At 45.6% G+C, this 60,948-nt stretch overlaps 1 long non-coding RNA gene across 3 annotated transcripts; it reads left to right on the top strand.

Moving 5' to 3' along the window:
• The first annotated feature begins 261 nt into the window (after window positions 1-261).
• LOC123479644 (uncharacterized) lies at window positions 262-39,069 on the top strand. 3 transcript variants are annotated; one of them, XR_008427115.1, is made up of 3 exons: window positions 262-418; window positions 2,663-2,943; window positions 38,540-39,069. It is a non-coding gene; the product is annotated as an uncharacterized lncRNA (long non-coding RNA). The 3 variants fall into 3 exon arrangements; XR_006655317.2 differs by lacking the exon at window positions 38,540-39,069 and adding an exon at window positions 31,327-34,449; XR_006655318.2 differs by lacking the exon at window positions 38,540-39,069 and adding an exon at window positions 27,735-28,196.
• The last annotated feature ends 21,879 nt before the right edge of the window (window positions 39,070-60,948 follow it).

Genomic DNA, 60,948 nt, shown 5'->3' with positions numbered 1-60,948 from the left:
TTTACTACAAAAGTAGCCTTTCCTTTGTGGAAGGAAGTTTCCTGTTGAAACAGAAAGAACATGAACTTTGGCTTCTGCTGGAGCTTGAGGTGTTTGTGATCACTGTACTCTGTGTAACAAATTACTTCAACCCTCGGTGACTTAAAACAACAACAAACATTTATTAACTTGCAGCTTCTCTGGGTTAGGAATTCAGAAGTGGCTTAACTGGGTAGATCTGGCTTGATCCCCTTGTGAGACCGTAGTCCAAACGTCAGCAGGGGCCACAGCTGGTGAAGGGCTGACTCTAGTGGATGGGAGGCCCACTGCCCCGAAGGCCCATTCGCGTGGCCAGCAAGCTGGTGCAGCGGTTGGCAGGAGGCCTCAGCTCCTGTGGATGCTGGTCCCTCTGAGGTCTGCGTGAGTGCCTTCACAGCAGGTGGGTGGTTTGCCCCAGAGTGCGCTGGGGCCAGGGCATCAGCTACAAAGAGGTTTATGACTCTGTCGCAGAAATCATGCAGCCACCTGTTTAATGGGAGAGGGGCGTGCACAAGGGTGTGAATACTAGGTGCCACCGTGGGGGCGGGTTAATGTAAGATTACTGGGCATCAGACACTGCCTCTGTGTACTTGACCTTGGGGGGACCCACTGCTATGGGAAACTGTAACTCAATGAGTTTCACTAATCTGTGGTTGTACAGCTTGTGAGCGGAGAGGCTGGGACTGTATTTTACACAGCTGAGTTCACAGGCATGTCAAACTCATTTTCACCAGGGGCCACATCAGCCTCGAGGTTGCCTTCAAAGGGCCAAATGTAATTTTAGGACTGTATACATGCAACTACTCCTTAACAGTTAAGCGGGAGCTCGGCACTGCCGCCGGGTAGAAACAAGGTGCCGGGCCTGGTGTCTGCCGCTGTGCTGTAGAGGAACTGTGCCGCCCTAGCCCTCCTCACAGAGCCCTGCGCCCAAATCCTCGCTCCGCTCATCGCTCGCACTTGATCTCAGGACGACCAGCTTGTGCTTTTGCACGGATTTGTGCACGACTCGGCATGTGGAGGCCTCCGGAAATATTTTTCCCCTTCCTCTTGAGTTTCCTAAACTGGGTGCCTGTGTAACACGTGGTGCGAGAGATACTTTACGTAGTGCATGCATAACTTTTTTATTATAAGATTTATGTATATAGTTGAATGGACCCTGTGGAAAACATCAATGAATTTTAATGGGCAATCACTTAATTGACTCTCAGTTTTGATATCTGTAAAGTGAGCATAGAAATGCTTACCTCTAGAGTTGTAGGGATTAAAAAGATAACGTGTATTAAGGGCCCAGCAATTTAAAGTTCGTAACAGGCACACAATAATATAGATTCTTATCGATGTGTGATCAATATAAAGTATTCTAGGAAATACAGAAGTGGTGTTCAAGGTTAAGAAGTGGAACCGTAATCATGGGCACTTTCTGTATTTTCTAAGTTTTAAGGTAGAATCTCTCAGCAACCTAAGTTCCATTTAAGATTATGACCCAGTGGTGGAGGAAGCAAAGAAGGAAATGAGATTTTCTTTTCAGTTACGCTAATGGCTTTTGTGAGAGTTAACTTTTATAGTCCCAATCTTGGTGAGGTAAGATGTTTCAAAAGCAGATGTTTTTATGTTTAAGAAAGCTCGTTGGCTTCACTGGGTATATAAATGTGCTTTTCAAAAATTTTTCCTGCCCTCACTGGTGTGGCTCGGTGGATTGAGTGCCAACCTGCAAATGAGAGGGTCGCTGGTTCGATTCCCAGTTAGGGCACATGCCTGGGTTGCAGGCCAGGTCCCGAGTAGAGGGTGCTTCAGAGGCAACTGCACATTGACGTTTCTCTCCCTTTCTTTCTCTTTCACTTCCCATCTCTCTAAAAATAAATAAATAAAATCTTTAAAAAAAAAAACATTTTCCTTCCTACCCCGAGGTCCCCTAGTGGCCACAGAGGCGGATGTGCCTTGGGGCACGCATCTGCACGCTCTGGTTCCCCTAGCCGGAGGGGCCCACTCCCCTTCAGTTTCATTCCCAAGCTCTAATGCAAAGCAGGCATACTTGCTTTGACAGGCCACCGTGGGATAAAGAGAAAGGGGCAGAGTTATGTAGTCAGCTAGCGCTCTGCCATTATGAGTAATACTGCTTAACAGGAAAGGCAAGGAAGAAATAAAGAAAAGATCTCAGACACTGTGAGATTTCTCCTAAAGAACTGATTTCCAATGAGCCCTAGAAAATAGAACCAGGAAAGGCACTTAGAAGACCAGAAAAAACAAATATTGATTGATTTATTCATAATTTGTGTCCCATCTTCCGCAAATAATTTGATATGGTTCAAAAAAGTCACTGAATTTTTTTTTTTTTGATATTACTGCCAGAGGCATTTAGATAACTCTGGAATAGATGGTCACATTTCCGGATGTTAAGCCAGTGGTTTGACTTTCTCTGAATCTGAGATTTTTTTTAGCTTAGACTATAATAGTGGTGAAAGCAATTGGTGCTGGAAGAGGAAATGTGATTTAAAATGTAGTATTTTTTCAAAGACAATGTGTGTTTTTGGAAAAAATGTAACAATTAAAGAGGAACAGTAAAATGTACAAGTAAGAAGTCATCCTTTATCACTGTTAATAGTTTCTGGTGGTTCTGTGCCATTCCCCTTTCTAAAAACAACAGTCCCCGCTTCTGGAGTTGTTTCTTCACTAACCTGAACCCCACTTGAGAAGCTGGGGTCGTCCCGAAGCTCCCGAGACTGCCGCATCCCAGGTGAAGACGGGACAGGTGCGGGAGGCGCACTTGCATCGTTCCAGGCACCCTGGGAAGACGGCCGGCTGTGTTGCCGTTAACACTTCAGAGCGGATGCTTTTACCTAACGAGGCGCTTCCTTGCTGTGAGGTTGGAGGCCAGAGTCAGCAGGAGAGACCCTGAAGGCACGGTGGGAAGTCCAGCAGCCTACGGTAGGTGTTCAGTAAGTATTTGTTCAAGCAGTAAATGCACCGTTGGCGGCTGCTAACTCTTTTAGTAGGTGTATTGTAACTCTAAGTCTTCATTCACCGCCAGAGACTACAAAAAATTATGGGGAGAAGAGCTCCAGAGCTAGGGTTATGAAATGATGAGCTTCGCTTTTCATTCCTTCTCCCCTGCCTCTTGACGTCCTCTGGTTTCCTTAGAAAGACGGTCCCTCAGTGTCCCACCTGAAAGGCAGCGTGCCCTGCCTTTGTCTGTTCTAACCCTTTAACCCTTAATCCGGCATGTGTTGATGACCACTAGTAACTGTTTGTGTATCTTTGTATTTTGCTTCAGTGCTTTAGCTTGAAGACATGTCGCTCAAAGAGTCGCTGTTTGGGACCCGGTAGTCATTTCTGCTTCAATTCAGTGTATTCCACACCCTCCTTCCCTTAGGCAGCGGACATTTCTCCCCAAAATGAAGATAAGAAGGGTAGGTGTGTCAGTCACAACAGGCTTCAATGTCAAGATCTCACTGGCTGAAAGAGCAGAATTTCTTTCTTGCTGGCGTGGAGTCTGCCACGGTTGGCACAGCTTTGCGCGGCGGCAGTCAGTGCCTGTGCTCTGCACCCGCGGGTCCCGGTGCCGCACTCACATTGGCTTTTCAAATGCATTTGCTCGCGTGTCATTGGCCACAGTGGTCACATGGGTACGCTGAGCTTCAGGGAGGCAGGAAAATACAGTCCTGTCAAATGCTTGGAAGGAGACTTGGAAGTACCGGGAACAGAACCAGCGACTGCCATTCTCAGTCTGCTGTGTCACGGAGGGCTGGAAGGGGGCATGACTGCCAGTGTCCGCGGTACTTTCGAAGCCCAGGAGTTAAACTCCGAGGGGAGTGGAGGCGGGGCTCCTTCAGAGCCAGGGTTTGAAGGCCTGCTTTTCTTTTGAAAGCCGCTACCTCTGAAGCACGTGTGTTAAATAGGGGACGTGCTTAAGTTCTCTGAGCGGGAAAGACTTATTTTCGCCAGGTAATTTCAGTTTCAGTCAGCATTCCATGGCCAGCGTTCTGCTGTAGCAATCTGGAGGATTTCTAGATTTTTGAGAAAATGAATCATGGAGGGGAAGCTCTTGGGCTAGCCCCAGTTTTAGCTGATCTTTTGAGAAGTGTTGATCACCATGCAGGAAAAAGTTGGACCCCTGTGTTCATTAAAAAAGAAAGAAAGAAAGAACGAACTGCTTTTGTTTTTGGTTTAAGAGTCTTTCTTAATAAGGAATAATGAACATCAACACCCAGTTATTCAGTAAACCAATTAGATTAAATTAGCGCAGCCAGGGAAACAAAGGAACAACCTTCAACAATTCCATTTGCACGACAGACTCAGCAGTCACAATATGAGCCAGCGCGTAACAATACAGTCTGTAAAGACAATGAGCATTAAGTTCTCACTTTTTGTCAAGGTAAAATATTTAAAACGCCTCCCTCCGCCCCAGTAGACGGTTCCAGTATATTCTCTCTCTTTTGTTTCCAATCACGATAAAATCAAGAACAAATGAGCTTTTCAAGTCTTTCTTCCTGCTACCAGTTATGTTCACGGCTGGGTCTTTGAAACCGTCTTAGCCAATGCTTCTCAAGCTGCACCAAGGATGGGCCATCCCAGTAGAGCAAAGCCTGCCGGCTTTAGAGAATGGTCTTAGGTCAAGAATTACTACTGCTCGAGGCCTCCAAGATCTAGTTACGGGCTTCTGCAAACCCTGTGGGCTCTTATGATAATGCTTTGCTTCACTGTTATTGTTCTAAGGCATTAAATCAGTCAGATTCATGAGCAACAAGAGGTCAATGTCTGATTGAAATTCATAAGGTCAAAAAGGAAACTAAAAATCAATTTATAAGATATGAAGATTTAGGTTCAAACTATATCCATGAGCAATAAAATTTCACATCCATAAATGTAAGAAAATCAGTTATTAAACTTGAGGGGGGAAAGAAGACTTATTAAGTTTTACACACACATAAGGCAGCCGACACATAATTTTATCAGACATTACTGAAATCCTGTGTGTAATATAAGCGATGATGGGCTAAAATGCTAAATGGTTTAGCACTAAATTATTAAGTGATGTATCCCCAAGGTATTAAACAGAGAGAAAATGCAGAGCAGGTGTCTCTCCCAGCAAGACTTGATCACCGGTTTAAGTGCATATTGATAACAAATGCACTTCGCAGGGAAAATAGTATTAGTAATATTTTTGCTGCATGAAAGCCTGGTGTCAGGATGACTAAAAGCTTCTACCTGACAAAGAAATGTTCGTTTCATTTTTTTAGGGAAAAAAAATTAATCATGATAAATGTTAGGTCCCTATGGAGCAGAGGGGGGAATTCTGGAGGGATTCGAGCATTCCGTCTCTCTCTTTCTGTCATCTCTGCGTGTAAAAAATAGAACGGATGGAAAAGATCTATGTACATTATGCAGTAAAAATTGAAATTATGACCACACTCTGGCAAAATAAAAATATAATTTTGCCAGCATGAGTGGAAAGAAAACTTTAGGAAGCAACCATTTGGGTAAACAATCCCAATCTTTTAGAACCGTAACACAATTTATAACCTAATTCCGTGGCTCGGCCTCCATTGTACCCACCAGTGAAAGGGAGCAGCCTTCCCACGGCCTGCTTGGTCGTCAGAGGCCCTGGTGGGAAATTACGTAGTGAAAAAAGGTGTGTTCGCAAGTGAGGTGGACGGCAGTCTTCTTTGTCTCTTTAGATGCAGCGTAAACCCAAATATGGCTCCAGGGAGGGGTGTGAAACAAGATGTTAACCGGGTCTTTCTGGCCGCTGAGAGTTAGATAAGATCGGCTCTCCCCTCACTCCATGCTCTGGAACTTTAGAGCTGTCTCCCTCAATTTCAGAAACTCCCTGGAGGGTTGTCTATCTTTTGTCTGTCACCTTGGACGTGAGTGCTGTGTCTGCTGGGTGACTTCACGGACCTTTGCACCACTGGACCAGGCTGTGACTTGGGTCAGCTCATGCACGAACAGAACCCCTTCTTTGAATTCCACACACACGCAGGCACCTCTACTCAGAGATACCACGTAGAAGTAGAATTCAGCAGGTGCAGGAAAGGCGTACACTGAATTTCACTTTAGAGCTATGAAACAGGGCATGTGGAAGTTCGGTAAGTTGCTCAAGACTAAGCAGCCGTACATGCAGCAGGGACTCTCAGTCCAGGGTCTCCTCTACGTCCCTGTTCTAGACTTGCTGTCTCCTGTCAGCTTCGACATAGGCCAATGAACTATGTCCCACAGGCCAAGTCTGGCCCCCCACCTGTTTTTATAAATAAAGTTTTATTGGGACACAGCCACGCCCCTCTGTTTATGTATTGTCTGCGATAGCTGCTTTCACGCTACAGTGGCCGAGTTGAATAGTTATGGTAGCTGCTTTCACGCTGCATGGCCTGCAAAACCTGAACTATTAGTTCCTTGGCCCTTTACAGAAAGAGTTTGTCGACTCCTGTTTTAGTTGGTAGACTAGTATTTGCTCCACGGACAACTGGTTTCCTGAACGTGAACATGATTTTAAAAAAGGCGTTCTGTGATCAAATAAGTTTGGGAAATGCGAGGTCAAACAAAGTTAAACAGGCTCCTCTCCAGAGCTTTTAATGTACTGACTGCATATAATTTCTCTTCAATAAGGGGATTGAGTATATGGCATAATTTGAACTTGAACTTGTGTGTGTGCGTGCGTGTGTGTGTGCGCGCACGCAACATTTCAAAGGACATATTTGAGAAAGGTTGGGTGGGGTTGTAATTCAGGGAATATTCTTCCAAGAAGCTGCCATTCATATGCCCAGGTGTTCCTTGGGAATGTGACTAGAGAAGAGCAGAATTTTCCATGACCTGGGTGGAAGCTCATCTTTTTTGCCTTTGTAGGAAAACAATGACCCACCAGATAGAATTTTGTTCCTTTTTATTTTCCTTCCTGTAACTCTTTCTTGAGCCTGTTTGTATGTACCAGCTGTAAGGGACCCAGTGGATAAATAACAATCAAAAGATTGTTCATAATAAGTTGGAAATGGTAGAGCTTATTTAGTTTAACAACATTTTAAAAGGAAAAGGTATATTTATGATTGTTACACTGTAGTTGTATCATGTGGTTATTTTCTGCCTAATCAAATGCTCCTTGTTTGTATAGTAGAATTAGATACAGCGTATTTCACGATGTTTTGTAGACAGTGCCCAGGGCTTTCAGAGGCTCCAGCTGGCTTTGAGAGGTTGGGACCACACTGTTCAATGTGGAAGACTGGGTTACTCGCGAGCTGATTTGGTTGTGGATGACAAAAACCCAGTTCAAACTTGAGAAGCTGTTGATTGATATAACTGAGAACAGGAGTGGGTGTAGCTTCAGGCATGGCTGTTTCCAGGAGCTCAAATGACATCCCAGGATTCTTTCCTCTCTTTATTATCTTGCTCTGATTTTCTCTTGGTGATTTATTTTCACTGGGGTATTGAAGATCATTGGCTTTGCTAGTTCACATTGTGTCTATAGGTAAAAATCCCAGATTTTTGAAATAGTGTCATATCAGTTCCTGAGAATGTCTTTGGTCCTGCCTGGCTCATTGGCCCAACCCTGGACCAATCACTGTGTCCAGGATGAGGTATTCTGATTGGCCAGCCTGGATCTCATGATCAGATGTGTGACAAGAAAGAGAGACCCCATGGTTGACAGTTCTCCAGGAGGTAGAAAGGCAAGTTTGCAACAGGAAGGAAAAGAGCCTATTGCCTGAAAGAGGAAGCGATACCAAATGTGGAAAACCCACAGAAGTCTATCCTGACTAGAGTCAGAACAAATACAGGTTTTGGAAACAGGGTCCCCACTAGGATGTAAGCGACGTGAAGCCAGAATTTTTATTTACTTTTTCACTACGTCTAAGACAGGGCTTGGCACAAAGGAAGCACTCATTATTTTTGAGAGAATGGCATATTCCATGGGCCATGGGGATTCAAGAACCGACAGCAAAGATCATGGATATCCTGGGTATGATGTGGTAGATTATAAAATGTCCACCATCCATCTATTCCTCCCATAAAGAGGTGGAGCGTGTTTCCCCACGTGCTTCTGGGGCTGTAACCTGACCTGCTTTGCCCAGTGGGACATTAGCAAATACTACCCAAGCAGAAGCTTGAAAAGCTCCTGTGTGTTGGGCCTGCCCTCCTGGCTGTTCTTGGAACTCTGTGGCCATTTGAACGAGCCCAAGCTAGCCTGCTGGAGGATAGGACCATGGGGACAAGAGCAGAGGTGCCCCAGCCAACAGCCGGCCAGCCCCCCAGCTGACTCAGAAACCAACCAGTGAGACTCAGCTGAGCTCAGACAGCCTGGCCCAGAGCAGCGGAACCTTCCGGTCCCAACTGCCAATACGCAGACTTAGGAACTACACAAAGGTTCTTGTTCTAACCGCTGAGTTTGGGGGAGGGTTGATATGCACACAAGCCCACTGATACAGCTTGGTTCTTGCCTGAGGAGGAATCTCATCGGAGCCCAAGCCTCTGGCGACCCATCTTTTCCCCTTGCATTGCTCTCACTTCATTAAAGCCCAGAAGGCTTAAAGTCCCCATGTTGGTGCCTCAGTTTTTCTCCCTGCCCTACCCTGCGGGCAAATATACGTCTAACATTTGTGTTTGGATCTGCCCTTCTATAGTGCCTGCCAGCTCTTTAGTGGAGGAGGAGAGAGTGTTTTATAATTATTAGTATTATTTTATTGTCACTTATATATCTCAGTTAATACTGACATGATCACTCTTGCCATTAGAACCCGAATTAGAAATTTCCACAGCCGCGTATTGATCATCCATGTAATTGGGTGATGAAGGGAAAACAATTCCCTCTCTGCCTCTGAGAAATCAAACTGCGAGGAAAAAGGATGAGGCAAATAAAAAATCAAAACATATGTGGTATTTTGGAAGGCAGCACTGTCTTTATTATTATTTTTTCCTTAAAAAGAGAAGCTATTATTGTTTAGGGAATTTCTATTACAATAAATATCAATAAAATTGTTTGTTCAGGAGTTTAAAAAATATATGCTTATTTGAAATAATTTGCAGGTAAAGTTTTATAAAATTACCCTTGCTTTATTATGCTATGTACATTTTTATTGTATTAAAATATAAATTACATTGCATAGCATTATAAATTGTTATTAAAGTGATCTGCAGCATAACTAGCAGAGAACTTAAATATAACTGTAAAAACTGAAATAAAAATCTATTAATGCAATAAACCTACTTAATAAAAGTTACTTTTATATTCAAAAACAAAATACTAAGGTCTACTTCAGATCTGAAAGACAAAAAATGAGGGAATAAATTAGTGGAGGTTAAGAACCTTGTAGCGGCTGACTAACAAAGCTCCAGGGGATTATAAAATTTCATGCTATTGTAATAAAAAGGATAAAGGATTGGCAAGAAGACCACTAAAAGTTAAAATAAATGAACATAAAGGAGATGAAAAAGTCTGACATGAGTGAGGCCAGTAATGTGTGAAGACTGGAGAGATGGCATTAAAGTGGTAGAGGGTGGAATTAAATATACAATGAATTCCGGTAGTAGGTTAATAGAAAATTATAAAGGTAAATGAGTTCGGTTTCATGGTTTCAGAAAACTTTATATATCTCATTATTTTTCTTAGCACTTGAGAAGAGGCAGAGTAAGACAAATTAAAATCTGGCATAAACCATATTGAAGTGAGTGGCAGTGCCAATTACTCACCAATGCTAGTCCCCCCTTATTCCTTAGTAATTGACCTTTAATTGTTAAGTGGCATGTAGAGGCCCCAAATAAAGCAAGATTTCCCAGCTTCTCTTGCTCTTACCTGGGGACCATGAACCTGAGTTCCTGTCCAGTTATCATAATTGTAGTGAAACTTCTGGGTAATGTATTGAAAAGGAGGGAGTGGGTACTTCTTTGTCTCTCACCTCCCTCATGTTTCTTCTTGATGGCTGGGATGTGGATATAACAGCTGGTGTACCAGCAACAATTTTGGACCATGAAGTAACAATAGAAGGGAAACATGAGTGAGAAATAAGACAGAGGGAGCCTTGAACCCTGCAACTATGTAGCCACCAGATCAACCCTTGGCTTCCTGGTGCCAGACTTAAGAAACTTACCCCTCTCTGCTATTTTGGGTTTCCTATCCTTATAGTCAAAATTCATCTTAACTAAGAGTGGGTTTCTACTATCTCTAGGTAGAGAAGTGAACATTGATATTCTGTGTTGCAGTCAGCAAACGCAAAGCCAGTGGTGGAACTCAGCATGAAATAATAACAGCCCCCGAGCTGGAGTTGGGGGATGGGTATCCGAGCAGGGATCCTTGTGTTGACTGATGCTGATGCTAGAAATGAATAGTTCGCTATAACACAGGTTCTCTCCAAAATTCAGTTCAAGAGCAGCCTGGTAGGAATGATGAGATTTGTCCTAAAGCTGGATTTGTGCAGAAAAAATACTTATTTAGATTGTATTATAGATTAATGTAAATAGCTGTTTTGAAAAGTTGTTTTTGCTTGTATTTTCTTAAGATCGAGGAATGTCAGTTAATGAGGATAGAGATATTTTACCATGGCTTATTTGGGGAGACTTTTGAGGATAATGGATTTTACGTGGTGGGAGGCAGACTCCAGCCCTCCCTGGCCTCCCTCCTCCCTCCCCATCTTGGCCCCTCCACTGCAACAAGCGTATTTTCTCTTAGTTCTCTCTGCCTTGACCTTTCCCAACTCAGTCTACCGTTACAGTGGAAATGGCACTTGGTTGCTCTTAAGGAAACACCAGCACCTTTGCTGTAGGTAGTGTTTGCCCTCGATCCAGAGTAGACTTTCCGAACCATTAGAACAACTGCTGACAGCTACAGAAACTCTTCTTATGGTCTGAGATTAATGGTGGTAGAATTTCCCAGAACTGTGAGCAAAGTTTTGGCCTTTGTTTTATTTTGTTCCCCAAGAAACATTCACATCCCGTGTGTCTGCCCTCTGCAAATCTTGACTCCTCTGGGTGCCCACGGGCACGCCCCCACCCCTGCCTCCGTCTTTGGACTTAATGGGCTGTATTATCATGCTTCCCTCCTCTCTCCCTCCCTCCCTGTATCCTTCCCCCTTGTCTCCCCTTCCCACCCTCCCTTCTCTCCTTCACCCCCTCCCCTCCTTCCTTCCCTCCCTCCCTCTCATCACAGTATTTATTTAGCATCTACTCTGTGCTGCATGTTTTTCAGGCACTAGAAAGATGGCGGCAAAAAAATTAAAAAAAAAAAACCAACCAACCCACAAAAACAGTACATCCTTTCATAGCCCGGTTAACTTGCTTGTCCCTGGAAGGCCCTTACAAAATAGTCACTTTTAACCTTTGCTGAGGTCCAGTTTCACTCTGCTACAGTGGGGTGGGGTGCAGAGGGAGCCACTTAGTTACAATCCAGGATTCACACCTTTCCTTTGACCTCTCCTCACATCCCTGGAAACTCTTGTGACATTTACAACAACTACTAAAAATTTGCTTTTGGTGACAAACATGACGTGACTGAAGAAGGCTATGGATGATGAACGTAGAATGGCAACCGAAGATAAACGGAGGTGATTCAGGCTAAAAATAGAATTAAAAAGAAAACAACAGAGGAGTAGAGAAAAATATTGGAAGCATGGCTTGGATCTATGACTTTGTTTCTACAAATGAACATTTGGAAACTCCAGGCAGAAATGATATTTTAAAATAGAGACAGATAACAGGAAGCTCCCAGGCTGGGGGTCAGGGGGCATTTGCCCTGTGGAGATGCGTGGAGGCTATATCCTTGATCAGTAGAGTTGGTATCATTTAGGACAGGCTAGATTATGCATAACTAACAACCCCCAGATATCAGTGGCTTAACATACCCGAAGTAATTTCCTGTTCATGCCCCAAATTCAGCAGTTCACCTGGTTGGGGTGGGGAAGGCCATGCCCACGGTGGAGTCCCCTATGGACCGAGGTTGAAGAAGTACCATTTCAGCACTGACTCTTGTGTCTGCAAAGGTGGCCCAGAACACAGCTGTCTTAGTTCAGTCTGCGGTAACCCAGGACCATAGACTGGGTGGCTTATAAAAATAGAAGTTTATGTCACAGAGTTCTGAGGCTGGAAGTCAGAGATCAGGGTGCCAGGACAATTGGGTTCCGGTGAGATCGATCCAGTTGTCTGGGTGGCAGACTCCCAACTTCTTGGCCTGGCCCCCCAACCCCCCCACCCCGCCACCCCCCCCCCACCCCGCCACCAGGGTCAGAAGGGGATGAGCTAGCTCTCTGGCCTCTTCTTATGAGGACACCAATCCAGTTCCTGAGGGCTCCACCCTCATCGTCTACGACCTCGCTAAGGTCCCACCTCCAGATCCCCATCCTGCAAGGATTAGATTTCAACACAGGAATTTGGGGGCGGGGGCACAAACATTCAGGCTATAACAATCACACATCACCTGTCGCCTCTCCAAGCTTCCATTTGGAAGTGACACAGAGAACTTTTGTCCGCATTTCATTGGATGAAGCAAGCCCTGTGGTCACGCCTGCTGTTGAAGGGAGTGGAGAATTGCCATCCTACGGGCTGCCTGCAGACAGAGCGTCAGAACCCAGTGGGGAGCAGCACCTAAGCACTTGGCCCCTCAGAATGGCGTCTCCCCTCCTGCACAGGCAGCTCCGTAGAAGCGGGAACCCCATCCCACAGACGCCTGGCGCAGAGGTTTGTCAGCAGGTGTTTGCCGCGCTGAACTGCTCTCTGCTCACAGACTCCCCAAAACTCTCATAACTTATTGGTAAAATTTCACCCTTAATTGGTAAAAAAAAAAATGCTGTCTATGAGTTTATGAATTATTTACCTTACAAAGCCCTCCCCGAACTCTTCAAGCGCACTGTCAATAATTTACGTTCATACTTGTGTGGTTTCAAATCTGTTTATTAATGTTATTTTGGAGATAGAAAACAACTTGAATGAAACCATGCTGTCTTATTTTGCACATCATTCGGGAGAAGGGAAAAATGCTTCTCTTCTCATGTGAAAATGCTCCTGACCCCCCATGTGCAGGGTGGGAAGGCCTAGTTATTTTCCAGCCGCATGCAGATATTCCTGCTGGTCTAGGGCATGGCACTCAGGCATTTACCGTTTACCGAGTTCCTGCTGTATGCTGAGTTCTGAGCTAATAGAGTCCACACGGCCCAGTGTTCCTGGTGTGGACCGTTCTCCTGAACCTCACGTCTCAGCTGCCTTTCTGATGGATGTATCTTGTAGACACCTCAAACGACACATCCAAAACGAAACCCTTGATGGTCAGCATCCCACCTGACAGCTCCAGAAACTTTTCCTCATCTCCATAACTGGAAACTCCGTCCGTTCTGTTGCTCAAGCCAGAGACTTCATATAGAGCCGCGACTTCATTCCTTCTCTCCCACCCTGTGTCGGATCTGCCGAAATCCTGTTGGCACCATGTTCAGAATATATCCAGAACCCCACCCTTTCTTACCACCTCCACTGGTACCACCCAAACCCAAGCTGCCGTTATTGCTTAGCTGGTTTATTTCTAATCTTCTAACTGGCTTTCCTACCTTTTGCCTTTGGCCCCTACACACTCTTCTTTGCAGACATCCAAAGGAAGCCTTTTAACATGAAAGTCAGTCCTATGCTCAAAACTCGCCCAGTGGCTTCCATCTCAGGACAAGGAAATGCCCAAGTCCTCCAGAAGGTGCTGTGTGATCGGCACCCCATCCCCCCAATGGCTTCTCAGGTTCCAGCTCCTGTGACTCCCCCCCCCCCCTCCGCCCACTCGCTACCCCAGCTACAGACAGCCCTGGGTCCCTCGCAGTACTTCAGGCACGCTCCTGCCTCAACACTTCCCGACTGGCTGTTTCTTCTGACTCCTGTGGTTTCTCCCAGCCAGCCAGTCACACGTCACGTTCTTGCAGTTCCTTCCACTTCCTCTCTGCTCAAGTGTCACTTGATCACTGAGGACTTTATGAACTTCCCTGCTTAATAAAATAACCATCCACTCAACTCCCACCAGCACCTCCTGACTTGGTTTTCTCTCTCGCCATCACCCGTCCCAGCGGCTTGCACCACGCATTAACTTGTTAGTTTACGCGTTGCTCCTTTTCTAGAACGTACAGACTCTGAAGACACAAGACTTTGTTCATTTCGGTGCTGTGTCCCCAGCCATCAAATAGGGGGTGGCACGTAATTCATATTCAGTAAAGAGCTGTTGGACAAAACTTAAATGTTACACACGTGGACTTTTATTATTCACTGATTGATTCTTGTCATTAAGTGTTAGCTTTCCAGCTGAACCCCAGCTCCTTGAGGGCAGAAATGAGTATGGATTCTTTGGCGTTTCCAAATGCAAAGATGTCTGGGAGAATCTCGGGCCTCATCCCAGGGCCCCTGCGTTTTAACATGATGAAGGCCAGTGAGTCTGTCACTTAATGTCCCTGTGAACTACCTGGGGATCGTGTTAAAATGCATTTTCAGGGAGCTCCCAGATGACGCTGGTGCAGCTGGTGCCGGAGTCACTTGGGTCCGAAGGGCCTGGAGGGTTTGGGAAAGGCCGTGTGCTCCTCGTAGACACTCGCAAGGCGTGTTTGCGTGTCAGGATCGGAGAAACGCTGCATTCACGGCATTTTATAAATCCTTGTCTGTCTGCTGTTTCCCAAGCTTATTCAGCGACGCCGATGACCATTATTACCAGGGCCGATATTTTCGGGCACGCACTTTGGGGATCCTTGCACTATTCTTTCTTCGTAGTTTTCCTCCCCAGTCCTCTCTCGAGGCATCACGCTGAGCCAAGCCTGGAGACAGTCACTCCAGACCTCAGGCCCTTTCTCCCTCGAACTGCTGCTCTCCTGTCTGTGTGGCTTTCCTGCCTGCTTTGCACAGACAGGCCTTCCCTCCATGGGGAACATCCCTCTCATCTTGATTTTCCCTGCCTTCTAAACATCCTTCAAGTCTCAGCTTGGTACCCTCTCTTCCATGAAGCCTGTCTAGACTTCTAGACTGGACTAAGCAGCCCCTTGCCTTCATTCCACATCTCCTGGGGGAGGCAGGGTGTGGGGTGCAGGACCTCTGCAGAGACTTATCCTGCTCACTGAGATGCCTATGTAGGTTTCTGTCTCTCCCTCCCACGCTACAAGGTCCTGGGAGCTCCTTGGGGGCAGGTTCAGGGCCTTCTCACCTTTGTATCCCCAGCACTGAAGACCCTCCAAAGTGTGATTGGGGTAATTACCTATATTGCCCTTTAAAACCGAGTGGAAAACATGAACCAAACCTGTCTTTAAGAATCCCCTCCTAAAGGCAGTACCGGTAATAACAAGTAAAGAACTGAGCAGGGTTGATTTGAAAAAATAGCTGGTGCGAAGTGCTCAGAGAAACATCAAAAGCCAATTTCTCAACAATGTGCAACTTTTCAAGTCAGAAAAATTTAATTTTAGGAAGACTAAAGCGGGGATTGAAAATTGTCTGAATGGTTTGAATGGAGACTGCTTTGCTGCAGGGGACAGAGAACACAGAGGACAGAGACCAGAGCAAGGAGCGGCTGGTACTTACTGATGTCGGGGGGCTTACATGGGGGTTACGGGGTGCCGGGGTGTGTGCTCTCGGCTGTAGTAATGTGCGTGGATTTGAGTCAGGGTTAGAGAAACATCCGACTTTCCTAGTTGAGCTCATGCTGTCGTAAGTTTCCCGACTTAATGTCTTTATTTAAGAAAAAAAAGTGAGTCGGGTCAAAGAAAAAGTGTGAAGGGAAAGCACCGCCTGTGGTATTTGGGCGGCTGGCGTACTCATGGCCGATGACAGGAAAACATCGCGGTACGGACCCGGCCCAGAGTTCGAGAAATCAGCCCCCCACTTTTAAAGATGATTTTATTAAATCAAGCCATTGCACTTGGTCATTTCATTGCTGCAGCAAAACAAGGCCGTTATTTTTTTTTAACACTTCTCATTTCTGATTTTAACAGATTGTCTCACTCTCTTCATACATTTCAAGTTTAAATGCAAGCGTACGATGTGTACCAGCAAGTCTAGAAAGAACTCAGTCCTTTGGATGCACGTTTGCTCTGTGGTTCTTGCTCAGGGGAAGTCCTCGGCTGACAGCACTCATCCTCCGTGTTTGAATTACATGATGCTGCTCCTCCCCTACTCCCACCTGTTGTAGCTGATTGGATCAAAGGTGTGCCCCTGACTTAAGATGAGCCAATCAGCTTCTCCTTTCAGGAGTTTGGAGTTGGGATCCAGGGAGACCCAGTGAGGTAGGACTATGGTTTGGACTGTGGACTTGGTTGTTCTGGGCTTGCTGTTTTTCTGTGAGGATGGAGAGGCTGAGACAGCTGTGAGAGAGGAGGACAGAGAGAGAAAAATAAAATAGGTGCACGGGGGAAAATAAAAACGAGAAGTAGAAGACTCTGGTCACTCTTATGTTCCAGGTTCTGGTCCTTCCTGGTCTGGCTACATTCCTGCTCTTGGGTTTTATGAGACTCCCTGACATCCTGGTAATAAACTTCTACCGACCAACGCATTTTACCTCCACCACGGTTTCTGCGTTCTGACTGTTCCTCGTAGCGAAGATCCTCTATCAGTGAATTAGGAATCAGTGAATCGGCAGGTTACTTATTTTCTCTGAGCCTCAGTCACTTCATCTGTAAAACGGGAGAAGCTGGTCAGTGTTTTTCGGAATGCAGGACCCACTGGAGAAAGAGGAGAAGGCCTTAGGTGTTATTTAGATCCAACATCAAATAGTACTGAATTTTATTTCCCGCAGTGACTTTGCTGACTGTCTTCCAGTTCATCTGATGACATATCGAGGAGGGAGTCAGTTTCACTCTATATGTTTTTCACACCTTTCTAATGCCTGTTAATCTCTCTTTTTAATAAAGAACGATGAGACATCACATTGGGAACCTTCAAAGGCTGCAATCTAGCTAGAAATTGATACACATTTTTTCATCGAATTTATTTCTTACTGTTTGTCACTAAAACATTTGTTTTAATCCTGGTTTTCCATTTGTGGTAGCAAGACAACACTTCCTTAAGAAGTAACCAGAAAGCGGAGGAAAAGGAACAGCTACTCCAGGTAGTAGAGTTCCAGTGACAAACGTAGGATGAGGGACACAGAAAACCAGCATTTGGCAAACACCACAGTCACAGCCATTACAGGCACGAATGGTCAGTGGGTGCAGAACCGGGTGGGTGACGTTGAGGGGAGAAACAGGGTACTTGCGTCGTCTCACAGCATCCCCCCACGAGACATTACGTACAAAGAAAATAGGAACTTTATGGTGGAGACATGACAGAGGGGGCCTCAACCACGTGACCCAAGGTAACAGCGCGTCTCACACCCGAGGGTGTGACGCCCCGGGAAGGACGCACCCCTCTGGTGTCCTTGTCATAAAGGAGCGACTGCAATCTAATCGCAAGAAAACAACAGACAAGTTTAAATGGAAGAACGTTTCACAAAGTAACAGGTCGGTGCTCCTCATACATATCAAGGTCATGGAAAAAAATGGAACTGTCTCAGATTGGAGGAGGCTGAGGAGACCAGGACACGGCACGCACTGTGTGGTCCTGGAGTAGATCTGGGACCAGGGAAGGGTGACATTTGAAGACATATAAGTTACTTAATAGTATTGTATCGATGTTCATCTCCTGATTTTTGTAGTAAGACTCTGTTGGCGTAGAATGGAAATGTTTAGGGGATCGGGATAAAGGGACAATTTTGGTCGTGACAGCTGGGGGCAGGGGTGTTACTGGCATTGAGTGGGTAGCGGTCAGGGATGCTGCTAAATATCCTACAAGTCCCAGGACAGCTGGTAATAGCAAAATGTGTCTGGTCTAAAATGTCATTAATGCTGAGCTTAATAAACCCTGTTCTAGGACAACTCAGTTTGTATATGTATTTTATATATGTGAGGGTACATATATGTTATATGTTTTGTATGTACATATATAAACAAGAAATGTTAAGACAATAGCACGAGAGTTACGTGAACATTATCGTACGACTGGCATGGAAGTGTGTAAGCCTTGTTAGGGTCCGATCTCCGCACTTGCACCTGGGTCTGACATTTTGGATTTGGTGAGTTCGGGAGCGGTGGCACTCCAGGTTAGAGGTGCCAGGTGGACGGCTTTGTGGACTGCACACCGCAAGTGGCCATCATTCGTAAACTGTTTTCTTTCGTTTCCCTGGCCCAAAGTGAGCACGTCAATCTGACCATTTCTAATGAGATATAGGGTGATACTGCACGGACGACTTGCTGTCAGCCCCTGCCTGGTGGGCTTAGCAAAAGAAGCCATCCTTCATTAATTAACCTTCACTTTCTATGTAGATTCACTCATTGAGATGCAGGTAATTAAACCAAGGTCATTTCAAGGACTGACAGGGGGAAAGAAACCCAGCAGTTGGAAGGTGGTGGAGTTTGTGGGTAGAGGACTTGGAATTCTATTTTTATCCTTGTGCAGAATTGCAGAATCATCTTTTCTTTAGTTTTAAATACTCTAACCTTTTTTAGCTGAATATCTCCTAAGTTCACCTCAAAACCATATCTCCAGAATTTTTAAAGATCTTGGTTACAGGTACTTCCCTCTGGTTTAGAAATAAATGTTAAGGCAAAATTTAATTTTGGGGGACAAATCCTGTAAAAGAAGGGAATTAGAATTATGTCGGAGAGTGGAAAACGAAGGGAAAAACACACTTTTATGGAGTACAGTTGCTGTTACCTTCTAGTTTGAGCTACACATTTTCTCATTTTTATTGCTCATAACGTTCGGCCTGTGCAATATGTTATACTGGTTGAGAACATGGATTTAGAGTTAGGTAGGTGTAGGTTCCTGGAGCTCTTACCTTAATTTAGACCTTGGGAAATTCATTTCACTTCTTTATTCTTGGTTTTCTCGTCTGTAAAATGGATCGAATGCTGGTGGGAGCCGACTCCCTGTGTTGCCGGTAGGAGTGAGCGGAGCGTGGCCGGTACAACCGCCCGCCCCCCCTTCTCGGGGATGTTCACAGCAGCCGGAGCTGCCGCTTCAGCGGTGCTGCTTGTGGGCCCCGCACTGTTCCAGTGGCCGCACCTAGACCAACCCATGTGAGTCCCCCATCAGCCCCCCGAGTGAGGTACTGTTAGTGTGTCTGTTTTGCAGGCGAGGGTTCTGAGACACAGAGAGGCCAAGTAAGTCGCCCTAGGTAACACAGCCCCAAGTAGCAGAGCTGGAACGTGGCCCTGGGCAGCCTAGGTCTACAGTCTGTGTGCCTCCTGTACAGTCTGATGGTGCGGGAGGATGCTACCATCCTCCCGTACCATCTCGGTAAATGGTTGGCTTATTATTCATCTCTCTCCACGTCGTGCCTGAAAAATATATTGCTAAAGGGAACCCACTCAGGAATGCTTTCCTTTTGGGAAAAGAGGTGGTTCTTGTAGGGTAGAACTAACGAACTCTTCGAGGCCAACAACACCTATGTCACAAAGATCAGGAAAAGCCCATATTACAAAAAATACTCTAATAACTATTGAGAAGCATCGCCACCTAGTGGTAGGCTGAGACATGACAAGAGGATGTCGACCGCCTTTGGGAACTTGCTGTCTATTCCCTTTGCTATCTTGGGTCTTAAAATTTATCTAAAAAAAAAAAGAAAGAAAAAAAAGATGTTTGCCAGGTCATAGTCTCAAAGCCATTTCAGACTCCGACACCAACACATTTGGAGTTGAGGTGTTGTATTTAAAGTTACAGGATAACAGTAGAAGCCAATGGCGTTTGAGCTTATTAGTACCTCTCAAAGCAGACTGTGTGACTTCCTCAGCTTGCCTTGCTAAGCACCCGCCTTTCGGTCATAAAAACGAAATGCTTAATTTGTTAAACATATACAGAATCAGAAGTAGAGCCATTCCGTGTATCTCATATTGCTTGCAGTTATTAAAGTCAGTTTTTATCTGTTTAAACAGGTCATAAAAAAGTAAAATCTGAAATAATGGACTAAATTCCCTCCTTCCTCGAATATTTGATGCATGCTCAAAATTCTGATTAGGAGTCAGCACACTCCAGGAGAGGGTAACTTAACAGGCAGAAGTAAAGTTGCAGCCGGAATGGCGCTTGTGTTCTGGGCGAGGCTGGTCAGCTTTCCAGTGATGCAGTGTTTCCCGTGAACTCCCACCGAAACCCTGTCCCATCGGAAGTCTTCCCACACCCCCAGATACGTATTTAGACATTTTCTAAATCTGGAGGCTCGATTTTGTCCCCGAGCACTCCTGGCTATGTGTAAGCTGAGGAAATCGATCTCATTTATTCCACTTTTGCTTCTCTCGTTTGTCCCGCTGCTCTTGCCCTGTTCTCTAATGCTTCCATTCTGTGACATCACGGGACAGAAACAGACCAGACCGGAAGTCCATGTACCGTGCATTACACCTTTGGCTGTTGTAACGTGCACGTGAACTCCTTGTCTTAGGAGGGGAGTCCTATTTTATTCTTCTAAAATTAATTTGTCTCACTAGTTTAAACATTAGTGAGTACTGTTGCATGCTTTTTTTGCACGTAGACTTCAGACAAAGAAACACAAACATACATGCACACACTTAACCCCCCTGGGCCTTGGTGCTAGCATCTTCGATGTGGGCGATAATAGCACAGATCTCTGCTGCTTTCCCATAATTCTGAACCTCAAAGGACTCTGAAAACCAAAAGTGTTTTCATCACTCATCTGGAAGCAAAAGCTGACCTAAATTTCCCTGAGGCTATTTATGGTTAGTATTTTGCCCATTTAGCTATTCAAATGTTTTGATTTAGAAATATAATTTTTTAAAAAAGGCGCTGTCCCAGACCTCACTGTGGGCATTAGGTAATTCATGGTGTGTGATTCTGAGGGGAGGCAGCCTCCATGATGGCCCCCAGTGACCTCCCCCCCAACCACCCCTGTTATTCTCTCATGTAAACTCTCCCTGGAATGCAGGCTGGATTTATGGGCTTGCTGCTAACAACTGGAATACAGCAGCGATGAAGGAATGCCACTTGCAAGACTGGGTTAGATGGGATTCCATTTCTGTGGGGTGCTCTCTCTCATTCTCTCTTGGAAGTTGGCCACCACGTTGTGAAGCAACTCTGGGAGACTGCAAATGGTAAACTGAGGCAAGCCACAACCTTGCCAGTGGGACTGGAAGCAGACCTCCCTTACCTACTTCCTACTTATGTACCGACTGAGATTATACCACTACTTCAGCTGTTGCTATTACTGCTTTTACCGGCACCTCATTCTGCAGCTCGCCTCCCCTCACCATTTAACAATTTAACAATTTCTACACGCCATTCCAGGTCAGTACATTGAGGTTTAAGCCATTTTAAAAAATCAGTAGACGTTTTTTACTGATCAACATGTATTTAGTTTCTAGTTACTTTTTTCTTTGTTTTGGTCACTGTATACAATGCTTCAAAAAATATCCTGAGAATATTTTCTACTCAGCTGAGTGGTCAAAATTCATGTTTTTTAAAAAAGTCAGGTTTACGGGGGGATAATCGATAAGCAGTAAAATTCAAGTCTTCCAGCACGCAGTTCTGTGCGTTTTGACAAGCGTGTACAGTCTTGTAGCCACCACCGCAGTCACGCTGTGTGTGAGTCCCATCGTTGCCCAGATTCAATCCTGCTTGCTATCTTTTGTTTAGAAAAGTAGCCTCTAAAAATGAATATCAGTGCAGCATTTTAGGCTATGACCATGTAAACTATCTCTCTTACCCCAACATTAAAAGAAAATCCAGCCAAACTGGAATGGCTATTTAATTACTCTCAAGTTTTTAAACCTTTGCCAAAAGTGTTTGAGCTTAATTAAGTTAAAATATTTCAAAGAGAGCCCAGTTGTCATAATTTGTTTATAATACAAGCTTCTCTTTGATCATGGATGTTCACTTTTATAGAAACCCTGTTATCATTCTTGGGATAAGGGATAAAGTAAATTAACTTTGTGTTGGAAAAAATACAGGAAATTAAAGAAGTACCTGAGGTGAGTTGCCTTATTAATAACAGGAAAAAAGTGGCTGCACTGAGCCAGTGGGCCAGCGAAGGGGAGACAGAGGCTCTGTGGGGGAGCGGTGTGAATGCCTAGAGACCGCGCACGCAGGTCACTAAAAGGATAGCCTAAGATGCGCCTAATATCCCTCCTTCGGTCTCAGTGGTTCCTGAAAAGACAAGCATGGCCTTGAGAAAGTGAGTTTAGTAAGCAGTGGTACAGCACTCTCTCCCCTCCCTCCCACCCTCCCTCCCTCCCTCCCTTCCTTCCTTCCCCAGTGAATGTTTGCTCCCTTTGAGGTCAATTTAAAAGGCAACACCTAGGTGTCCTCCCTTCCTCTCCCCTCCCCATCCCTTCCCTGCTCCTCTTTCCCCTCCCCTTCCCCTTCTCCTCCCCCTTCTCCTCTTCCTCCTCTTCCTCCTCCTCCTCTCTCTCTCCCCCCTTTGTGTGCCTGAAACACTACACTTATTATCTTACACTTATTGTTCTGCTGGTCTTTTTTTTTTGAAATTGAATTTGTTGGGATGACACTGGTTGATGAGATTATACAGGGGTCAAGCGCACATTTCTCTGATTGGGGGGGTGGGCGCACAGTGTGGCCACAGCACTCCTGGCTGCAAGTTCGGGGCGGGGGGTGGGGGTGGGGGTGGTGCTGGTGGGCATCCTCAGCCCTGGGGAGTTCAGCACCGCTCTTCCAACCCCTCTTTTCAAAAGATTATTTGCTTTGAAGGATAGGTATATATTTATTCTGAATTGTATTTAAAAGCCTAGATCGCTCTATTAACATTAGCTGCTGGATATCTAGGATGCTCAGAGTATTTTGGGCTGGAGTCAGCTAGGATTTGCACTAACATAACGGCAAGGAGGTGTTGTTGAGAGAGCAGCAGATTTTTGTTTTTTACTAGATAACCGAAATTTCATATCAGTTCAAAGCTGTGAGTACTTCAGAATTTTACTCACCCTCCCTGTAACTCAGTTTTCACCTCCTGTTTTCCTCGCGGGATCATTGGAAATACCCGGAGAATAAAGGCGTGTGAAAGAACTTTGAAAACTGTGAAGCCCAGTGTAAGTGAAGGGAGAAGCGTCTGTGGCATTTAAACCGCGGGACTTGGGTTGGATCCCCGGGCTGCCCTCACTGGCTACTTCTTCCCCTCCCCAAGTCTCATATTCCTTACAGAAGAAATGGGGGTAATGCCTCCTCCTTAGACTGTGGCTCTAGCGGACTTAGTGTGCGTTAAAGCGCCCCGTACATTCTAAAGTGGGAGTTGGAAACTCTCTGGAAAGGGTCGGATCTTACACGTTTGAGGCCTCGCAAGTCACATGGTCTTTGTGGTAGCCACTCCCTCATCCCTGGTACGGTTTTCTGAGGCTCGGTCACCTGTGGTAGGCTGCCGTCCGAAAATATTAAATGGAAAATTCCAGAAGTAGACAGTTTATGTCTCAAATTGCATACTGTTTGTGATAGAAATGTCACGATGTTTTGCTCTGTACCTCCCGGGTGTGACTGAGCCGCCAGTACAACGTCTCCACGTGGTGGACGCTGCCCTTCACCCGTGAGCCACTCTCTTGGCGATCAGGTGGACCATTGTGGCACAGAGGTGCCTGTTTTACTTAATAGTGGCCCCAAAGCATAGGACTGGCAATGCCAGCAATGTGGATGCGCCAGCGAGAAGCTGTGCAGCGCCTCCTATTGGTGCGAAGGCGTTTCATCATCTCGCATCGCCGCACGAAAGAAAGGGTGAGCACAGGACAGTGCTGTTTTGAGAGGGACCACATACCTTTTCTTACCGTGTAATTGCTTTATTTTAAATAGTGTTAATTATCATTGTTAACCTCTTACTGTGCCCCGTTTATGAGTTAAATTTTATTATAGGTATATGCGGCTAGAAAAAACACAGCCCATGGAGGGTTCAGTACTGTGTGTGGTTTCAGGAACCCACTGGGGGACGTGGGCCGCATCCCCTGTGACTAAGGAGGGGCTGCCACGCTCAACCCTGCCTCGGTAGTGCAAAAGCAGCCACAGAAAATACACACATGCGTGGGTGTGGCTGTGGTCCGATGAAACTTCGTTTAGAAACATAGGGGGCAGCCCGGACCACCTGCCAGCTCCTGTTCTACAGGATTCGAGGCAGCTTTGTGGAATTCTAATAGTGTTTTGAAAGCGGTTAGTAAGTACCGTGCATTTATTTAGCCCCTCGGGTTGTTATAGGGAAATGGGGTGACATTAGTGTTGGTAGCATGTGATCTCAAATGGGGGTGTGGTGGGAAATACGCACTGCCCAGTAGATAGAATGAGGGCTTCAAAGGAAAATGTAATTGGAGCCATACCTTAGATTCATACACCAAGAGAAATTACAAATGACTTAAACATTTAAGTGTTAAACAAACAAAAAGAAACCACGCAATAATTGTTTTATAACCTTGGCCTGGGAGCAGAGGTTTTTAATCCAGAAACCATAAGAGAAAGTGATGGATTAAATGTAAACATGTTACTAAAAATACGCATGATGAAAAATACCCAAACAAACTATAAAATGTCCAATGAGCTTCTGGACAACACTGCATCTTACAATACACCGACAGTCAACCTCTTAACGAAGAAGGAGTTCCTAGAAGTCGATAAGGAAATGACCACAAGCTGAGAGGAAAAGAGTTAGAAGGTGGGAACAGACAGCCCACAGGAGAAAAGGGGCAGGGGAGAGAACAGAGCTAGCAGGAGCCCTGAGGCCGTGGAGCCGAGGACCCACGTGGCTCTGGCAGTGCCTGCTCCCTGATTTACTGTGACGTGAGAGAAACACGCACGTATTTGAAGAATTTCGACTCGGCCATTCTGTCACTGATTGCCAGAAGCATCCCCCTGACTCAGAAATTAATGGGCAGGAGAGTCTTTGTCTAGTTTGAGGGTTAGGTAAAGTCCACTGGGAGAGAGAGTCCATCCCATTCCCACCCAAGAAGAAGTCAGGTTCCCCAAGTGGCCGAACTTGAACCCCGACGTGAAAGATCAGTCTCTCCTTTGAGAAAATTTCCTTGGAAGGAATGCATTGGTTACCTACTGTTGCGTAATAAATTGCCCCAAGGGTCAGTGGCTTAAAACAGCCAACACCGAGGGCCGGGAGTTACGGAGGGGCTGCGCTGAATGTTTCTGGCTCGGAGATGGTCACAAAGTTGCGGTCAAGGTCTTGGCCAGGGCCGCAGTCACCCGACAGTGTGATCGGGGCTGGAGGTGCTGCTTTCATTGCCCACAGGGCTGTGGGCTGGAGGCCTTGGTCTCCCAAACACGTGGCATCCCCACCACCACAGCACAGAAACGCACCGGCTCCTTGTGTGCTCACTGCGTGGTGTCTGGCTTCCCACAGGGGAAGTTACCCAAGAGGGAGCCCGGCAGAATCTGCGGGGCATTTTCGGACGCAGTCTCAGAAGCCACATGCCTTCCTTTCCGTCATGCCTTACAGGTCGCCCAGGCCAGCCTGGTCTGTGCGAGAGGCGACCGCAGGAGGATCACTGGAGGCCATTCGGGCAGCCGGGTACCCAAGTGACTTTAGATTTAGTTTTGCTCTGGGTTCGGCTCACTTACAGGAAGGGAAAGAAAATGACATCTATATCTGTGATTATAAAATCTGTACAGTAAATTTCTCTCGAGAGGCTTGTGATGGGAACTGGGTCACGGGGAGTTAGAGAGCGAATGCATCTTCTGATGAGATTCTCCTGTCCAGTTTCTGAAAGTTTTCGTTGTGATTGGATTCATACATTTTGCTAGGTCAGCGGGGTAAATTTTGCATCATATTTGTACGTTTTTTGGAGCTTGCTCTGTCAGGCTCTCTTACAGTCTTCCAGACGTGGACCTCAGACTCTGCAAGAGAAGACAGGGCTCTCCTCTCCTCGCCCTTGCGTGCGCTCGCTCGCAATTTCTGGCACCCTCGCTACAAATACACGATTGATCAATTAACTCCCGGAATCCCCGCTTCATAGAGCAGGGCCCAGGTAGTTTCCTCCGGAGAGATTTGCGCCGCAGGCATTACTGTCACCCTCTGCAGTCATAGAAAGTCTCAACGATGCTTCTGTGAACCATCGAAATGTAAGCAACGGGCATCACGGTGAACTCACCACAAAGAATTAATTACAAAATGTGCCCCAAGCAGCTAAGTAAATTAACTGGCTATATGGGATTATAGGCGCTAAACCAATTAAATTTGAGAGAGCATCTGTCAAAAATAATGATTTTTGTTTTTTGAGTAGTTAATATTAAGGCATTTCTAAAAGTAGTTAAGCAGCAGGACTAGTAGCCTTGTTAGACAGACTCTAAATCGTGTCAAGAGCATCATCATCGAAGGGATACAAGACCCCTGTTCTCCTTTGTGCAGTGGCACCCATCCATTCCTCCCACAAGTACTTACTGAGGACCCACTGTGCGCCAGACACTGCACGCAGGAGTATGCGGATGGGCAACTCCAGAATGGCTGTGCATAATGAGAATAATTAGCACAAGACTTACTTTAAAATAAGAGGGAGAAAGTTTTAACAGAGCTGCTTTATGAAAATAAGTTTTCTTCACATTATTTGATTCTCCATAAGACCATTACTAATAATCATTTTTATTAGTTTTAGAGGAATATATATGTGCACACACAGACGTGTGTGTTTGTAGTGTGTTTTCCGGATTGCCATAAGCTTACAGTACTTCTATGAAAAATTAGAAAAACCGAAAAATAGGAAGAATACAATATTTACCCATAACATCACCATATAACCATTATTAATATTTTATTTCTATCCAGGTTTTTCTGTCTTTATAGAAATGCATAAAATTTAAAGAAATTGGCATCATACTAAATTTGTTATTTGGCAAGCTGTTTTCAAAATCTAGCAAATTATTCATGATAATTTTCCAATGTCAGTAAGTAGGCTTAGAATATTTTCAACAGTCTTATTAATTAAGTTTTTTGATTGTTGCCAGGTTTTTACTGTTACATGTAATACGACAATAAACGCCCTTATAAAAAATCCTTGTGTGTGTTAGACACGTGGTTTTGTAGGAGTGGCTATAAATATTTTAATATATTTTAAGGAAAGTGGTAACTATAGTTCCCATTTATACTTCCACTAGCAGAGAATGAATACTGGTTTCACAGTCATTTTTGTTCACGTTTGACAATTTTATGCCCATTTGTTTATTTTGTAATTATTGATTACAGATAAAGTTGAACTTTTTTCATATTTATATGCCACACTTTTTTTAAATGAATTGTCTATTCATGTTCTTTGCTCATTTTGCAAAGGGAGGAGCTCTTTTCTTGTTGCTCAGTAAGAGTGTGCTTTTTATTAAGACCATAACCTTCATCACTGATATTGCAATGCTGTGTAATACCTGATAGTTTGCCTTTAATTCTTACTTATGGTATTTATGACATGTATAACCTTTAATTAATTAAATCACACACATAGAAATTTGGAAATCAATATAAATTAAAAGTTATAAAAACCCTAAAATTTGTGTTATTGAATGGATTTAATTTGAAATTGCCTTCTCTCCCCAATTTGCCCAGACATATTTATTGGATGGTTTATAATTTCACACTGATTTAAATGTTGGCTAATTGTGTACTAAATTATTCTTTTCAGTTTACTTATAAATTACAGTTGGCATACAATATTATATTAGTTTGAGGTGTTCAGCGATGTGATATGACGTTCATATTACGTACCTTGTTCAAGGGTCACCTGTCCAGATCCCATCATAACGGTCACCTATAATCAGCCTTTGGGCTCACTTATCATCTTCTATTTCAGAAATGTCCAGTCTTCACTTATTGGCTCATTCTAGACTGTTTCTGTTGGACTCAGAGACCTATTGAAATTCAGCCACTGAATTGGGTTCAGAGACCTGCTGGAAGCAGGAATCGATGAGGAGGATAAGTGTGGCTTCCAGTTGGAGCCGAGTGGCCACTCTCATGATCTCATGGTCCGTCCACCTTGGCAAGACCGGTCACCCTTTACCTCTGGTTGCCCGTTCACCTGGTACTGACTTCCTGTTAATCTCATGTAGCATGTCCTGTGTTTTGTATTGGTAAGAAGAATGGACTTCAGCAGGGGAGGCAGTGAGGAGGTGAATCAGGAGTTTATTACAGTTTCCAGGGAAGGAGATGATGGTGCCTTACACTGGGGTGGCAGCCAGAGGGAAAGTGCTGGCCAGTGTGACATGTGATTTTGAAGATTTGAGATTTGAGATCCATCCTGGCAAGACTTGCTGAGAGAGAGGAAATGAAGGAAGAAGAAAAGGAATGAGTCAAGATTTAAAAAAAAAATTCTAAAAGTAATGCCTGTTTATTGTGGAAAATCTGAAAATAAACGTGAAAAATAAAAAGAAATCTCTAATCCCATTATAAATGTTTCAGTGTACTTCCTCTCAAGCTTTGATATAATGATGAAAATAAAATTAACTTTCTGACTCTTGGTCTGGATTGATTTAAACCAGATTGCGGGGAGGATTTAGGTAACCTCCCATTAAATAAAGGCTATGTGCCATTTAGAAAATCTACTTTGGAAGGACAATTCAACAAAGCAGCGTCATTGTTTAGGAGAGTCGAAAATAAGGTAGAATTTGTGGCTGAGCGAGTGAGAAGAGATGTATGTATTTAGTTAAGACCAAGGACAGAGAAACGAGCGGCTTTGAATATGGACCCTTGGCTGAGGTCTCATTGTCCACGCTCCTCTGCCCAGCGAGGATGATGGTTTTTTGATGCCCTTTTTTTCACAGGGGCTAGTCTGTAGAATGTTCACAGTTAAAAAACAACAACAATAGGGATTTCTTAATTTGACAGTGTCTAACACTGGTGAGCTTAAATAATTATATCTATCTTTGCGCATCTCTTTCCACTGTTATTTCAATACTAAGAGAGTTGCGCGTGTGTGTGGGTGTGTGAAAGCCTGTCTTTTTCATCAGCGTTGTGTCATAAACACGGTCTGATTATTGCTGGCGTATTCCCAACATCTGTTCTGTAACGGGTCAGCTTACTGAACTTTTAAATTCCTAATTGTTTTTTTTGTTATTAATCCTCTTGAGTTTTCTAGAAAATAGTCACATGATCAACTAACATTTTTATCTTATCCTTTCCAATAATTGTATTTGGAATTATCTTCTAGTCTAACTTTATTACCCAGGTTTTCAAAATATTGTTTAAGAACATTGGCAAGAAGAGAGGCTTCTTTTATTTTTCTGCCTTGCTTCTGGTGTTAGTGGGATGTCTGCTAGGGTTTTTAAAGTGTAATCTCTGTGTTAATTCAAGAGAGATACTCTTCATTATGGTTTGGAAGTTCACTTCCATCTCGAGTTTATTAAGAGTTTATCATTGTCGTTCATTCAGAAGTTATCTGGAGTGTTATCTACGGTCTCTTCAGATTAAGGTGACTGAACATATAATGCTTTTCTGGTTTAGTTTTTATTTAAAGTCACTTTGAGTGCTTTGAGGAAAACAATCATTTTCATTTTAAGTACGTAAATTTGTTATAAACTACTTAATGACCGTCTTCTACACTCAGATCCCGTGTTGAGTGCCTGGGCTACAGCAGCGAGCAGTACATGTGCTTCTTCCCCAAAGGGTCTAATAACCCAGGGGAGCGAGAAAAGGAAACGCAAGTGGGACTTTCACAGTGTGCTGCTTTTTCGGACATAATTCCAGGAGGCCAACATTTTTTTAAGAAGAATAAAGCTCTAATTTAAAACTGGAAGACAGTAGGATAATAAGATGTAACACAGAGGATCTAGCTTTTAAAGCAAGCGGTTTTAGGGATGAATTTGGTGTATTATGGAAAAGGTCTATTTAAATTTAAATTAATTATTTTTAGAGTTACGTTTATGGCCCAAAGTTCATTAGCTCACTGGTGTCCGGGGCTCCTCACCTCAGTGAAGCTAGCACTCCTGTTTTGATGCTTTGGCCTGTTCTACTTCTGATCCTCTAGCAAATACACATGCTTCCAGAAAGAGAGGTTTTAGCATTTTTAATGCAAGTGATTTTCTATTAAGAGATGACTCTTATCCCTAGACCCTAATATAACAGACACTACTAGTTGCCTGGATATTCCCTATACTCCCTTCTTTTGTACTAATAAAACTCTGATTTTCTTTGGGGAGGAAATATGCCCACCTAAAATATATTCAAGACGTCCTTCAAGCTAGTGAGGGCAAACTGACCTCATTTTATCTAGTTAGATATGAGCAGTAGGGTTGCTGGGGGAGGTTTTGCAAAAAGATTTAGACCTGACTGGCACATTTTTTATGGCCCATGCCCCCATTCTTTTCTTAGGACACAGTCATGATACCCGGAGATTCAGCAGCCACATTGTGACCATGAGGATAAAACACACAGTCTAAGAATTAAGCAGCAAGGTATAGAAGCCTTGATCCTTGCTGATATACACGTGGAGCTGAAGCAGCTCAGAATTGTCTACCTCGGAATTCCTTGTTACCTGAAAAAAATAGACCTATGTGTTGAGTTCTTTTTATTTGCAGCCAAACACTTTTCTTAACAATAAACAGGCATTATTTTAAAAATAAAAGGAAGAAAATCATGCCACAGGATGGCGCTAGCTCCATCAGGACAAACTGTGAACAAAACTGGTCTTAGAAGAGTGCACGTTTTCAAGTACACGTCCCTGGAAACTCTTTGTAAGGTTTTGGGAGAATATCGAAGGAGGATATTGAGAGACTGTCCAGAACAGAGGGAACCCTAGGGATCCACGCCATTATTATTATTATTTTTTAGAGGCTTTTTTATAAAACAGTTTAGCAGTTTGTTTATTATTTATGTACTTATTTTAGAGAAAGACACTGAGGAAGGGAGAGAGGCAGAGACATCGATTTGTTGTTCCACTATTGATGCATCATTGGTTGCTTCTCGTGTGTGCCCAGACCGGGGACCCAACCCGCAACCTTGGTGTATAGGGACGGCGCTCTCACCAACTGAGGTACCTGGGCCAGGGCCCCAGGCCATTATTCTAAAACAAAAATTAACCTCTAGTGCTGACTGCTTTGCTGCTTTTCAATTACTGGCCCAAGATAAAATGGCAGTGTTAACCTAATGCATTATGTACTAAGTGCTTCATGAATAGACTTCTATTGTTGGTCACATAAGCAGTTTACCTGTAAGTCCTCATAACCCCTTCAAAGGCTCATCCCATTTAAAAGGCTTTTCTTGTTTTTGTAATTCGAATGCTATAAATACTCAGTGAATTGTAGATACTTCCTGCTGCTTTTGGCTTTTATCTCAAAAAAAATCAGGAAACTGTGCCATGTATTATAGATTTAGGAACTCATTTATTCAAGGACAATCTTTCTTTTAAAAGTTGCCTATTATTAATTATAGTTTATTATTGATTCTTTCAGGAACACAAATGACTTTTAAATGGTCTCTTTCACTGCACCTCAATGGCTGGTGTACTCAGTGGATGGATTGTTTGGGACGCCACAGGTGAATAAGGCCAAGATGGAACCATCTATATGAGGCAAAAATTCAACAGTCCAAATTAGATTAAAAAAACCACCACCACAACAACAAAAAACCATGAGTGATTACTGAGTCAGCTTCATAGAGTTTGTAACACTTGCCATGGGCGGTCAGGGTCATGGAAACCAAGTTTCTTAAATTCTACTTTCCCACGAAGAGGACAGACGTAAGTTCACACAGTTCCTGGCTCATATCTCTTCCACATGAATCACTAACGTGCTTCTGGGATAGGCTGTGCACTGGCACAAAATTTCTTAGCCGAACATCTGTTTCAGTCCAATAAAGAAGTTTCTTGTAAACAAAATGTCACCCTGGCCATGAGAATATCCTTATCAACTGTTTATCTTTCTACAGGCACAGACAGGATGATTTTTAAGAGAAGGATGAGAGAGCTCCAGATGTTCTCTCCCCAGAATAGTATCTTACAAAAACATGTTTCCAGGCTGTTTAGGTTATCAGCAAATCACAGAGGAACCAAAGGTCTCTCAGCTCCTCACGAGGGCCAGACCTTCAAGATGATACCGAGAATCTCTCAGTGCTGTTGGGAAAGAACCATGCGAGGAAACGAAAAGTTTGTGGAGTAAGATAGGGAATGCCGGTTTATAGGGCCCCTGGCCCATGGTAGTCACTCTGCAAAGTGCTTGCAAATCCGGATCCACACAGCAACCCTGCGACGAAGGCCCTGGTGTCTCTCTGTGGGCAGGGAGGCCCAAGGTCATGACTGGTGTGCAGCTGAGCCCACACCCATGAGTAGGTGGCAGTTGGTTGTAGAATCAACGTTCTTCCATTGAGTTATGTTGGCTCAGTCTCATTGTGGACTTCACATCCTAGTAAGGAGATGCCGTATGAGCATGTGACGTGTTAAACTGCAACATGCGACCAAAGATTCGAAAATGCAGTATTTGATTAATTGACTAGGAGAGTTGGGAAATGTAAGTTCGTGGTGAACCAGAACCACCTGGAAATGCCTGGCCTCTCTGGGGGTTTTAGACAGCAGGTCCACATGCACTCTAGGCAGGCCGAAAGGCGTGGATCTTGGAGGTGGTACGGGCAGGCCGAGCTCACTGCATTGTCAGCACACCTCTTCACTCAGGAAAAGTTTAAAGCTTGAGGGTCGACTTCGGCGGACCCTGAATTTCAGGCTATCTAGACCTTCATTCAGCAGATCAGTTTTTCTGGCACACGGTTAGCGGGGGTCCTTCCTGCTGCCTCTGTGGGGGTCCTGGCACAGTCTGCAGCTCTGTTCTCTATGAACCTTTACTTTTTATTTTCCAATTTTTTATGAGAACCAGCAAACATTATCCGCATACTGTGGAGGAGCAACCAAGGGAAGGCTCAGTGCGGTCACAGGAACTGCGCGCACGAAGATCTCACAGTTTGTAGACAGAAGAGTTGCAGAAATGTAACCTGCCTGCAGCATCCAGGAGAGACGTCCCCTGCAAGAGTGGGTGCCTGACCCATGTGAGCAGATGCTATCATGGAACGTACCAGCCGGAAACCCTTCGGTGCAGTGACCACCCAGTGAAGAAACTGGCCCTCACTCTTCTCCCATGTGGCCTGGCGTCCAGCGCCCAGTGCTTCGGAGTCTGCCTAGGGGCTTTCTCTGGGCAGCCGTGTGCTCGGGGCAGGCCAGACGTGTTAGGATTTTAATTTTGGGAGCAGCTGTGTACCGGTGGCAAACAGGATTTGGAGGACAAATATCCCAGCTTCTCCTCCTCTTGGTGGGCCGATTCGGAGGTGTCCCGTGGGACTGAGCTCCGGCTGCCTGCCGCAGAAACCTGCTATCAGTACCTGCTTTATCTTCCTCTCTGCCTTCTTTGTATCACTTCCCACATTGCTTACCGGTGCTTATTACTGGGATCCCGTCCCACACGAGCCCCTGTTCCAAATCTTTGCTTTCGAGGGCAGCTAGCCTGGTCCCGATTCCAAGGCGTTTGGAATAAACCTTCACTTGATGAAGGTTTTCCCAACAACACAGTGCTGACCTTTACGTGAATAAAATAGTTCTGCGGAGTTATTAGTGAGTGCCTCAATACACCTGGCAGAGGATTGTTCTTAGGCAGACTTTGGTTCTGATGATCTTGAATTGGAAGTTAAAAATTGCAGTGATTAATACAATTTTAGACAGCATGCTTGTGAGAATGGTTATTCCTTGTATTAATATTATTGAGGTTGAAATACAGAAACAGATTAAATAAACAATCTCGAGATTACATCTTTCCTCTATTAAACCAAATATCAGCAATTTTGTTCCAGTAAAATAGCATCATCTGTCACATTAAATTAATGTTGGAAATTTAAATTTTATTGGTTTTGTAGTTGTGTTTGAATATAATTTGAAAATTTATTCTGGATTTATAGTTATATCAAAGCTGTCAGTATAAGGAGTTTATAACTAGGTTTATGTCTATACATATTGAAATTAAATTATAATGAATTTTTAAAATTACATTGAGGGTCCATGAGAATATATGTGTTTTTTCCTTTATAAAGGAAAGTATTCGAGCCCAAAGAGAAATCTCTTGAGGTGATTGGAGCTCCTTGGAAGGTTTTGATCAGCAGGAACTCCTTGTGAAAATGGTGTTTGAGGACAAATTAATGGAAGATGAATTTAAGCAGAGAGCAGCAGTACCTGTAATATAGCAGAGACTCAAAACTATTTGCTGAACAAATAAATTAAATAACAGTAAGCCAAGGTATAATTCTCTTGCAACAAACTATATATGTGTTTGTCTAACGCAAGTTACTGAAATTAGAAAACTCAGAATTAAAGGAACTTTGTGACTCTTTGTAGGTGGGACCTGCCAAAGCAAAACCCCGAGACAAGCATTCATGAACGTGCAGTGGTTTATTTACTAGGGCTGTGCTCCCAGGAGAAAGCAGTAGAGTAGCAATTTCAGGCGATGTCCTGCAGAGGGTCGCTGAAGCCCTACCCCACAGGGGAACCCTGGAATGTAAGGTATACGTCCCCGTTGATCCCACTTCAGGCCAAGGGCGCTGAATTTGCATGCCCCACACCAGCCAGTCGTCGGCCAAGGGCTGCCCTGTGGGCTGTGAATGTCCAGCTTTCTGATGTTTACATCCCACAGGGCAGCAGGCAACAGTCCAGAAGCTAAAGCGCCCAGAGGCGGGGGGCGAGTGCACAGAAATGAACAGGGCCAAGGACATCTGGTGGAATGGCGGCAGTGTCTTCTACCAACAAAGCATTAAGGTGACTGGAGGACTCTGGCGTGAGATGTGACCAGGGGACATCTCATGAATAGAGAAGAGGAGTTTGGGAGGGGTCCTGGGAAGGCGATGGTGAGCCCCAGCCACCGGATTTTTAGGAAGAGTGAAGCATACTCACTGTATGTCCTCCGCCGCTGCTCTACTCCAAGCCGCTGCCCTGTCTTCAGCCCAAGTATACCACGTGGGTGTTGACACCTCTGTGCCACTTCAGTCCCTCCCCTTTTCCATCCTTTCCACCCTTCAACAGTCATTTCATGTGTTGCCTGTCCTGTGAAGCCTGCGCCAGTCAGTCAGTACCTCCGTGTCTTCCCACAGAGCCTGGGTCACCGTTAGCCGAGCTCTGAGCATTCCACCCTGTCTGTTCGCGTCTGACTCTCCTCAAAAGGGAGACCCTGTCTGACGCTTCTTGTATCTGCTCTGCCCATCGGTAATCAGGACTGCGCTTCCGACTGTGGTCTTCAAACTTCATCACTGCAGCCCATGGGAAGAAATAATCTGTACACCATGATTTACTGCGTATACTCATAACACAGCCACACCCACGTTTCACAGAACAAAATTTACTATGGCAGAATGCCACACCCACTGGAGCTTCCTGTTCCGTTCTGTTCTCTTCTCCATTAAACATTTTACCTACTAATGAGTCACGATTCTCAATTTGCAAAACCGTACTTAGCATAAGCCCAAGAATTATTTGGTGATCTCAATCACAAAACATTGGCTTATTTTGAAGTAAACTTCAGACCCCGTGTAATTTTATCCATAAATATTTCAGTATGCATTTCTAAAGCATAAAAAACATTTTTACACCTAAAAAGATATCTTTACACCTAATATATATGATAATTTCTTGATACCATCAAGCACCTGCCAGAGTTCAGTTCACTCAATTGTCTCAAATGTTTTTTTAAATTGTGTCTGATTAATATTTCTCTTAAGTTTGCTTTAATATATTAGTCATTCCTCCCTTTGTCTTCCACCTTCGTCACAACAGTTCAGGTCTTTCATGATGCGAATTTGCTGCATTATTGGAATGACGTTAAAATCTGTGAGACAACACAAGACAGTAGATGGGGTTGGGGACACTCACCACATTTTAAGCACCGGTGGGAAGTCAGCCACTCTGCTCAGGAGGTGTAGGTGATGCTGGCAGGCGGTGTTAAGAATAAGTAACGAGTATGAGAGAATCTTATGGGAAATGGGTGGAATTCATGAGATACGCTAAGTACAGAGAGTGTGTTGGTAACCTAGAAGATTGGTAAAAATAGAGTAGGTGACATGTTTGATGACACAAGAGTCTTATCAACAGAAAGGCAAAGACAGAATCAATAACCATGAGCTCACAGCTGTGTCATCCTCAAATCGGCCCACGATGAGGACACCCACACAGTCCTGTTCTGTCCCCTCCCGCCTGTGCTCTTTACCGCCCTTCTTAACGAATCCTGGTTTTGTTCAGATATCCACGTCTTCCCACTCACCCAGTTGCCTCAAGGGGAGCCAACTTCATTGCCGGTCTTAAGTGAGCCTGAATGGTGTAAAGTCTTCCCATTCCCCTTGCCGGTGATTGGCTCGGGGTTGATCACTTGATACAATTCCGGCCAATAAGCTGTAAAGGAAAGTCTGCTGAGGGGGTGATGGTGGGGAGTCTCTGGGAAAGGCTTCTCCAGTCCTTTGGGAAGAGACACGTCACCGAACAGGAAGTCTCTCTTGTTCCTCTGTTTAGTGAGCCAGGAAGGGACACGTGGGATTGCCAGAGCCATCTCATCATAGTCCCATGGTGGGAACACAGAGGAGTGAGAGAGGGACGGCCCCCATCTCCCTAGTGCAGACATCACTGAACTCCTAAATCACCCGCCCCCCAAACCCACATACTGCTTCTCTTTCTGTTGTTCGGGTTTCTTCATTCTTGAAATCAGCTTGAGTGCACGTTTTCATTTCCTGCAAGTGGAAGAATCTTTAGCTGAAGTACTTCCCAAAAGCTAGGGTTGAAATTACCTGAGCTGGTCATTTCTTAATATATGATTGTAGACTATCAACACTAGAATCATTTTAGGAGTTTCTTCCAGTACCCACTGTAAGGCCCCACTGCAAACAGACTTAATCAGAGTTTCAGTGGGGCCCCTGCACTGTTATACACACTAGGGCACCAGAAATAATGGCACAAACTATGTGAGATTAGGAAAAACTTTCCCAAACTGGCAAATAAGGCTAGGGATTGATGCCGTCTTTTACTGTGAATGTGGAGCAGACTCACCAAGAATTATTTAATATCTAGGAGAAGGCACCTGTGTTGGATTTGCTGTTTGCTGCTTGGTTAGAACCAGATAATTTAAGTTGCGAATGTTAACTTGTGTGGATTTCTGTCTGGGAGGAGAAGTACCCCGAGCTGTTACTGTTTAGTGACTACAGGACATTTCCCTGTTTTGAATGTCTTAGCAAATTAATTTCAGCATCCTTTTTAGACCAACTTATAATACAGATCTTCATCTTCTGAATTTCTCCTTTGAGCTTCTCTTGCTGTTGCATTGGTTCCCTCATTAATTCATGATTTGAGTGCAAATTTTGACACACGTTCATTCTACATTTGTATGTAAGTCATGCTTTCTCCTTCTATGTTATCGGTAACAGTTGCTTGTCTTGATACTTGAAGGAAAAAGGGTAAGAAGAGTTCTCAGTTTTTCCATCTGTGCATGTGGCTATTTGTAGGTTTCTAAAGTAACTATGGAAGCTATTGTTCTTAGCTTTGGCCACCACCCTTGGCATTTGTAAGTGACATCCCAAATGTATTTAGGTGTGAGCTAATTTCCTGTGTTACTGACCAAACAATGGTTCTATTCTCTGGACTACATTTAGAGCATCCAGGGCAGGTGTGACTCAGTGTTTTCATTAGCTGCCACTTAAAATCCAATTTCCAGCAGTTTGCATAATCATCGGAATAAGTTTCTTTGGAGGGAATGTTGCATAGGGAAGAGTGGCCAATGGAGCAGCCCTGGGTTTGAACCCAGCCCTGGTGCTTTGCTGTTGCACCGCACGGAGGAGGCCCACAGAAGTCCGTTTTCTTTCACGTGAAAAGGGGTGACAGCTACCTCACAGCATCGTTCCTTAAGTGGGAGGGGAGCCGAACGGGGTTGCTCAGAGCTCACTTCTGAGACCAAGCGTCCAGAGTGAATTCAGGTTCTGCCAACCATAGGCTTGTGATTTTGGATGAGGAACCTAATGTCTTGGCGCATTATTTTCTGTCTCCAAAAAATAAATGAAGGTCCCTACCTTGTAGAACTGGGGTGAATTGCCGTGTTTCTCAACATTAGTGCGAGTACCACAGTCACACGTTTTGCTGTGTCTCCAAACCATCTTGCAGGCTCATCACAGATTTTCCATATCTAGTTTTAGGTACCATGTGGATGAGCATCCATGTGATGTTTTTATTTAGCTTACTTCATTAATTAAACATTTACAGACCATCTACTTGTCTAGGCACTGTTGAGATTTTGGAGAAGCGGTGAATGAATAAGACCAAGGTCTACGCTGTCATGGAGCTCGTGTTTTGGATAAATTTTATTTAATTAATTGTTATTGTATTTATTGGGGCAACATTGGTTAATAGAATTATACAGGTTTCAAGGGCACCATTCTGTCATACGCCATCCGATGAACTCACAATAGTCTTGTGAGTTCATCACCCAAAGTCCAGTCTCCTTCCGCCATCACCACTTATTCTAAATAGACTTGGGTATCACCTGCATCAACTGAAAACCGGGATCACTTGAAAATGATGATGCTCTTTAAAAATGAAGATAGAAAAGTCAAGCAACATTAGTCTCACAGATTCTAGCTTGATAATCTTTGCCTTTTCTTTGTTTAAAGGAGAGATTTTCAATTGAGAGGAGCTTCAGCCAGACGAATACCTGACTGAGACTTTCTCCATCCTGTAATTGGGAACACCAATGAAGAACCAGAACAGGGGCTCAGCGTTGTTTAATTCTGTTGTCCAGGTTGACCTCATTTATCACCTTTGGCGTCCTACCTTCGCAGTCACCACTTGGATGCAACACGACGCCCTTAGCACAGTTCCGGGCACAACCATTCATCATAAAATACAGCACGTTCCCCTGTGCACCTGCGTGGAGAGGGGGGGTCCGGGGACCCTTTGCAGAGTTATTAATTGCTCGTAGATCTCCCATGTGTGCTCATGAGGCCCCTACTTCACTATTCCACCTTGGAATATGCCTTCAGAGCTCTGAGGGCTCCCGGGCGTCTCGTCTTTGTATCATTTGGCTCCTAGTGCTCAAAGCCACATCCTGTTATGTTTGGTTGCTAGGTGGAGAAATGTTATCATGGGCTTCAGCAATAATTTATCCACAGAGCTCAAGGAGTTGTCATGTTCTCCTGACAGTGAGCTGTAGCACTTTATCAGCTCGCCTGTAAATCAGGCGTGTGTGGGTGCGGATGCCAGCCCTGTTTGATCTCTCTCAGACACTGTAATAATCTGCTTTTGTCTGATTGATTCCTTCACATCACCACGCACATTGCAACAGAGAGTGGAGTGCCCTCTGTTTATCTCGGCTGGTCATCTGCGGGAGGCCAACAGGGCGGAAAATGCTCTTCATGCTGAGATGTAAGAGTTTTTGGAATTAGGGCCCTTTCCATCATATCCCTGAGCTGGTTTTGTTCAATAAATCAATGATAGCAGAATTGAATGCACCATAAATACCTCAAACCATATCTCTTACAAGAATGTAAGAGTAATTCATAGAAACAGGAAAGGTAACTTTGTGGGGAAGAATTACGACCCCGGCAAGCCACGGACACTTGGGGCTTTTTACGGCTCATGTTCCCATCTCACCCTTTGAACTCGGGAGGAAGGAGAATGCACTGCTAGCTGGTGTTTGCTTTGGGAAGGTGCAGGGGGTAAAATGAGTAGAAACGATCCTGTCGAGACTGATCGCCGCTTTTCAATCTAAAAACCAGTTTTTCTCAATTTCTGTCAGCTGCTGTTACTTATGGTCCCTCCTTATCAAAGGCTGCATTGCATCACCAAAATGGAGCGAATTGGACTCTGCCATTTGATGGTTTATGAGTCGCTCTCTCCACCCCCACGCCAGGCCCACCCTAGTGCAAATTTCGCAAATCTTTCCGATGCTTAAAATGTCTCTCCCTATCTGGCAAGCCTGGTCCCTCTTTCCTGGGCTTCTAATCGCTGACGGGTAGTTTGGGGCGCATTCTGGCATCCGCAGCCCATAGGAGTCGGGCTGAAATCCGTGAGCTGATTGCTGCCGTGGGCATGGTGGCAGCTTGCTGTGCTGTGACCCGGGAGCAGCTACAGATGTCCACGCCTGCCCCAGCTGAAAGCAGAGGTCAAGCTGTATTGTAGATGCGATTGACTAAATCCCATCGGAGAGGAGGATTTTGATGTAGCATCCCTGTCTTGGATGGCGGCAAGATGAAATTACATAAAGAAGCCTTTCAGCTCAGAAATAAATGTAGCTCTGGGGAAAAAAAAAAACCAAGACGGCTGGTGTCATTTAGTGCAAAGACACGCAGCTCTTATTTTTATAGTGGTAGCTAATGATTATTTATTCCACTCCCATTGTGTGGTCAGACATATTTTAGTCACCTGATACACACACACCCACATATATACACACACACATGTGTATCTCCCCAATATATGTAGACAATAAAACTTAGTGGTTAGAGTAAGAGTAGGCAAACCACAGCCAGTGAACCAAATCCAGCCAGCCACCTGTTCTTGTCAATAAAGTTTTATTGGGACACAGCCACATCTATGTATTTACATCCTGCCTATGGCTCCTTTCTGCCAGAACAACAGAGAACAGCAGAGAGCCGTACAATCTTTTGACAGAGATTGTATGGCCTAGAAAGCTGAAAATATTTGCTGTCTGGTAGAAAACCTTCACCGGTCCCTGATTAGAGGGTTGGCCCTTGTGCCAGACTGCCTGTTGAAATCCTGGCTTTTCCACCTACCAGTTGTGTGACCTTGGGCAAATTACATAACCTCTCTGATCCTTTCGTTCCTCCTGTGTAAAATGGGGATGAAAATAACAGTTATCTCACCAAATTGGTGGTGTGAGGAGCATGTGAGCTGTAAAAACTGGGTAACAATATTCCTTCTGGATAGCTTGTTATCTGTTTCCTTGCCCCAGCTCTGCGCAGTGCCCCTGACCCTCACCTGGCTCTCACCTACTGACGCTGTGCATGTGCCGCACCTGTGCATTCGCCTGTATGAATTTATGGGCGTGGATGCGTACAGCTCAGAACGTTTGAAAAAGACCAGGGCAGAGCGCCAGCCTTCTCAAACAATGATGCTTTTACAAGCCCTTCAGATACGTTTCCAGAGTGAGTGAGATGGTTCGTTCCAAGGTCTGCGCAAAACTGACTTGTCCTGGCTGTTCAGATGAGCACGGTGGTGGCCTCCGTGGGTCACAGATGACACGAGGAGGCTGAGGGCACTTGCACGCTCTTTCCCATTTTAAGAGGATTTAGATGCAGTTTCAGCACGTGGAAGGTGCACGCACCTTGTGAAAACCTATCGGAGACCCCTGGCTCTCGAACGCATGTCTTGAAAGTCACCGTTCCAAATTCTCCCACAGGGGCCAGGGAGCAACGTTTCGGCCCTGCACCTATTCACCTCCGACTCTGTAGCACAGAAATAGCCCCAGGTGATGCGTACACCAATGGGTACGGGGTGTTCCGATAAAACTTTGTTTACAAAAGCAGGCGGCTGGCCACGGGCCCGTAGTTTGCCAACTTTGCTGTAACATCTCTGTCTAAATAAAGCGCACGTTCAGTTCTTGTTCTCAGTTCCTTCTGGGAATCAATTTGGTCATCCTAACAAGGATCTTATATGGTGGGCATGTTTCTAGTTCCATCACCCACCTTTGCTGATCAGGAAGTCGAGGGACAAGGGCATTAAGTGACTTGCCCAAGGTCACACAGCTAATAAGGGGTAGCAACAGGATGTGAACCCAGCCTGTCTGATCCTAGAGCCTGGACAGGAGCCACTGTTTCAGATTGCCTCCCTCTGTCTTAGTGCAGAGAGCGTCGTTCTTTACAGGAGAGTCAGTCCAGTCTTTCTACTTCTTTCATGTACCTACAAACACGCCGTTAAAGAGGACAGTATTTTTAATTTCTCCCAGTGTCGCTTGTTGACTTGGGTCAGTAACCGAAGAAAAGAACACTCTGTCTTTCTGGTGCTGATGGCGGTTGTGTGGGGGGTCACTTTATGGGCATGCAACCACTGAAAAGACAGGGTCCTGCACTCAGGAGGGGATCCCACGCTTGGAGTGCAATGGATGCTCTGTGGGTCGCCACCTTGAAATCCTTATATTTGTCTTTAAATTTGCATTTGTAAGTCTGATGAAATGTCACTTGTGCTAGGGACCTGGAGCCTCAGCTCCCACTCGATCTGCTGCCTGTCCACCCCCTGGGTGGTCCTTGGCAGCCCACTTCCCAGCACTGCTCTGTGCTGGCTGCTGCCCTCTGCCCTGACGTGGGGCTTGCCCCGGTGCGCTCAGCCCGCCAGCATCCCACACTCAAGGGAGCGCAACATCCAAAAGCAAATGTAAAAAAACCCTCGTGACAGATGGAAGGGGAGACTCTAGAAGGAGGACAAGGTGTCCTGCATCTTCCCTTCCCTCAGGCCTCACAGGTTACGTGGCGGGTTCTGGCTAACACTCAACAGTAACATCACCTGGAAGGATCCCATCCCAGAGCTGCTGAATCAGCACCTACCTTTTCCCAAGGCCTCCTGGCGATTCCCGTGCTCATTTAAGTGTGCGATGCATGGCCACAGTGATGGCTTCCACATGTGCCTGTGTGTCTGGCAAAAAAGTGAGAGCTCAGGGCCACACCGGGCCCACCGCCTGATTCCCAGCCTTTCCTAATGATCAGAATCCCCTGGGCAAGTGTTTTAAAAGCAGAAGCACTTGGCTCGGTCCTCTGTTTTCTGAGACTCCCAGAAGGAGGAGCCTTAGGAATATGTACGTTTAACATACATTGCGGACGGCCCTTCTCATCCATATGTTTGGAAAACCCTTAATGAATGACACTGGGACCCAGAAGCATCCCAAACGCCTAACTTGTATCCATATCTGTCACTTACCTGTAGACCCTGGTTTAACCTCGCTTGTAACTTACAAGCATTTTAACTAGAGCTGCTTCATCTCAAGCATCCGTGTGTTTGCAGGTGGCAGTCAGGAGTCATTTCAGTGGGTTACACGAAAAGGCGAGTGCACGTGTTTGGGAGTTTTGAGACCCAGGCCTGGTTATCATAAAGACATCCAGATAGAGCAAGACAGGCTGGCCCCTCAGGGTTCCTTTTATTTGGGTAACCTCTGTTTACATGAGAAGGATTGATGGGGAAGAGAAAGAGCGGTGTTTCTCTCCCACAGGTCTGTGTTCACTGGATGTTCTCAAAGCTCTTGGACCATCGCATGGTGACAGCAGCCAGGAAGGTGGACAGGCTGTTAGAGGACATCAGGACTGAGCCAAGAATGGCCGGGCCTCACTCTGTATGAAAGCACTTGTATTTGGAATGGGGTGGAGGCTTGGTTCTGCCCCTGCACCCCAAGGTGGACATAAAGGGGTGGAAAGAAGCTGAGTCCCACAAGAAAGCTGGTCCTTTTGGTAAGATGCAGTGGGCAGCCAGCCCCCAAAGTCAGACTGAGGAGTGGGAAGGGTTCTGTCCCGTGTGTGGACCGTGAACGAGCCACGGCCAGAAAACAGGCACCGAAGCGGGGACCACAGACTCCAAGGGCTCCAGGGCCCACGGCAGGATGACTGGTGACCTGTCCCCTCTGAAGGGGACAGGCCCTCAGCTCAAGCCAGTGGCCGCTGTGTGGGGATGTGGGCTCAGCATTCCCTGGCATTCTGTTTTTTTGAGAGAAGCCCCAAACCTGGATTTTCATGTTGGGTTTCCAACTTAAAAAAATAATGGCAGTGAATCTTTATGGAAAATGTAAAACACTGTTCAAGCCAAACAGAACTTCCTTGTGGGACAGATGTGACCTGGAGGAAGAGCTTTTGCTCTTTTAGGCTGCTGACAAGGAGGACCGTCACCCCCCCCCCCCCCCCCCCCCCCCCGCCTACAACGGCACAGTGGGGTCCTGCTCGGTGCCATCGTCAGAGCTGGAAAGCTGCGGGACAGGCGCGGTGCCCGTGTCTAACTCCCTTACTGCTGAGAAACTAGGGCTTAAGCACGTTCATTCCTGGGTTCTTGTTCTCGCTCTCACACGTACTCTGTGTGTGTGTTTATGTGCGTATTTATGTGCACGTCTGCACATACACACACGTATGTACATGTAAATGTGTTACATAGTCACTGCACATTATGGCCACGCCACTCACAGCTCATCTGTTTTGGTTGGCCAATGACCACGTGGTGCCATCATTAAAATACGTTCATGGATACTTATGTGTGAGAAAATGCAAATTATGTATAAAAATGGTTTCATATTACATGCCGTTCTAGTGTATTGTATCATATTATACATATATTGCAATATATCTAGCCAGACTCTGGCTAACAGACCTAGCAGCTTGGTCAGCTCTGGACCATCCACTTCCGATTGTTTTGTGAGGCAGTAAGGGCCCTTGTTTCCACCTCTGCTGTTCAAAGGGTGGGCCTGGGACCAGCTGCCCTGCGTAGCCCAGGAGCTCGTTAGAAATGCAGGCTCTCAGGCCCCGCCCCAGACCTGTCCAATCAGAATCACCATCCTAACGACTGCCCCAGGGGATCATGAACACACGAACATTTTAGAAGCACGCGTTTAAATGGACCACACCTCATTCTTTTATCTTGGAGCCTCTTTCCATGCTGGTCCTTTTTCTTGAACCCCCTTCCCCACCATTCTTTGCTCTGTCCTAGATGCTGAGGGTTCACCCTCGCCTGCCCATGGGACACTTGACCTAGTTGGCTTCTTTAGTTGCAGGCCGGTGCTTTAAAAAAATTCTTCGGCCCGTTTTACAGCCTTTTGTGTTATCTACCACTGCCTAACAGATTATCCCCAAGCTGAGCAGCTTGAAACAATACACGTTTATCTTCTTGCAGTTTCTATGGGCCAGGAATCTGGGCACAGCTTAGGCGGGTCCTCTGTTTTATGGTTTGTCCCGGGATCAGAACCAAGGTGGCGGCTGGGGCTATGGCCTCATCCGCAGGCTCAGGCGGGCAAGACCCCCTTCCAGGCTCTCTCCACAGAATTTGACGGGGTTCGGCATCTTTAGGGTTGTGGCCCTGAGCTCTCACTTTGTTGGCTGGAGGCTGCTCCCCATTTCTTGCCGTGACCTCTCCAACACGGCAGCTTGGTTTATCAAATTCATCAAGGGAGAGAGTCGGCTGTCGGGATGAAAGTGTTACAGGCTTCTATAATTGAATCACGGAAGTTAGGCACACCCCTTCCATGCTCCTGTATTCCACTGGCAGAAGCAAGTTGTGCCACGGAAGGATGACACAGTCCACGAATACCAGGCAGTAGGGGCATCGTAGAGGCTGCCTGCCTCACTCCTCTGTGGCTCCCTTTCCTCATTCATAAAATGGGAAGACCAGTGCAACTCACTTAACGGGTTGAATGAAATGAATGGATTAAATGGCATAATCTCTCAAAAAGCCTTGTGAATGGCGCTTGGCACTTGGAAAGTGCTCAAAACTGTTCGCTGTGCCGCTCTTGTTACACAGGGTCTTTTTAGCACCCTGCTGATTATTATTATTGTTGTTAATGACAATAATTATACCAATAAAGAACTCAATAAATAGAGATATGTGCCAGGTACTATGCCAAATATCTTACGTATAATTTCTAATTTAACCCTAATGACAACCATGTGAAGTGGGTACTAATTAGTTTCACAGTTTCTATAATTGAGTAAACTAGTGTTCAGACAAAACAAACTCAGAATATTGCTGAGTTTGTAAATAGCTACATTAGGATTCAGATCTGCGTTTCGGTCTCCAGAGCCAGTGCTTTCTCTGCCATCGGGTGTCCGCCTGCATTTAGGTGGGGTGTTTTTCGGCTGTTCCGGAGAGTTTTCATCCCCACACCTAGGAGTCCTTGGAGTTCACGGTCAGGTATAGGAGCAGCTCTGTCAGGTAATGACTATATTACAGTGACAACTGGCCTGCTATATTTAAAGGGGAAGACATTCTATAGATTTATTTCTGAAACAAATGTGGAAATCCAGTTATTTGTTTTCACCCTTGGCTCTCCGAGGGCCCCCTCTGTATGGGAAGTAACCCTAGTGTAAGTCCCTGTGGATGCAGAGATGAGTAAAGCGTCGTCCTGGCTCCCTGAGAGCACCCTGTCTTAACGACTGTGTGGCCACCGCCTTCATGCTGCCTGGGACAGAGACACCTAGCTGTCCCCCATGTCAGTTGTTCCCTAGAGCCTTTACCAATGGCATCCTTGGTTTTACCTGGGAACACGGTGGCCCATCTGAAGACTACATTTCCCAGCCTCCTTTGAGCTGGGTGTGGCCAAGAGATTGTGAGCCGAGGAGATTATCAGATCTTTAAGGGGTGGAGGGAATTTCCTCTAGTTACCCCTTTGCACTGGTTGGAATGCAGATGTGAATGGTGGGAACGGGATCAGCCCTCTGAATCCAGGAGAGGTTGCTTGTGGAGGAAGACACCCAACAAGACAGAAGAGCCTTTGTTCCTGCAGCCACAGAGCTAACTCAGTACCCAGCCTGCGTGCCCGCCCTTGGGCTGTTTTCATGGGATAATATCTTTTTCTTTAAGCCATTATTATTTTCGCCTTTGTTATACCAACTAACAAAGGAGAAGATGCAGTGCCTAAATGCCATGCCTGGCAAAGCTGTGTATTGAGCTTTTTGGTCTTTAAGGGCATCTTGACAGAATGAAGCTGTTACACCTGTGTGACATGCTCGGCACGCTGGTACACAGTAAGTTCACAATAAGTGAAGCGATGTTTTTAACCATTAATAAGAATAAAAGCATATAGTTCCAGAGCGATTTCTGTGTCGCATTTAAAGAGCTTTGGAGTGAGGTCCAGATGACCCGCAAAGTTGTAACCTTCCTACCAGCAAAGATGCTTTCCTTCGGTTTATGTCCCTAGCATGTGGCCTAGTGGTGGGAAAATACAGCTGTGCAATAAATATTTGACGAATGAATGATTAAAAAAAAAAAGCCCTATATTCAAGTCTAGGTCGCTCTGTGTCCTCAGGTAAGGCACCCAACATCTCTGGGACTTTACCATCTTCTAAAACCCTAAACCAAGTGACTTAAAAGATTGTTTTTAGCTCTAATATTTGGTGATCCTCTGAGCTTTTCAGCAGTTTTGAAGTTTTTTCTTTCTCACAGACCTGGTGGAAACAGATACCTGGGTAGTCAGGTGTGTGGAGGATTGAGTGAACCGTATCTGGGCTTAGGCCACGTGGACTTTCCAGTCTGCATGTTACCTGTGTGACTTGAGCAAACCCGCTTGTGAAGTGGGAACGCTGTGTAAAAGGGACATCTGTTGCTTTTGTCTGCCCCATACTCTCTGTCCCCTTCAAGTGGCGACAAAGCCCATTTGCTCTTTGAACTGCCCTTCCCTCCTTTCCCTGCGGTTTGGCTGGCAGTGACTTTGTCCCAGGACATTAGCTTCTCCCGGGTTATTGTGATGTGTTCACACTATACGCAGCCAGGCCTGACCAGTCGGGCGTCCCAGTTCCCTTGTCGCGGTGACTGACACGGTGTCCACAAGTTGAGGCTCTCTGTCCGTCCTGCCTGAAGGCAGCTGTATGTGGGGACTTTTCTGTTTGGCGAGCCAATAATTTCTGTCTCTTTAAAAGTCATTTTAAAAGCGTTTCCTTAAGTTGTTAGGTTTCTTTTTAAAAAATGATTCAGTTTAAATTAAAGTTCGGTCCCTTGAATCTGAAAAAAAAAAAATCCTTACTGATACAGTAATAGTTCTTACACTTTGGGATTGGGGTTTTTACGAAAATAAAATGAGGTAATTCATGCGAAATCCTTAGCACAGTGCCGACTTAATAAGCGCCTGATTAATGCCAGATACTCTGGTTCTTATTGGAGAGAGAAAAACGTAGACTCGTTGTTTTTCGGGCATTGAAATGGACCTTAGAAGGGGTTATGGTGACTCCAGGCAGACATAGGATTCGTAGAACTCCGCTGTCAGTTCATACACCTGTCACATCAGTGAGTACTGTTTGCCAGGAGATGTGCCACAGGGGACACACGCATGGACAAGACACAGCTCCCTTCCTGAGGCTACTTGGGAGGTCCGGGGGAAGTGTCGGTTAACGGCATGCACTCTGGAGCCATGTGAACAAATCTCTCCATCGCTCATTAGCTGTGCAGCTTTAGCCAAAAGCCTTCACCTCCGTGCCTCTGTTTCCTCCTCTGTAAAATGGAGATGACGTTGATATGTGAGTTGCGTTAAAGGGGTGAGTGCATGTAACAGCGAGCCCGGTAGCTGGTGTTTAGTAAGTATTCAATGAGTGGAAGCTGTCATTTCCTGCCATGTTACATCATGTTATGAATCCCTAGGTTGTAAACCCTGTCGCGACAGGAATCGTATCTGCCCTTCTTCGTTTTATCTCTAGATCCCAGCCTGGTTCTGGGCATGGAGTAAAGCGTGACCAATGTTTGTTGTATGAATCATTAAAAAAAAATCAAACCCTTCTTGACTCAGTTACTACATGTAACCTCCTGAATGGATGCCCTGCGTCCAGCCTGCTCCCCCTGGACCCATCCCTTACTAACTCGTTATTAACACACTGTCAGTGCGTGCCTGCCGAGGCCAATGCCAGGGCACTGGTGTTCAGGCAGTGAGCTGGACGGGCAAGGAGCCCACCCACCCATGCGGGGCTCAGCGGCTGGTAACAGGAGCACTGCTGATGAACCAAGGGCTGTCCACCTACTAGCAGGAAGGCACGAGTCTCTGGGGAAACGGTGCAAAGGTGAGGGTAGCGGGTGGCAGAGCATACTTCTTTAGAGCCGGCTCTCAGAGCAGACCTGTTCCAGGAGGGGCGTTTAAGCAGAAAGGTGCGCGGAGTGAGGGGTGAGGGAAGCCCCACGCCGGTCTGGAGGGAAGAGGAGACAGCATGTGCAAAGGCCCCGGTTGGTTAAAGGAAGAGCAAGGGGTGGTGTAACCCTGCATAGCGGGTGAGGCTGGAGAGAGATCAGAGAGCTAAGCCGGGGCCAGCTGATCCAGGGTCTAAAAATACTTCAGAAATCCTCAAAAATCCTCTCTTAAAATTCTACATTTGATTTTCACATAGTAATCCCATCACATCAGCAGTCGGAACCTTCTGTGGTTCCCAGTTGCTCTTTAAATAGTGTGTCACATGAATTTGGGACCTCCCTGAAGCCTCTCACAGTGAATTTCAGTCTTTGAAGTCGTAGAAAACCACTTCCCCAGCTGCCTCAGGGCCTTTGTACATGCAGTCCTCACTCACGTTCCTTTCTTGCCCTTGAGCATCTCACCCCTGCTCATCGAGGACTTCCTCCGAGGAAGATTTTCTTGACCCCCATCCTGAATGGAAATCTGGTTCTGCTGTGACACATTCTTAAGGGTTTTGTTCTCCTTTGAAGCCCTTCTTACACCTGCAAATAACGAACATAGTGCGTAGCCTTGATTTAATGCCTGTCCCCTCTGAAAGTTTGCAAGCATCCAAGAGTAGGCTTCCTGGACGACTTATTTACAACGTCCTCGACTCTTAGGGAAGTGTTAGAAAATAGCACTCAATAAATACTCTTTCATTGAATGAATGAATGGGTCTTCTGAGGCAAGACCTGCACCCACTTTCCCTCATCTGTCTCCACATGTGTGGACAACGTACGGGCACGCGAGTGAGTGTTCTAGACAAGTTGGCCCGGAGACGCGGCTGCTGGCAGCCTCTGGGGAGGGATGAAGGAAGAACTGAGGAAGTTCCCCGGAGGTGATTTGCTTGGAGACAGATGGGAGGAATTAGCCAACTGCACTGTGGGGCTCAGATGAGGCTGGATCTGTTGGCTTGGGGGTGAGATGGAGTTAACACTTTCTGATGTGAAGCGCAGGAAAAGCCTAAACAATGAGAAGGAAAAGGAACATTTGTCCCAAGAAATGCCACTCCATTGCATAGAGATAAGTGACCAAACCTGTGGGCCAGCTGCAGCGACTGTCCCCAGTTTACTTTGGGTGGTGTCACTGCGGTGTTTTCTAACCTGTTACAAAGGCTCTTTGTGGAAGAACTGACCTTTTAGTTTGCGTCTGAGTGACATTGGCCGCGGCATCTCTCGTAATGAGAAGGTGAGTGGAAAAAGGGTGTCTCAGACCCTTCCCGTCATCTTGAATGAGAGATGAGTGTTTCTCAACAAAATGCTTCCAAAATGACTTTTAAAGCAGAAAAGGAAAGCTGGTCCCTTCATGGTCAATGATTTTGCGTCCACAGAGAAGGATGGAGCCAAAGGGATTGTGGCAGGACAAGAAGTTTCTGTGCCCACCCCCCGGGCAGGTTTGTGTTCACTCTCCATCCTCACCCCCTGCTTCCAACATTTGGTTCTGCCCACCTCTGAGAGGTCCTCCTGCTGGTTACATCGCTCCACGGCTGTCGTCGTCTGTCCATCTTGGGGGACATGGCAGAGTGAGGGTTAGGAAGAAATATTTCTAAGAGGCTCGCATGCTAAGTGGTCCAAGAGACAAGTATTTTTAGATGATCCAAAAATTGACCTTCTGGATATGCAGTCCCTGTTTTCATCAAAAAGGGAACCATCATAAACACCCAGTGCTTAAATTTTCGCTTTCTTTTTCACTCAAGATTATCTAAAGTACCATTTTGACTGAAAAAAAAAAAAAACCTTATTCTTCTTGGGATTCTTTAAAAGTAAGAACAAAGGTGTTTGTTTTTTTACTTCTTTCCTGTTTCCTCTGGATCTGTTCCCGATTAACCTCATAAGCACATCATAAATCTTGCATCTGGGTAATATAACACTGTACCGTGCTTTCTAACCAGAACATTTTGTTTTCGAAGTGCTCTGGCCCCAACCCTCAGAAAGTGGCAGTGCTGTGGCCGGGAGAAAGCAAGTCGCCTGAGCCCCGGCTCGGGTGCCGCCTGCCCGCCCGAACACTCGGCGGTGTTGCGGGTCATCCGTGGCGAGTCCTGTGTGGTGCAGCGGTTCAGAAAGGGGCTTCGAAGTGGCACGGACTTAGGCTTCTCATCCTAACTTCTTGCTTTGCTAAAATGTCTGAGTCCTATGAAATAAAAACGGGTGTGTGTAAAGATCTGTGTCTTCTTTCCCCAAAACAGAGGTGTCTCATTTTCTCCCCACTCCTCCCTGCTTTTCCACATACCAAGAAATGTAATTGAGGAGGATTTATGCTTGTTGGGTAATATCTAATCAATTGTTTGATTTTACTTATGAAAACAGAGAAAGCGTTCATGCTATTTATCACCTGCTTTGTCCTAAAAGGATTATGAGGTAATACCCCCCCCCCAAAAAAAACACAAGTAGTAACGAAATGAAGTAATAAAAGTAAATGTAGACATTTAGCATCAGAGAGAAAAAGGAAGTAAAATATAAACTCAAGAAGATACCAAAAAAGAATTTAGTAAGCTTATCACCAAGCTCAACTAGAACTGAGCTTTAAATTTGGGTCCAAGCTTCCTGGCAGCCAAAGAGAAAAGGGTGTGCACGGCACAATTGGTCACGTAACACTTGTTACCGAGAAGATCCAAAGTATTGCTGACCCTCAGGGGATGCAAAGCATTTTGTAAACATGAATTTGGAAAGGCATCTCACAGAGGGGGTCATCCAGGGTTAGACGAATTCACAATAGGACGATGATTTTCATGGGATAGTACCTTGCAGTATCATTCAGGAGAAGCCCAGGACATGCCATTGAAACAGCTCAGTGAGGGATTCCACAAAGGTCTCATGGTCCAAGAACAAGGTATACAGGTAAAGAGAATAATTAGGAGAATCTGCTATGTAGCGTGGTTACAGAGAGAAATGAATGTCATGTCACTTTTATAGAGATTGTCCCTTGTGGTGGCCAACAAGAGACGTAATAAAAGCCATCTGTCTAGATTGGGGGCTATGTAGATGGACTTGGCTCTCACCTGGGAACGCTGAGCTCACATGTGATTCATAGGGACATATTTGACCTCTTTGGTAGATTAATGGCTTAGGTGACAGGGACTGCTTCATTTCAGAGTCATCGTAGGGGGGGTTCTCAGCCAGAGTGTTGTGTGTCTGGCTGTGATTGAGACTCTGCCTCTCAGACAGGATCCAGAGCTTTTAATATGCCCTGGGTAGAATGTTAAACACCTTGTCGTGCCTCAAAATTCTTAATCATTACTAATGACGATAATAAAAATAATGACAGTAGTCAAGGCAGAGGTGAACCAAAGGCAAGGCAGTGGCTCACAGAGCTGGGCGAGGCGTCAGGGAAGGGGAGCCCAGGCTGCAGAGGTGGGTTTATTTCTGGCCTCAGCCCAGGCCTGACATGTCACCCAGCGGCTCTTTTGTGTCTTCAGGTGTTCCCATGTCTCAGGTGAGGGCACTGCAGTGACTCTGTCGTCAGAGTCACACGAGGAGTGCCGTCCCTTGGCCAGTGGCATCAGCATTAACTCCGCCGGGATCCGATTAGAAATGCAGAGTCTTGGGCCCCACCACAGACCGCTGATGGGAAACTGCGCTGGCGCCGAGTCTGTTTTAAACTCATGCTGCAGGTCCTGCTGATGCTGGCTGAAGTTTGAGAGCCACTGGACCTGGGACTAGGTCTCCTTCCTGGTTCGTGGAAGAGGACCCCAGTTCCCCCTCTCTATTTGCGTTCATCCCTTTCACAAGCTCCTCCTATTAGGAGGGAGTCTGTGCCTTTAACCCTTACATATTTGCTGCCCCTGGGTCTTGCTTTGGTCAATAGAATGTGGTAGAAGCGATGGGGTGTTATTTCCAAACAACTCAGTTCCCTCGTCTCTTCTTCCTTCCCTCCCCTCTCCTCCCTTCTTTCTCTTCTTTCTTTTCTTCTTTTTCTCCTCCTTCTTCCCCTTTGTCTTTCTTCTTCCTTTTCCTCCTCCTCCTCTTCCTTCTTCTTCTCTCCCTCCCTCCCTCCCTCCCTCTCCCCCACCCCTCTCTCTCTCACAGAACCCTGCTATGTTGTAACCATGAGAACAACCCTGGACATTGCCTTAAGTCACTGGGTGTTGTGGCTGTTTGTTACACAGAATTAGTAAGGTAATAGATAACTGATACAAGATGGAAATTCCACAGTCCCACACGTCTAACCATCCTGGCTTTAAACTTGTGTTAGCAATCTCAAAATCATAGCTGATTGAGGTGTAAAAGCAATGTGACTTTATTGTTCCTTGGCTAAATTTGTTTTCTCTTCTGAGCCCCATTTCCTCATGAAGTAGAAAATTGGCTATTTAATTTTCAGTTGATTCCAGGAAATCCAGGTCAACATGTTTACGTGGGATGCTGCTTCTCCTTTTAGTTCTTCCTTCTTCTCTCCTTCTGAGTGCACAGGAGGATGACACCTCCCCACCTCTTTGAAGGTAGCTGTGACCATAGGACAGTTTTTGGCCAATAAAATGTGAGCATTTAGAAGTTGGTATGCAACTGTCATGTTCCTTTTTCCTCTTCCCTCAATTATGGAGAAAGGCAGATACATAAATGCTGCAAAATTGAGGTAGCCTCCGATGATGTGCTACCACGTGAAGGTCAGCTGCTCCAAAGAGCTGCCTGGACCTGTAGTTGGCTTTTCACGAGTAAAAATTACACCTTTGTTTCTGGCCGTTAAGGCTTAGGATCATTTGTTAGCACAGCAGAGCCTAGCTTATTCTGACTGATGCATGCATTTTCTCGATTAAGGGTTTTCCCTGTTTCAGACTCTCTCTTGCAGTATATTAGTTTGCTGGGACTGCCACAACAAAACACCACAGACTCGGGGGCTGAAATCACGGAAGTTAATTTTCTGACAGTTCTGGAAGCTAGAAGTCCAAGATCAGGAGGCCACCAGGTTCAGTTTTTTCTGAGGCCTCTCTTCCTGGCTTGTAGATGGCTGCCTTTTGCTGGGTCAGCGCGTGGTCCTTCTTATGCGTGTGCATGCACTCAGTGTCTCTGCGTGTCCACAGTGCCTTCTCTCCTGAAGACACATTGGGTGAGGGCCCGCCCCACTGGCCTCACTTTAAACTTAATCATCACTTTAAAGACCCTGATTCCAAATGTAGTCACGTTCTGAGGAGCTGGGGGTGGAATGTCAACATGTGAGTTTGAGGGGACATTTTGTAACTCAGCCACAATGCCCTGGAAGTGCATGCATGTGCTAAAGGGCCCGGAGTCAGGCTGCAGAGCCAGTGGGTGATTGGAATGGGATGGGGACAGCACATCGACTAATCTCCGTCATCTGTCCGCTGTCAGTGGATGAAAAACCTAACGGCATTGCTATTTGGTTTCTGCTTGTTGAGTCCACGCATATCGCCGCGGCATTCTGCATGTCCCGAGCCAGATGGCTGATTTATCTCCTCACTCTGTTGGCCTCATTTGTATCGTTCCTGGCCATACAGAGAAAAAAGCCCCGACGTTCTGGGCACGCTGACAGAAACGCGCACACTGGAGCTTCCCCAGGCCGCCTGATTTCCAGGGGCTTTGCCTGGCCAGTTCTGCTGCATCGCCGCCGCAGCAGTCGGGCTGAGAACTGGCGCCCCCAAAGCTCGCCACCTCTTCCCAGTGTCACCCAGGGAGCAAAGCCCAGCACCCTCTGCTTTGGGTCCCTCACAATTCTCGGCAATTCCTGTCATTGCCCTTCATTTGGGGGCTATTCTGGCATTTGTATTTGGGCCTGGGGCTTGGGGACCCTTTCTAGGAACCAGCAGTCCACCAGCATCTAAATCCATTTGCTTTGTCTCTTTCTCCCCTGACCTCTAATGGGGTGGGAAAAACTTGTTCTCCCTAATCATATGTTCTTTTATAACTTTTTTCCCAAATTTTATTTTTTTCCTGGACCTTGACTTTGAAACTCAAAACCTGAGACTCTGACACCTTTGGCACCTTTATCGGAGCCTCTATGATAAACTTCACTGAGGCAAGGTATGCCCTTCTCCGTGTGCATCTCAAGATGTGACAAGATAAATAAACCTTTTACGTATAAAAAGAATACATTTTGAATGGAGAAGAGCCAAGAGGTTGGAATAAATTACCAGGAGTTAAATACACCTCACTTAATATATCAAAATATTTACCCCCACGTTAGAATGCCTAAGTTTGCCTAGTAGGATTTCTTCTTCTAACAGCAACAAATAAGACTGAATTCTACCTTGAAAGAATTCAGCTTGGCTAGTGAGAACTCAGCAGCTCAGGTTTATAAGGCAAGTTCAGGGTCCGGAAAGAGGGGGGAAGCTACTCGATTTTAGCTGACCAGCGGGAAAGCGGAGGCAGTTTGTCCGGATGCGGTGTTTGACATAGAGCACAGAAAGCGGAGTCTTTCGATACAAGAGCAACGCTGGTATCAGACAAGCATTATGAATGCTCCCCAGCAAAGTGAGAGCATTTCGAGTGCAGGAGCGAATTAGTGATTGACATAAAGAAGGACAAGGAGAGAATGGTCTATAGTGTTTGTCTGAAACCTCATAAAAGTGTATCCGAGTGCCGGCTTCCCCACTTTTCTTAGCTGTGAGTCACCGTGTGAAGAATGTGCTTGAGGGCCCAGGAGTTATCTTCAATAACAAAAAGGGTTAGTTCTCTTGGGTGGTTTTCTTCTTATGATTATTTGGGTCTCATGTGATGAGATTAGGGGGTTTAACCTCCCCTGTTTCTCATTTTTCCTTGTGAATCATTATTTTCCAAGGTCACTTAAGTTCTTTGCTTAGGCTTTCTTGTCTTCTTGATTTCTCCCAATTTTTTCTGTTCTCTGTTTTGTTCTTTCTATCCTCTTCTCATTTTCTTCCTATTCAAGAGGGAACTGAAAGCACGGCAAAACATATTGAACAAGTAAGGGCTGGCATGGAGGCAAATATTTAGAGGGGAAGACCACGCAGGGACGAGTAGTTATCAAAGTTTGACCTACAGCCAGGTCCAGCTATAGCGTGGTTCTCAACGGGGGCCGATCTTACATCCTACGGGACAGTCGGAAATGTCCAGAGGCATTTTTGGTCATTGCAATTTGTGGGGGAGAGTTAGGCCCCCATAAGAAAGAATTACTCAGTCCTGAATATCAGTATTCCTGAGACTGAGAAACCCAGCGTCATCAACATGTTTGCTTTGAATCTCCCAAGATGATAATTAAAAAAAAAAATGTGAACAAACTGCTAGCATTTTGCATATGAAGCAGGAAATCAAGGCCTTTAAAAGAAACCAGAGGAAGGCCGTGGTGACGCTGAGTGTGTGTCCCCCAGGGCTGGGTAGAAGGCATTGTCCTTGGGACACATGCTCCTCAGTACCCTGACTGTCTCCTCATCGCTAGTTGCAGGAACCAAGCTCATTCCACTTACGTTATTTTCCTGGTCCTTGCTGAAAATTGATTTTGCAACTCCTCAGTCCTAGGGGTGGCAAAGGATTCCTTTCCTTCGGATTATAGTAGTTACATTTGTTTCTCGCCAACGTTTGGCAACTAGTGAAATAGTGTAAATAATGTTCGGTAACCTACCATTAATTGTCTCTTTGACTCGGCACTGTGTGAATCATCGTGTGTGTGTGTGTGTGTGTGTGTGTGAGCACATGTAGCCATCATGCCTACACACACATGCATGACCATAATAACTCACTCATGTCACAGCTGTGAGGGAGCCGGTTTTAGGCAAGAAGTTAAGTGACTTGCCTAAAGTGTGTGTGTGTGTGTATGGATGACGTAGAATTCAAGCGTAGAGCTGTCTGATTTTAAAACCCATATTTGACTTTTTAGGGCATCATACCACCTTAAAGAAGAAAGAAAACATAACCTGTAGTCTCCCTCAGGGAGAGCTACTGATACCTTCAGCTGCCTTCCCCCAGGTGGTTCTTTTTTCCTTCTATTTTTAAAATATAGTTGAGATCATGCTGCAAAAATAAATTTTTCTCGTCTTCTTCACTTTACATTATTACTTAACCATCATTTCCAAACCTCTTTGTAAGCAGCCCTCTAATGGTACATACGATTTCTTTGTGTAAGTGTGCTGTGACTATGTAACCAGCTCCCTTCTGTGGGACATTTTAGTCACTGTTGACTTTTCATTGTTTTGAATAAAGAGGTAGTGGGCACCTTTGAGTATGAGACCTTCCCCTCCCTCTCCATAAAACTTCAAAGATCTGGAAAGGTATCAAGACATGTGGAAATGTGATTCCATTAAAGGGGTGGGCAACGCAAACGAGGTGCTTGCTGTGGGTGCAAAATTTGAGGGGGCGCCCCCAAATCTTAGTCATTGAGATAAAACAACATTTGAGTGCGATATCTAGAAAAGTAGATAATTAATGCTAAAAGTCCAAATCCATAGGAATAAAACACCAATGTTTTAAATACAGGCAGGGTCTTTTCTTTAGCTCTAGCTCCGGTGTGAGTCCAGCCCTGAGCAGACACCATTTGTGTCTGGAAGGGTGTGCTCACGACCAGCTTTATTGTTACTGTTTTCTATTATCACGCCCTCGGGGAAGCTGTGGGAGCTGGTGCAGTGAGATGAGTGGAAACACAGGTGCTGGCGCGGGCTGCCTGGCTTTAAACCCCAACGGAGCCCCTTGGTACGTGAACTTTGCCAAAATACGTACGCTTTCTGAACCTTGCTTTCCTGCTGTCGTCCGCGGAGGTGCTGACACTCGTCTCTGCCTCTCAGTTGATGGGCGGGGCTTAGTGAGTTATGGGCGGGCCCCTTGCAAAAGCACTGGCTAGTAACAGAGGCTCACTAATGTTCCTCCTCCTACTGCCCACGTGAGCCTCTGTCCCCGCAAGCTGAAGTCAGCCCGAAGACCTGCTTCCTTCCTTCCATGGGGAATTGGGAGATTTTTAAAAAATTAGTTGTCAGCATTGTAAAATCAGCAGATTTTACATAAATGTAATAAAAATGATTTTCTTACAAAAAATCAGAAGATCTGGCAATCCTGCCTTCGCTAGTGGTGACATTAGGCCAAATCTGCAAGCCAGCAGATGTTTTAAGATGGAATGCGTTCACTAGAGTTTACCCCAGACCACTGTTGTCAGAGTTCGCAAATAAAAATACAGGATGCCCGGTTAAATTTCAATTTCAGATAACTGACTAATTTTTTTAGTATAAGTATGTCCCATGCTTAAGTATTTGGGACATACTTACGAGTTCTCTCTGGAAAAAGTCCAGCCATTGTTAATATAATGAGGACAGTTTGTGTGACATGGATGTGACCTGGCAGCCAAGGAGAGTGGACTGGGATGCACGTGTGTGAACAGTGGTGACTTCACTGTACTAGTCAGTGGGGGCAGTAGACGCCATAGAGTGAGCATGTGTACTGTGTGGCTGTCACATTCAAAGTGAATGAGCAAGTAGAGCAAAAAATCTGCATTGAATTTTGTGTTAAGTTTGAACATTCCTCCACAGAAACTATTCAGATGATTCGGAAGGCTGCAGCTATGGGCACCTGGTGATTGGCAGCTTCATCACGACAACACGCCCGCTCATGCATCACATCTTGTGCAAGAGTTTTTTGGTGAAACATCAAATCACCTGGGTGACTCAGCCCCCTACAGCCCAGATTTGGTGCCCTGTGACTTCTGGTTTTTTCCCAAAACTATAATCACCTTTGAAAGAGAAGAGATTCCAGACTGTAGATGAGATTCAGGAAAATACAATGGGGCAGCTGATGGTGATTGGGAGAACTGTGTGAGGTCCCAAGGTGCCTGCTTTGAAGGGGACTGAGGCGTCTTAGTCCTACGTACAATGGTTCTTATATCTTGTGTCTTTTTCAATAAATGTCTCTATTTCTCATATTGCATGGCTGGATACCTTCTGGACAGACCTCGTATGCTAAAAAACTTATTGTTAATTTTCCTGAAACTGTGGAACATACTTATACTAAACATCTCCTCTCGTCTATCTGAAGTGGAAGTTTAACTAGCATCCTGTATTTTACCTGGCAACGTTCCTCCTCCACCCACACCTTTCAGATTCATGGGTCTGTGGTCCCATGTGACCTCTGCAGGCATCAGCATGCAGGGCCCCAGGACCAGAGATAAAATTGCCAGCAGAGGTAATATTTGACAAGTAGCACTTGTGTGTAGTGACAGCTGTTTAATAAGGTTTCCTCAAGTTTGGGAGCCTTTCCATGCGCACATAGGTTACTGCCGGTGCAAGGAACGAACTCACCCTCAGCACTGCTGGGCATGCTCTCTGCACAAGTCAGTGCTTATGTGCGCGAGTGAAGCCAGATGAACCCAGAGCAGGCCCCTGTGTCTGCTTTCTCTGGCTGCTGTTGGAGTGACTTCAGATAGGGAATCAGGCCTGATAACCTCCCTGTGGCAACAGCAGCCACGTGTTAGGGCCAGGACGTGAAGGATGGCGATACTTTCCTTAGAGCAGGTCGAGAGGCCCTGCCAAGGAGGGCAAGAGCGTTTCGGTGTCTCCGCCTGACGAGAGAGGTAGGTAGGTAGATACTGGTATGAGGCTGCTCTGCACGCAGACCGCAGACCGAAGAGTCTCTCTCTGGCTTCTGTCAAACGCAAACGCACGAGCCTTAGCAGGAAAGGGGAAGAGATTAGCCAGAACCGGGGTTCTCAGCCTCGGCACTATTTGCACTTGGGGTCGAGTGCTGCTTTGTGGGGCAGGGCTGTCTTGAACATTGCAGGATCTTTAACAGCATCCCTGACCTTCGCCTCCTGGATGCCGGTAGCATGTCCCTCCCTTCCCACCCCAGCTGTGAAAGCCAAAAATGTATCCACATATTGCTGAATGTCTCCTGGGAGGCAGATTCATCCCCCTTGGAGAGCCACCGTACTAGAAATATCACCACGAGGATGAACTAGGGCACCAAAGCCTCTAAGGACAGGGAGTAACTTCACTGTGAGAGTCAGGTTGAAGGTCACAGGCAGGGTGAGGGGGTGGCTAGAGCTGCAGAGTTTGGGTCCCACCTAATACGCTCAAGTTCAGTTATGATGAGAGTTGTTGGCCAAATTAAACTCTTCTGTGGGCAGAATTAGGTTTAAGAGAATTCAGTTTGCAGCTCCTGAGAGGGAAAAATCAGCTTAGTCATTATTGGGTTGAGGGTGATTGTGTGTTTCCCTTTGGTTTATGCCCAACTGTGGTAAGTTGCATATCAAGGCATCTCCCACTTTTTGGATACCTCTGTCTTTCTCTGTTCACCCCTAATTCCTGACCCCTCCAGGTGCCGTATGGATTACTGCTTCTCAGCTGGGGCTATTTTGCCCTCCCTTCTTCAGAGGACATTTAGCAATGTCTGGGGACATTTTTAGTTGTCACAACGGGAGTGGGGGCATGCCACTGGCACTGAGCGGGTGGAAGCCAGGAGGCTACCAAACACCCTATGACGCGCAGGACACATCCGGAGTAAAGAATTGTGTGGCCCCAGATGTTCACGGTGCTGCGCTGACAGACCAGGTAGGTGAGGGGATTGGCTCGCATAAAAAATCCAGGAGAGGAGATTTTCCTACCCACCCTGGCCTCCTGGGGTTTAACACGGCTTGTCTCGAATCTGTAGCTGGGGAAATGTCAGTGAATGGAGTCTACGGGGGGACATTTTTTTTTTCTTTGCATTTTGCACTCGTGCCCGGAAATAGCAAGACCAGCAGTTCTGTAAGGATATAGGTCCTTATGTAACCTTTCCCTTCTTTCTTTGGGGGTTTGGATATTTCACAGAAGGCCACCTGGGTCTCGGATTGTACCTGATCCTAATCTCTGACGAACTCCGTCAGATAAAGAGATTCTCCTAAGGTGTCGAGGGCACGGGGGCAAGAAGCTTAACATGCTGGGAAGAAGACAAGGGGCAGCATGGGGAGAAAAACAGAGCAACTCTTCCAATCCACAAGCCTGCCTAATCTCAGCATCATTATCGAACCCCATTCCACTACCCGTGTGGCTGCAAATGTGGGGCGGCCTCTCGTCACTGTGCTGGAGTCTGCCCTCCCCTTGCCTTCTTGAAATATTATCTGGCTCCATTTCTTTCTCTCCCGGTTCTCCCTCCCTCTCTCTCTCTCTCTCTCTCTCTCTCTCTCTCTCTCTCTCTCTCTTTTTGTGCATGCGTGTGACCACAATTGCAGTTTCAGTAAATAAAACGGCTGCTTGATAACGTGGAACGGCCCGGCGCTTAACTCTGCCCTTGGAGATCCTTTACATCAAGCCAGCGATCAAAAAGTGGTGCAGATAAA

This window comes from Desmodus rotundus, chromosome 6, assembly GCF_022682495.2.
Source record: "Desmodus rotundus isolate HL8 chromosome 6, HLdesRot8A.1, whole genome shotgun sequence".
In the NCBI taxonomy this organism is placed as follows: Eukaryota; Metazoa; Chordata; class Mammalia; order Chiroptera; family Phyllostomidae; genus Desmodus; species Desmodus rotundus.
This window is presented reverse-complemented; position numbering and strand designations above follow the sequence as displayed.